At 38.1% G+C, this 72,089-nt stretch overlaps 1 long non-coding RNA gene across 2 annotated transcripts; it reads right to left on the reverse strand.

Annotated features, from left to right (window-relative positions):
- Positions 1-1,242: 1,242 nt before the first annotated feature.
- On the reverse strand, positions 1,243-53,614 carry LOC140334170 (uncharacterized). Of its 2 annotated transcripts, XR_011921487.1 has the most exons (6): positions 53,150-53,614; positions 52,265-52,336; positions 22,899-22,959; positions 12,419-12,653; positions 10,817-10,952; positions 1,243-1,607 (listed from the first exon to the last, which is right to left on the reverse strand). It is a non-coding gene; the product is annotated as an uncharacterized lncRNA (long non-coding RNA). The 2 variants fall into 2 exon arrangements; XR_011921486.1 differs by lacking the exons at positions 1,243-1,607; positions 10,817-10,952; positions 12,419-12,653; positions 22,899-22,959 and adding an exon at positions 38,841-39,491.
- Between the last annotated feature and the right edge of the window lie 18,475 nt (positions 53,615-72,089).

Below are 72,089 nucleotides of genomic sequence, written 5' to 3' on the forward strand. Positions count from 1 at the left end.
GTTTTACAGCATAAAAAAAAATCATTTTTCTTACAGCACTAATTAGATGCTGTAAATAAAACTACAGAACTAATTTTACTACCACATTTGTTTTGCACTGTAAAAATGTAATTTTGTGATTCTGTTTCTGCATCATTATATTTAAATGCTTCCAACATATCAATTCTGTGTTTATGAGGAAAAAATGGAATTTGTGATGCAAACTGTTATGCTTACAAATAACCAGTATACTTCTGTATTATATATGTCATTAGAGATGAGAGAGTCTAACCAGGTTTGAAATAAAAAATGTATACTATGTAGCACACTATGGTACTGATTTAATAATGACGGATGAAGATAGACTTTCATAGGAGAACATGGGTGATCCAGCAAACCAGGAATAGATTTATTAAAATTAAATTGTTATTAGTTAGCAAATGTTTTCAAGCCTGGATCAGATCCAGATTCCAGGCTTGCTGGATCACATAGGTTTTCCTATGATGGTCTATCTTGTTTTGTCTTGGAGAGCTTTTATAAATCAAAACTATGTCTTCATATCCTGAATAGAGAAGAAGAGGGACCAAAATCTGAGCCTTGGGGATTTAAACTGAATGGTCTATAGGAGAGGATGGAGGAACAGCACACAACACCCTGGATGGCTAGTAAATTGGCAAAGCAAGATCACCAGTAAAAAGATCTAGGACAAAGATAAGAGAATAGTGGACTTTGGATTAGGAAATTAATTGATCATTAGTCAGGTTAGGAGAGATACCAGGCTGGAGGAAATCAAAAAGACTTAGCAGAAAAGTGATAAACCAAGTTTGCATGATATTCCAGAGACAGACCAGTAGTTAGAGAGGAAATATTGAGGGACTCTTGAGAAATGGTTTTCTGCTCACATATTTGAATGAGAATGGGAAAATGCCAGTGCAAAGTGATAGATTTATTAAAGAGGTTAGGGTAGGTATGAAGGAGAAGGATAAGGGGGTATGAATGTGGGATGGAATGGGGTCACAGAAACTGGTAGTGAGTGCAGTTTTGGAGATTAGGGAGGATAGTCTGTGTTCAGTTAGCTGGGTGAAACGTGTTATAGCAGTGGTGAAGATATGGTCAACATAGGAAGGCAAGTCCATGTCATCAAATTTCTCTGTTAATTTTATCTACAATATGTTTGGAAAAATCATCTGCAGATAAAAATAATGTAGCAGGAGATGGAAGAGGACAGTATGGAGTTGAAAGCATGGAAAGGGTTGAAAACAATTTTGAAACTTTTGATGATATTATTATGAGACAGACAATGACAGAGCACACCCAACTTGGGGCTTTGTACTTTGTATTTCTGAAAGTCTTTATTTGTTTTCATTTTTTACCAGTGCTGCTTGGCTTTCCTGGAGTGTCTTCTCCGGGACACATTTTAGTCTGGTTGGAGTGTTAAGGCTGTCAATTGACATGGCAAGGGTGATAATTGGTAACAGAATCCAATGAAGAAGTGATGGTATTTTCGGAATGAGTGGCTGCTAGCCCCAGTTAGAGAATAATGACATTGTAGGTAGAGGTTGTAGGGGTTGATTGAGGGTCAAGATTACATAATGTTTGGAACTAGAATGTCGGCTGCAGAGCTGGAGCTGTAAAAGAAAAGAATGATTTAATGTTATTATTATTATTATTATTAATTATTATTATTATTATTATTAAACAGGATTTATTTAGTGCCAAAATATTACGCAGTGCTGTACAATAAATGGGGTTTGCAAATGACAGACAGATACAGACAGTAATACAGGAGGAAAGGACCCTGCCCCGAAGAGCTTACAATCTAGTAGGTGGGTGAATTTACACACAATAGGAGGGGAGATATATAGTGGTGGGAAGTGGTGACGGTTTCAAAAGACAGACGGGTAGGTAAGTTTGAAAAAATGGGTTTTGAGCGCTCTTTTAAAGGAGCAGAAAGTAGGAGCAAGAATAGGACGAGGAACACCATTCCAGAGAGTTGGGGCAGCTCTAGAAAAGTCTTATGAGCGAGGCAGTCATCAGTAGGTCATTGGAGGAGCAGAGAGAGTGGATGGGGGAGAATTTTTTACCAGGTCAGAAAGGAAAGTGGGACAAAAACTGTGTAGGGATTTGAAGCCAAAACACAGGAGCTTAAATTTGATTCTAAGTTGAAATAAAAGCCAATGATAAGAACTACAAAGAGATGCAGCAGAAGAGGAGCGGCGGGAAGGATGGATGAGTCTGGCTGCAGCATTCATAATAGATTGTAGAGGAGAGAGTCGGGTTTGTGGAATACCAGGGAGGAGGAGGTTACAGTAGTCCAGACGAGAGATGATAAGAGCGTGTACAAGGAGTTTGGTGATCTCTGGGGACAGGTAGGGGCGGATTTTGGAGATTGCGAAATTTCTCTGAGTTTGAGAAATTAAATAAGTAACAGGGTTGTTACCTAAGAATAGAGTGTGCAAAGATGGGCATGCACTCAGTGTTGTCTCCACTCACCTCTGCTCCCTATCAAACTTCTCGACTTGTGAACTTTGCCAAGTGCAACTGTAATGAACTAAAGAAGGAGGAACAAAAGACATTTGGGGTTGGTAATATAAATTTTGATTTAATATAACCATGATGGTAGGGATGTCTTTGGAGAGAAATGGGCCAGCCAGGCACCAAAGTGGTCAGAGAATGTCATGGTTGGGCCAAGCGGATCTGTAGATGTAGGCTACATGACATGACAGAAAGACAGATGAAAAAATGTAGGCTTAGGTGTGACCAAGTTTAGTGTTATTGGATTAAATGTCACCATTATGTTTTTTTTGGGGGGGAATGTGTTTGCAGTGTAAGCCTCTATATGATGCTACATCATGTAAGAGTTTTCAGCCATATCTTGACCAAGATCTTCGTCTTATCTAGACCAGGAGCAAAGGTAAAAGAGTAAAAGAGTTAGGGATAAAAAGATCAAATATGTGTGTGTTTATTATACAGAGAACCAGTGTTCCATGAAGCACCAATTACTGGAAACCAAAGAATGGGATATAGGATAGGCTTATGAGGTTTCAAAGATTTAGAGCATTGAATGAAGTGAGGGAATAACAAGCTATGAGTAATAAAATGTAGCAATGGGGTGACAATGGGTAAGACCGAGAGAAGGTGGATAAAGGGCCAGGGCTAGGAGCTAATGAAATTAATTCAGCATCTTCATCCTTGCCTTGAAAATATTTATTTTTAGCTGATATTATAGACAATTTTTCCCATTGTCTATCATTTCAAACATAATGTTGCTTCCCATTGTTATGTATGATTGAACCAACAGGGGGTTTACCCCGTTAATAGAATAAATTCAGTTATTGTCGTAAAGTATTGGTAAGTGGTGTTTTGCTAAGTGCAGCATATTTTTTTGCAGCCTGCTACAAGTCCTTGCAGATGCGATTTTTACCATTCAAGATGTTACTGGATTCATGGCTAGCCCTTTTTCTTTTAGTGGAAAACAACAAACACAGAGACAAGAAATTATATCATGACCATGTAGTTTACCAAGGGAGAACAAGCATTACACAATCAACTACTACAACTTTTATTTACAGTATATTACTAAAGAATGGCTGTTGTACCAATGTCTGTATAAGCAGCAAGATTGCAGTCTCCATCATAAATATGCATAGCCTGATTGTGTGCAGAAACAAGACTAAACAATCAAAATATTGGGGTTTGTTAAGCTGCTACCTAAATATTTTCCCATGGCAAGGTGTGCCACATAAATTAAAAGGATAGTAGCAGCATGATTTTATAGTGGCAGACCTGCAGGAACTTACGATACAGTAAAATGGTGCTCTCAATAGACGGAGGTGACATGACAATATGTAAACAAAATGTCTGTCCTGACACTACATGCAATCATTCAAAATATTGGAGCAACAAGCAGGCAATCATGACCCTACTCAAGCAGCAATTGTTGCAATAAATGAGGCAAAAATGGGCATTTCACTAATACATGAATGATAACCTGACAATCTCATATATACAGTATTAAAGCAACAAAAAGCAATTGTGACAATGAGAGCAAATAGGCAACCCTGGCAATACACAGGAAGCTGACAGACATTTGTTCAAATACATGGGAAGCAAACAAGCAACTATGATGATTCAGAAGAAAAAAACAGAAAACCATTAAAATAAAGGTGTAATGTGTTTTTAAGAGTTTTTTTCTCTTTATGCCTAGGTTTGCATAGCCACTGATCCTGATTAGAAGAAAATTATCTTCAGTGGGGGGAAAGGCAAAATGTGCTGCTGCAAATAAAGACGCAACATCATCTTGCCTATGGAATCCAATACAAACTAGTGTGAACGATAGAGGTTTTCTTTGTTCTGGGGGAACATGGCACTGCTGGCTGTGTTTATCCCAGGAAAACATAGATTCTCCAGAACCAAAGGGGAAAAAGAGGTATAACAAGCTTCCTAATGAAAGTACAGCTGGGCAAGTGGGAGTGCACCTGGCTGCAGGCTTCTGGATTATTGTGCCAAGTGTGCCACATTACAATTTGGAGAGCTACCAAATTATTGTTGCACATCTAAGTTAAAGTAAGGAGTACCTGTTGCATTGCCAAGCTCAAAAACCTGATCTGCTTATCATGACTAGCCCCGATGCCTCCCCTCAAACACAGCCCCAGGTGACAATATCAGCCATATGCAGACTGGCCTGAACTGAAACACATATTTACCACCTCAATTTTTATAAAACAGAGAATACTCATACCATACATGGGTTCCTCTAGCATCTTAAAACCACCGCCTTCCAGAAACCCAACCATTTATTGCCAACAACCGGAACCCCCTTTTACCCTGGCACCAGAACACCAAACAAAGGGAGGTGTTTGGCACCAACTGACCATGCCCCACCCTCTACACCCTCACCATTCCTAACTTCCCCTTAAGCCCACCCATTCCCACCTACTATATATATGGATCAATGTTGATGAAGGTTTTACATTATTTGTCTAGGACTACAAGTGCCAACCCTGAATAATATTACTGTTGAGCAAAGAAAGGAAAAGAAGGGTTTTTGTGGCAAATAAAAGTATTGTATTAGATGATAATTCTCATAAAACAATACATAGCAATTTTTATCGGGTAAGCCACAATAGAAGACTTGTGGTTTACGAGAAACATAGATTACAAATGAAACAGTGATGACAGATGAAACAATGGCCAACAGAGGGTACCTGGGCTTGTTGTGTGGTCACATGAATCTGAAGGGACTGGACCTCAGGGCAAAGGTGTTGTTGACTATAATAAAGGGAAAATGTGGGCTTATCAAGCAGTTGAATGGGTCTTCCTAAGGGCACCCCTACTCAGAAAGCCGCTGATTGCTGCATGTGAGCCTAGGCAATCTGGAGTCATGAGGCCCTGGAAGCTCCTAATGATGGAAAAATGTAGTTATGTTGCTTACACACAGCAGTTAATACATTTAACCATGTCTGTTACAATACCTAATGACATATTGTCGGTCAATGATTGGCCATTGTGGGGCACAACAAACAGGCCCAGCACAGTTTAGGGGAAATTCCCTAAATTTTACAAAAACCCACTCCCACCATCCCTAATATTTAGTGACCCGAAACTCACAGTCCTCATTTTTATTTGATTTGTGAATGGCCTAAAACTAATATGTAGCAGATTGTGTTTGAACAATAATGTTACTAACCTTCTATGTTGGTAAGGATCCAGGGTGTAGTCGTAAAATAAGAAGAGGGGGCATGGTAATAGTGAGTGCTATCCATGCAGGTAGAGCCTATACGGGGGTACCAAAAAAAGTAAGGGCAAAGCGTGCCCGCCCCACTACACCCCTGGTAAGGATTCTTATTTCCATAAAAGTTACAGTCAGAATTGAACATTTCTGTCTCATGGCAATAATAAATATTCTCATACTTGTATTAAAGCTTTGTCAATTAAACCTAATAGTGTTTTACAATACTAATCCTATACTGCACAGCAAAGTAACTATTTTTGGACTTACTCAAGTATTTAAAAGCACCAGCTGCAGTCAGACTCAGCTCTGGGTTTTATTTGTATTTCCTTCTGCTTATACTGAGGATAACAGTAAATACTTTATCAATTATTTATATGACTGATATGGAAGTGTCGGGCCTCTCAACCAAAACTTCTTCCACACAGAAATGTTGAATCGGTTGAATAGAATATTAAGGGTTAAAACGTTTTCTCCGCTGGGGAGATTCATGCCTCTGTTTATCCCGGAGATTATTATTAAAACAAATGTTCCAATGATAACATTCTAAGATAGGTGTACCCCTAACTTTGGGGAGATTTCCCCTTACTTCCTGCTGCATCTGAACAGGATGTGAAGAGACATTTACGGACAGCGGAAGACAGTCCAATAAATGTTTTAGGTGTTTAAGTTTCAGTAATATATAGCCCTTAAACATGAAAGTGCTACCGCACTCTATGTGTCATGACATTTACAAATGCCCGAGTTGCCAGAATGTATATACGCATAGAAACTGTTCATTCTTTCGCTTGGGGGCTGCTCACAGTCTAGTGTCCCTACCATAGTCATATGAAATTAACACGGTCTAAGGCCAATTGTGAGGGGGAGCCAATTAACTTAACTGCATGTTTTTGGAATGTGGGAGAAAATCAGAGGAAACCCACACAAACACGGGGAGATCCTACACTGCTAAGTGCTACAAGTTAATGAAGTGCACAGTGACTAAAGCCATATTTGTCCCTATAAAGATCCCCAGCAAATGACAGTTTACTCTTTATTTAGTTAGTACTCCTAATCCAGACCCTGCATGATGACATGCCATCTATTTCAATTAATAATGGTGAATGGAGGGAGACATGCTGGACATAGCAGATTGGGAAAATCTAGCAGATGTTTCAAAAGATCATCTTTCACGTTCCCCGCTCACAAGATTTTTGCAGATGCAAACTGGCAGCAAGTCAGTAATTTCAAAAAACCAGGCTCAGCCTTACACATCTGGAACACATTACTTGCAAATAGTTTTCTATCGCTAAAAGCTGGTCACACTGTTATGAGGTAGGGGACACTGGAAGGTACGGAGGCCTGAACAGATGTATGCGAGCCAGCGTTGCTCTTATCGGAATCATGGGCTCGATTTTGTACTCTATAATTCCAAGAGCAATCCACAGAGAGAGGGATGTGTATAATAACGGCAGTGGTGAGAGGAGGGAGCTGGAAAGCAAGCAACTCCACCGCTGAGAGAATCTTGGCCGGCTACCAGGGAACAAAATGTTCTTGGATGTCATCCAGTACATGAGTTAACTTGAGACCAAAGAAATCCATTCAAGAGGAAAAAAGAGGCCTCCGCTGAGCCAGGCTGGATGCTGGGGTCATGCACTGTTTATTATATTCAGAAATCTAAGAATTTTTGCATAGCATTTTTTATTATGCTCACTCAAAAAAATTTGATTCCTCATCCTTCCAAGAAAAAAAGCATTTTAGACCAGATTTAAGTTGAAGTCTTTATTGATATCAGGCCTTACGGTATAGAATTGAAGAAACACACACCGAGTTGGACAATTAAGCCCATAGTATGCTAACTATGAGTTCTGCAATCATCTGGGCTAGATATGTATGTGACATTCCAGTGCAATGAGGGTTTATTTACAGTTTTACATCATGAAATCATAAAAAAAGAACATGCACCACAGAAATTTCTATAAAACATAAAAAAAATAAACTTGATTATGACATTTTAATGACATCATGGAGCCTCAAGAGAGCAGGTTGCATTCACTGTGTTAATACGTGTGGATAATTAGGTTGGACTTCATTTTAGGACATACGAAATTTAGATAAAACAAGTGCTATGTTAATAAACTATCGTGTTTTTAATTTTTCCCTTTAGGTCATTATTGTAAAATTTGTCTTTGGGGGTCTACCTGTCCCCATAGACCACTAAACCTATTGTACATGCTCTTATCTCTTGTCTGGACTACTGTAACATTTTCCTCTCTGGTATTCCACTAACCCGACTCTCTCCTCTACAATCTATTATGAATGCCGCAGCCAGACTCATCCATCCTTCTCTCCGCTCCTCTTCCGCTGCATCTCTTTGTAGTTCTCCCCATTGGCTTCCATTTCACCTTAGAGTCAAATACAAGCTCCTGTACTTTGCCTTCAAATCCCTCCACAGCTCTTGTCCCACTTATATTTCTGACTTGGTAAAAAAAAATATTCCCCCAGCCGCTCTCTTTGCTCTTTCAGGGACCTACTAATGTCTTCCTCACTCATAACCTCCTCACACACATGGCTCCAAGACTTTTCTGGAGCTGCCCTAACTCTCTGGAATGGTCTTCCTCGTCCTATTCGGCTTGCTCCTACTTTCTGCTCATTTAAAAGAGCACTCCAAACCAGTTTTTTTTAAACTTGCCTACCCGTCTTCTTCTGTCTTTTGATACTGTCACTACTTCCCACCACTACATATCCCCCTCCTATTGTGTGTTAATTCCCCCACCTACTAGATTGTAAGCTCTTCGGGGCAGGGTCATCTCCTCCTGTGTCACTGACTGTATTAGTCTGTCATTTGCAACCCATATTTAATGTACAGCTCTGCGTAATATGTTGGCGCTATATAAATTACATTTATTAATAATATTAATAATAATAAATGCGTTCCTAATGGGATTTTTAAGATTTTCATTTCTCTACCTTTATTTTCACATGACATCTGAACCCTAAGTTTTTCATAAAGATTCATTGAGGCCTAGATGTCCAATAATAGGCAGCATCATTATGCATAATTTATTGTGGAGCTTGCAATAAAAAAGCAAGGTTGGCTTTTTATATTCGGGTCTCCTAAAAAAGGGATACTAGAATTCAAGTTTTTAAATCAGTGAAAATGTAGGGAAAATGTAGCTTACATACAGTAAATTTACTTACAGACTACCAGCTCCTTTGGGAGGGTGATGTTACAATAAGTTGTGGTCAGATTGTTCAGATCAGAGCTATTCCAGCCTCCAATCAGAACTCCGAATTTGTGCAATACGATTCCAATCGGACATTACTATTCTTGGATTGGTTGCATAATATACCTGTGAATGTTCTTTCTCTTTTCTACATCTTGACTGTAAGTATAGTGGGGCATTTCCATTTTCACTTTGCTACAGTTCAGAAAAATAGATTTAAAATACCATGTGTGTGCCAGTCATGATAGGGTGGTTTGTGGCTTTTCCCAGAAATCCAACTATTCATGCAATGACTGCCAGATATTTCTCTGTCATTCTGAGAGAGATATAAGACATCTGGAACCAGCATGTAAATGCTGATTGCTTTCAGCTTCATCTACCCTGAAACCAGCATAGGCAAAATGTTGTCAAACCTAAACCCTGGCTGTGTTTGCCTAAAGTACAAAAGCAGGGCCAGTGCTTGGGGTGAGCAAACTGAACAATTGCCACATTGCTCCACCTGCCCTACCCTGCACCTGATATTTTGCAGCACTGACAGATGATTTGAAACTATTGATAGAAGATCAGGACATAACACAACACCTTCCTTTCTGCGAAGAAAGACAGAAAAAAGACGCTTCAAGAGAAGGAGAACATCACTGCTAGATCTGTAAGAATGGTATGGTTGTATGTAGAATAGGGACATGTTTGTGTTGACCTATGTAATGTCATGCTGTTGTGTGTATGTTTGTGTGTACTGTGCAGATTGTGTGTATGTTTGTGTGTACTGTGCAGATTGTGTGTATGTTTAATGCGTAGATTGTGTTGTATGCAGATGGTTCTGCATATGCATGTAATGCAGTACTGTGTATAACATGCAGACTTTGGGCCTGATTTATTAACGTTCTCCAAGACTGTAAAAGATAGACTATAATGGGAGCAACTGGATGATCCAGCAAACCTGGAATGCATTTCTAAAAAAAATGTGCAGTTTTATAAGCAAATGTGTTTTCAATCCTAGACTAAATCCATACTAGGTTTACTGAATCACCCAGGTTCACCCACGATAGTCTACCTTCTACAGTCTGGGGGAGCTTTATCTAAATCTGGCCTTTGTATATGTATATAGTGTAGCGGTGTGTGTATGCTTGTGTAGGTCAGAGCTATGTGCATGTTTGCGTATGTGGTGTAAATTATACATAAGCTTGTATGTATTTTATGAGACAGGTTTTTATTTGAAAAAATTTGGTGCTAATATAATGTATAAGATTTATCTATTCCACTAACATGGGCTCCATTTCTCCCACTGACATGAGAACTATTAAGTACCTCTCAGTTTTTACCACTACCCAGGGGCACCATTTTGACCACTATCACAGGAAGTCTAGTTTCTCTCCTAAAACTGGCACTGTTTCTCCCACTAACACAGGGGCACTATTCCTATACTTGCACAGGGGCACATTTTCTCCCACTGACACCAGGGCATTCTTTTGACGACTAGCCCAAGAGCATGATTGTGACCACTGAGATAGGGAGACCTTTTTACACAGGGGCATGGGGAACACCATGACAAATCTCTGTTTAATGGTTAAATTAATTAAATCCGAGAAGGTAGAAATTCATATTTGGGCAGAGTTTCTTTAACATAGTGGGTTAAGGCCTCTAAAACCATTCATGCCGAGGCCCCAGTTTATCTAAACCTAGCTCTGGGCATAAGACTTTTTGAGCTCCTTTTTTACAAGTGTAAATGATAAGAAATTGTGGTGCTCTGTCTGCTCACTTCTAGCACTTAGAAATGTGTTAAGTGGCCTTAAAGCCCAATTGTCTCCATCCCGCTGGTAAACAGTGAAATGGTATGTCACATTATGGCTAAAAAGTCCAACAAGAACCTGTAAGGCCCTGATCCAAAACTAGTACTCACTAGAGGCCAGTTCCATAATCCAATTCCAGTCCTTGCCTATAGCAAGCCACCACCCAGCCTCAGGAGACCTGTTGCATCTTCCATCACACGGTTGCCCCAGGACTTCAGTGCGCAGGGGATGGCATCTGGGAATGGGCTGGCAGAGGACCAGGAGCCCACAGATAAAGCAGTACAAGATTCCTACAAAGCTAAATCCAAAATAAAAGCCAAAGGTCATACACAAGTAATCAGTCCACCATATGAGGTATCCAAAGTGAAACACAAAACAGAGTTGGACTCACAGGCAAAAGGTTGGTCCAGGCAGCATACAATCCAAGGGTCAGGAACAGGCAAAGTCAGCAATGGTAAATGAAAAAAATTGATACAGTAGCAGCATATCATCCTATCTTAAGGCTACAAAAGATACAGGTTATTGGAAGTAGAGAGGCAATAAAGCAACCACTTGAAGCGCAGGACTGAGATCAGGAACCACTGTTCTGGTAGCAACGCCGACAAAGAACATAAACAGGGCATGCTATCCTGTGGTGGCCTACAGCACAAGATCGCTGGGCAGATAATTGTCTCATAACAGCACCAGAGTTTCTTTCCTGTATTTTAATAGACCTGGACAAACTCACTGTTCCCCTCCTCTACATTAGAAGCTTGTGAAGATGTTATTATTACCGTTCTCATATACCGAATTTTTTCTGAGAACGGCCTGTGTAAATTCGCCGATCGAGGTCAAATTTTATTTATTTATTTTTTTTTAAGTGTGCGATCCACGGCACTGGAGGTTAATTAACCTCTAGTTAATTAACCTCTAACATATATTAAACAGTAATTTTAAAAGAGTTTTAAAAACAAAGCAGTCTGGTCCTTTTTAAGGCAAATCTTCAGTAAAATCAATAATCTGTACTTTCTGTTGTGCATAGTTGTATAGGCTCCACACATACTGAAATTGGTTATAATGATTTCACTGCACACTGAGAATTTCTTATGGAATGCATAAAAAAATCAGATAGAGCCTGTCTCATTTCCTAACATCTCCTAACCCCTTTTCCACCAAGCTTGATTACCTTTGACCCACCCTTATCATTCATTGGATTTCAGTTCTTTAATTCATATAAGCTCATCATCATTCCACTTCTTGAACCAGGACTGAGAGCTCCTTGGAGAAGTACTGAAGCAAGATGTTGTGATGTTTTAAAATAGTTAACACCCTACCGGCCCTTCCCCCCTGCCATACCTGCACTGCATAGGGATCCACAAAGCCCTAAAATAAGGTAAACTACAGAAATGGAAAGCTTTATTTTAAAATTTCTTTAGAAAGGGAAAGTGGGAGAGAGAAACCAAGGAAGGGAAATATAAATGAAATATATTTTAAATTTATATCAGGTTTTCAAGCCAAAGCCACAAAAGACTGGTACTGTACTGGGGCCCAGAAAGGAAATTATTATCAGCAAAGCAAAAAAACAAAACAAATTGCAATATCCAAATAATAATAAAATACATATGGTAAAGAAAATGGTCTCAGAAAAATGATTTAACAGAAAAAAGTTCCGCTATTATTATGCTTTTCTTCATGTATAAAATACAGAAAGAGAACAGACATACTGAGCCTACCTTAAAGAGGATTTTATTACATTTGTCAGAGACTTCGCCTTTGCACCTTTCTAATGCCTATGAGTGCACATCTTTTCCTCTGCTCACCATTGCATTCATTTTCATATACCTGGTGACCAACTGTAGCCGGGCTGAATCAGATGAGTTTTGGGGAGTAGCAGCACTGGGGATCTTTTGAGAGATTTTGTCACTGCTCCGTCTCTATACGGATTCTTTGCTCTGACATCAGCAGCAGCTAGAGAGCAAAAAAGAAAAGGACATACCAATGGGACTTTAACAACAGTTATTTTTCATAAAAACTTAAAACATTTTATTATAATTCATTAATACCATCCATCCATAAAAAACCTTTGCTTAATTTGTTAAAAAATATTGTGCTGACATATACTGAGATTTGTCCTTTATCCAACGCGTTTCGTAGACAGAGTCCACTTCTTCAGGGATACGGTACAACACAACTAAGTGTCTCAGCACTACAACACAATACAAAAAAACGATTACATCCATTTCCCTATATTGTTTCCTACTGATAAGAAGGCTGCGCAAAGGGTCTGATAAATTAAAGCTCTCTAAGACTAGAGACAATAGACTATCATGAAAGAACCTGAGTGATCCAGCAAACTTTAAATGGATTTCCTAAAACTCATTTGCTATTAGTTGACAATGTTTTCAATCCTTGACCTGTGTGTCTATCACAGGACCATTAGGAGGTCCTTACAGGGTCCCAGAGTCTTCCAGGAGCAATGTGGTGACATTATGTATTTCAATCTTTTTATTTATTTAAATTTAAATGGTGGGGGGAGGTAGGGTGATTACAATAGAATCAAACATTTTAACTTAATAAACACATATGAACAAGTTCACATGTAAAATTGAGGGGAACAGAGGGAGGGGGTAAAACGATAGGGGTGGGGGTTGATGATCTCGCTTCTACACAGGTGGCAGTCCAGAAGAATAATAATCCAGCCAAGGGTCCCAGGGAAGTTCATTGTTATTGGGAGTGTCCTTAAAGATATAAGTAAGTTTATTATTGACTATGATCCAACTGTTGAGTGTATGACTGCTGTAGATATTCTCATGCTTTGGCAAGGGCAATGTGAACAGCCAAGAGGATCAACTATTTGGTGGGTTCAGGCAAAGCTAGCTTACTAAACATGGCACATTCAGGAGTAATTGATAAAGATATTTTTAAAATAGCACAAATAAAACTGAATACTTTTCCCAACATTCCTGAACTACTGAGCTATAGGGCAAGACCACCAAATGTGCAATGAGGTGACATTAGGAAGCAAAGGGTGGCACCAAAACCAGTCAGCATGTCAAGTCTGCAACTTTTGTTCATCAGTCTTCTGTAGGAGGTGCTCTGGATTAAAATGTGAAGATTTAGGTATGTTTTTCTTAGTGTTTGATGGTTTAAAATCTTGTCTTGCTTGTTTGTCAGCTGGGGAATGATCAGACCCACAAACAAACATGTAATATATAGTAATTTCCTAGTCCTTAGATGTGGTGGTTGCATGCTTTTTTTCATGCTAAGAACATTTACCTAACTAAGGAGATTTATTATTCTTTTCTATACTACAGATTCCATCAGCCCCTATACAATAGAAATAAAAGACAGACATGGTTCTGTCGCAACCATGGCTCCAATCATAGATGCAGTGTACTGCAGCCACCCAGGAACAGAATGTGTGTTACTGAAAAGATCACCAAGTGAAAAATAAAAAAAAAAAGATGAAACAAAAAAAAAATGCAATCACCACATCTAAAAACTTTTAAGTTTCAACTTAGTACATTTATGGTTTTAGATTTAGATACACTTAATCAATATGGTTCCAGGAACAGTGAATGTGAAGAATTACTAGGGAATGTTAGAGAAAGGTGATTGTATAGCTAATGGCTCCAGGGCAACTGAAAGTGAACCTGACCCAAGGTTGTAAATGTATTTACTTTTTGCATTGTATCTTGTGTACTATTCATGGGTTACATATGGAGATACAATCAGTCTCTTTCCTTACAAGCACTAACAAGGCAGGTCCATGTAAGATGAAACATGGCTTAGAGTCACACTTGTAACACACAGAACATGGTAATTTATAGCTGTTTTCCCAGAAGAGTGACAGGTACATCGAGGACCCGGATTCTTTACACACACCAATACACAGTGATATTTTATCTCCTGCAAGAAGAGCCAATGTTGATATTTGTTTTGACATGTGTCCAAATTAAAGCAGACATAAATAATTGTGAAATTGGCCACATGAAGTCTGTCTACCCTTGAAGAATACTGTTTTCACCCAACATAAACAATTGCTGTCTAGCTCATTATACAACTGGAGTGTTATACAACCGGTGCTGTAATATCTGTGCCCTTACAATAAAGAACAATGGACAGTTGTTCATTGCTCCAAGGTTATTTTTTATAATAAATTGTTCTGGTGTAGTATTTAGGAACTGAAATTATGTGCATTAGATTAGAAGCATGACCAAGGGAAGTAGAGTAGAGTTGAATGACCAGAGCAACTTTTTACTAAAAATGTAAAAAACATTTTGAATAGCCAAAATCCAACAATATAAAATTAATATAGTTGCAGTTATTTCAAGGCATTATAGGACAGATACATTCCTAATGTCCTAGGCACTTTTTACCTATGTTAGGCCCACAGCTGCAACACACCACATTATATTAGCCAACTGTAGACATATATGATCAATAACTGGTCACCAGGAGTTGACAACATTGCATAGAGGATTTTACATTGAACATAGATTCATAACTGTATCAGCTAACTGCAGACAAATTGTGTAGAGAGACACTACCTCGGGGACTAAATCGGTAAACTGCAGACATAAATGACCGATAGCTGATCACCAGAAGTTACCCACCATAAGAGGACACCAAATCAAACACAGTTCAGTGTCTGTATCAGATAACTTCGGACACACTTAAAAAGGTCACTGGGGGTTTATCACATTGAACACCACTTCAGGAACTATATCGGCTAACTGCAGACACAAATGATAGAGAACTGGTCACTAGGAGCTAATCACATCAAATAGAGAACATAACATCCAACATTGCCTTTAGGGACTATTCCAGCTGACTGCAAACACATTTTAAAGATGACTGGCCACTACACTAGGGTTTGACCACATCGAATAGAGGACAGCACACTGAAGATAGGCCCCAACCTATTTCTACATCAAATAGACAGCTTGGGCACCCAAGAAAAGAGAAAATTTTCTCAATGGAATATTTTTGTTGTTATGATTTATTTGAAAATCATACCCATTACCTTTTTAGCATTATGGGAACATGTGCAGCAAGGTTTAAAAGGTAAATATATGGATAAAACACATATAGGAGCTGATATACATGCTTAATGATTTGTATTTCTGTCCACCCAGTCCTGTTTTATGTTTAATTTACGGCTCACAATACACAGCCCAGCCCTGGCTGGCAGGGATAAGTTACCTGGTTTTCTGTTCTGCATTTAATTAGCACTTACAGGTCTTGTTCTTCCACCAGTCTGTAACTTGACAGGGAAAAGGGTGTGCAAATTTATAATCACCTCTCTCTATCCGTCTACACTCTTCACCTATTAGCATGCCCTTGACAGAACATAGACACTGTACCCGACTGAAAAGCTCTTTGTGCTGCTTCTGACTTCTCCAGTCTGAAATTTGAGTACGGGAGATTACAAAAGGCTGGTATCTAGTCACTTTCAGATGCAGTAAATGCACAACTTGCATTAAAGATGCATTTATCAATGTATTACTGAATAAAAAGCTGCATCTTTTATCTGACCATCTGCTTTAGGTATTTGGGTTTTATCTTCTATCTGACCATCTGCTTTAGGTATTTGGGTTTTAGGTACTTTTAGAAACTGTCACTTAAAAACTGCAACATCATCAGCAATAATGGAATGCTGGTATCCAGAGGTGTGCACATGCTGACACATTGCTTACAGAGTGCCTAGAAACAACTAAACTCTGGTCAATCTACTATAAAAAGCTCATCCAGCTCTTGAGGTCCTGCTTTTGTTCCCCTTGTGCCCCAATTCTTAGAACTAGCTAGTGAGGAGATATATTATACTTACTTTATATATTCATATATAATACAAACCATGATTTTTTTACCTTCAAAATGCCATTATAAAATGAATCTCGGTTTAAAGTTGAGTCATACCACAGAATGTCGTCATGTAAAGTGTTTAACAAATTCCAGCTTCATTACACAATTTATAGCACAGCACCATTTACTGTTGGCCAACAATAATGCACAAAAGATCATTTAGCAGTAAGTAACTCATAATCAACTCATCAGTAAAAAAAACTTCTAAACCTGTTAATGACATTTAATAAATGTTTTATGAAAAAAGAACACCATGTATGCATGTATTCCCTTTAATTTGTTTTGCCTTTCTAATTTTTACTGTTTTGTCTTTTGTTATATTTGATTTGGTTTATATTCAAGTATATAGGGTAATAACCAATTAGGAGGGAGTTGGGAGAGGGTCACATTGCTAGGTTTATGACAGTAAGTGCAGGTAGTTTTAGGTGTGGTAATTTTAATTGTATTAAATGTCTGTTCAATTAAGCCTTAACTTATTTATATGCAACTTTAGATTAACATTATGACATCTTGACAACTACCTAATTCACATCATTACAAATAAAATTACTGTGTTGCAAATAAGGCATTTGTCAACATAAGGTTAACCTCAGACTCTTAAATACAAAAAAATATCTTTCTAGCTGAGCCAACAGCATAGCAAGCATAATAAATTAGACGATTAACACTTTCATTTATAGATCAATGAGGTTAGAGGAAACACTGCCAAGTATGGAAGAAGATCCAACCTACCGGTAAGAGCAGTCTGATATCTAATCAGCAGGTATCTGATATCGAAGAGAACAAATAAAAACTTGTAAAGCATTCATATTACATATAGGTGCATACAAAGTTTAATTCAACTGCTGATATATGAAAAGCTTAAAGGAGAAAACTAACTCAAAATGTATAAATAGAAAAAGAACATAAATCTATGGCTTTACCTTTACTGTGGAGCAGTATATTGATTGGTATTCATGGATTGACTCTGGGGCTTAGTGTACAGATACAAAGGGCCAATGAGGTCTGGGTGTTTAAGCATTGCTGCCAATCACCTTTCTTTACCAGCTGCACAAAATTACCAAATTAACGTTTTCCTTTCCCATGGCCCTTTACTAAATCTGGCTCAGAAGGAAAACTATAAACCATAAAAAAAAAAAAACAATAAATGTGTTGCATATGACCCTCTGAAGCCTCTTTGTAATCTCTTTCTGTCTACATTCACACTACTAATAGAAGCATGACATTCCTTTTGGCCCATTTCCTGATAGTGACTATAGTGGACCATGAATACATAATGTGTGTTGGCAACTTTCTTGTAGTCCCTATCCCAGGACAGAGTGACAAATCAGGAGCATAAGGGGAAGAAAGGGACTTAAAAGATACCCACCCAGGATCACTAAACATTATTTAATTGAAAACTGCAGTATCCACTTTGTAAACTCTAACAATAAGTTCCTTTTGGTCTATTAAAATACCAGTAATATGTTTTGGTAAATCTGTTTAACACCTAATGATCCTGATAAAATCCAGTGAGTTTCTAGGTTCCTGTGCAGTATGGTGGGTTCCTCTATTGCACTGAAATCCCAAGCAGATTTATTATCCCTGTTCAGTTCAACTACAAAAACACCCTTCCCTAAGTAATGAAAAAAAGAAGGTGTTCTATATTTCTGTTCTAGGTAGGTAGTTCTGCTTCTCTACAAATGCTTTATAGTATGTAGGGCTGTCATCCTAAGACAAGAAATGTGTTACCAGCAGGATCACTGGGTAAAAATAAAGAACCGAAAAATAAGAAAAGAAAAAAAGAAAAGGAAGAAAAAGTAAAAATTAATAAAAGAAAATAAATACAGCCAAAACAGTGGCAGACATAGGCAGGTGCGGGGTAAGTCCCTGCACAAGGGGCCCTGGATGCTCCTCAGCCAATTTGGGCCCCAGGTCAGTTCCGCAGGGGGGCCCCAAGTCAGTTCTGCACAGAGGCCCACTTTTGGCTTTGTCTGCCACTGAGTCAATACATCTATAGATTGGTAATCTGGTAATATATTTATTTTTAATACAGTATAAATACACTTTATTATTGTAAATTGCGTTTGGAATAGCATTACCCTACCAAAGTTATGATAAGGTATGGGGTTTCCATAAACTTTAATTTTATTTCTGACTGGTTGGTGAACAGAATGACTGGTTGATTTCTTGGTGCTTTCTACAGTAACTGATATCTTTTTGCAACTTCTCCCAAAAATGTCATCATTTTCTTGCCCTAGATTTGAACTGGTGATTAAGAGGCAAAATAAAACAATGTTCTGTTTCTTAACTATTTTACTCTAAGCAAACTTGAATTTATGTGAGTCCATCTGGGAGGGAAAAAAAAGTTTTTTTTAGAAATGTTATGTCACCTTCTCCTTCTAAAAGGTCCTGATTTACCAGCCTGTTCCCCTGAGTTCTAAAGTCTTTTTCTCACTTCTCATCAACAGTTTTGGCTTTGCTCCAAAGTATTCCTTCCACTGGAGGAATAATGTCTCTGTGCAGAATCACACACTGCTTGACTTTCTGCTCCAAAAATCACTTCCTTGTTCAGCTAACACAGCAATCCTCATTGCCAACAAGTCTTATAACTTTGTAGTCTCATCACCGCTAAAGTATGTAAACCCTGATGTTATTTCTCTAAACTCACTTCCCTTCTTTATACAGAGCCATGCTTTTATTCAGCAGGTCTTACCTCTCTTTTCCAGACCTGCCTAGCTTTGATGCTATTTCTAGATTGCACATTTTTTCATCCGGTACAAAGTAGCTCACAGTGCCTTATATTTATTTGAGGAATAGAGTAATGTACTTGCTGAATACATGCAGCCTTTGTTCTTGCATTTTTTTTGCACACCTGTATGTACTGCCCTGTGGTTTGTACTGAGTTCAAATGTAAAACTTGGATTTCAAAAAAGCACCTTAACCATTGACTCATACAGAACAAAAAAAAAAGATAAAAAAGCTAATTAAAATAAACCCTAGGAATCCCAAAAAATGTGACTATTCAAAATTGTATTTGAAAGAAAGAGAAGTTATTTAGCAGTATTATTATTATTACCAATAAACAGTATGTATATAGCACCAACATATTGCGCAGCGCTGTACATTAAATAGGGGTTGCAAATGACAGACAGATACAGACAGTGACACAGGAGGAGGAGAGGACCCTGCCCCGAAGAGCTTACAATCTAGAAGGTGAAAGAAGGAACACACAATAGGAGGGGGATATGTAGTGGTGGGAAGTAGTGATGGTTTCATAAGACAGAAGAAGAAGGGTAGGCAAGTTTGAAAAATGGGTTTTGAGGGCTCTTTTAAATGAGCAGAAAGTAGGAGCCCTGAAGAGCTTACCTAGGAGGTGGGGGAAGTATACAAATAATGTGCAGGCTCTCACCTATGGACTAAAGCACTAAGATATTACATTTTTTTTTAGTTTATTCGGACTTAGGCAAGTGTGTTGATGCTTTTCAGAACTCATTCATTTGCAGGGTGCTTTTGCCTCTAGAACTGGACATTCTCTGAGCGTATTTTCCACCAATCCTTGTAAATGCCACAAACAGAAAATCCCTGATAGCTAGCAGATGCTTCATTCTTTGTATCTGGCACCAACAATTACCAACTTTCCATGAGTTAGCCCCAATACTTATAACTGTTTATATCAAAAATTCGAACAAAAACATTCCACCGTTTCTAAATTCCAGGATTGTATTTCTCACTACTAGCTACAGTGTGTGTACAACTTAGCAAAATCTTTGCAATAAATCTGATGAGCTGATGACTTTCTGTGATCTCTTTCTGGGCACAAGGAGATGTGGAGAGGTCTTTGTGGTTAATTGGCAGGTCTCATACTATGGGGTTGATTTACTGAAGGACTATAGGCGCTTTACGTGGTAATGTGAACTGTTCGCTAGCATTGGATACTTCACTTAACTTATATGGCACATAAAGTGAAGCCCTGTTGAATTAAACCATTTTGTGCAAGATTTTCCTGCATGTGATTGGGTATTCTTTGCAAAGTGACTTTTCTCCACATCCACAAAGCTAAGCAAAATATTCCTTGTAAAGTGATTACTCACCAAGGTGAGCGAACAGCCAAAATTTCCACAATAAGTTAGCCCCTATGTGTTTAGCAATTTATGTCAAAGAGGAAGACAGAAACACAATGATGCTCCTTGATGGAGTGGGTAGCCCATCTTATGACAGTGCTGAATTCTGTGGGGGCACCCACCCACTAATGGATACTACAAAAGTTTCCAACAAATACAAATTAGTAGTAGTAATTAGAAATATTATTAAACTTATAACACATAGTAGCGGTGAAGTTTTTTTGTCCTTCTTCTAACTTTCCTTCTCTCACAAACTCATCCTAGGTCATCTCAGAACACTCTGTACCTTACCCCCCAGGAACAGGGAATGGCCAAAAGAAGTTCTAGAATTTAGTCGTTTGTCAATGTAAGGTGTAAAAAATCATTTTGCTCCTTCTGGATCAATTCTATAGTATTAGTTTTCACAGAACCTATCCTTAGCCTCCACCCACCGTTAAAGGGGTACCTCTAAAATATTCTTACTGCCTTTTCACTTGTACCCTGTCAATTTAGCAAATGCAGCTGCTCCTATTTCTCCCCACATATGCAGAGCAGCACAGGAAAGCATTGTATAGTCAGAGTTGTTCCAGGGCTCAGCATAGTCAGCTGTGGAATCCTTAATGTGAGGTCACTTTACAATCACAGGAATCATACTATTCTACCATGCTTCCCTGTGTAGCTTCACCATATGGGAGGCAGAGAGGGAAGCAGAATTTTTTTTGTACAGGGGGCCAGGTGGAGTTAAAGAGTGCCAAAAATGCCCCAAAATAGCCCTGTTTATACATACTTATTAGATCACATCTTAGGCATCTTTCTAAACCTAACAAGCTTTGACTTAGCATGTGTACTGATTGCACTTATCTGGCATACAGACTTTCAGATCTACAAATCTGTATATGAATACCCTCATGGAAATCTAGAGTAGCAAACATGAAAAAATGTAAAAGTCACAACAAAGATTACTTCCAAGCCTACTCACTAAACTAATGTAAGGTGTAATAGAGAGCTATTAGACTGTATATATATTTTCTGTGCAGCAACGAGAATTGTGATTGAATTTATGCTCATTAAACCATATTTTTAAACAATAAAAACATTTATATAAATGAGACTAAATGTCACTTTGCCTTTAGCCCCCTGTGCCCAAAAATGTGCAGATGTTTTTTTTCTTCTCTGATTTCATAGGCTAACAGAACCTAACAATGAACCCAACGCATAATGCATTAAACTGCATTGAATGAACACATACAACAAAAAAAGTTGGAAATGCAGCCTTAAAATTTCCAGGAAGCCAAACATAGATTAGACAATTGGAGATCCTTTATACAGAATTTAATCTTTCTGCAATCTCCTGTATTCAAAACCTGGCACCAAAGAGTACACCAGTAAGTAGTAATTGAACCAATACTCTACCCACACATACACACACAGCCTTTGTCCATTCAGGTCGGGTTTACATCTATGTGGGCACACTACTGAGGCCACATACTTGTGTATTGCTCACTGCCATGTGTCCCCTTTTCTTTTGAATGGGTAGTGAACATGATAACGTGTTTTCATAAACTGCAGTCCATTGTAATGCAAATTTGTCACACATTCACTAGAATGAAAAGCACCACTGACCCCCATCAATGGTATCATATGTTTCTGTGGTTTGCAGTCACACATTTTGTGATTTATGCAAAATATGTGAACTGAGACGAATGTCTTGGAGCTATTTTATTAGTATATTTATATTTTTGTAAGTGGATACTTTTTTTCAATTGTTGTACAAAGCACTACAATCACAAAGCTTTTATCAGTTTTTGTTTTAAAGAGAGAAGACAATATATATTTTGTATGCTGTCGTATGTGTGTATATGGTTCTCTCTGCTTTGTATCTTTATTACACACTTCCAAACTTAAATGTGCCTAGACATGCCATCTTTTGAACTATACTTTATTCTTTTATTCTGTCTCAAACTAAACCTTTGCACTTGTTATTTATCAAAACATTTTCAATAAAAATCATTAAAAGAAGGAGAAGATGGTATAAACTGTTTGCTTTCAGATTCTCTATCTAGAACCAAACAGAAAAGTGAAAGAAGATGGGAATCACTCTGGTTTAATATTCAGCTTTTTTTGTGTCATTTGAACTTGAGCTATTAAATTGTGCTTTTAGTAGCTAAAGATTCTTCTCCTAAATATGTGAAAGGTAGCCTAGTACTGCACATATTAGCTGAAAACTACTAATATGTAAAACTATAACTAATAATATTTACCATACCTGGCTTTTTTAGTCTTAGGAGTCACTTTTCTTGCCAGTCTGCCCGCAGGTCTCATGCATGCTTCAACATTTTCCAAGAAATAGAAGCAGAAAAAGACAATTACAATTTTAGAAAGGTAGAAGAAGACTGCAGAGTTATTTCACCACATAAATTGCTTTACCCTATTAATCTATTTATTTATTCATATATATACTTTAATTAGTCAATATAATTTTCTTCACTTGAAAAAAAGACTCATGTAACCCTAATTCAAGTGCTTTGTCTTTTTGCCCTGAGGTAAGGAATTTATTAGGCAGAACAGTAACTTGACTGGACTCATTTCAGGAAGCTACACCAAAATTAAAATAGTGGTGCTGCCAACCCAACAGCCAGTGTACCTGCCAGCAGTCTTGGATTTGAGAAACAAAGCATTGAAAAAATAGGTTTAGAAGATATCTGAGCATGTCTGAGCAGATCTAGACAGAGTCTGGGTGGAAAGAAAGTTCTTTCTAAATCCCAGACATTTTTGTTTCAATCTGTTTATTGCATTTTACAATGTAATTTACAAAATATACAGAACAAAAAACATAGTAAAGTGAAATAAAGTGCAAATATAATCACACACAAATAACAAATGGCCAATATTATTTGAGTCAAAATGTAACTCCAGGCAAAAACCGAAACAGAGTAATGGCCCACTGTGCTCTTTCCACCCGAAACTGAGCAATATCCAAGGGCTGGTGTGGTGATAATTATCTACAGTAGATAGAAGATAAAAAAATATTATTCCACTATAATAATAAAGAGTAACATTAATATCATGGGCATAGAGTGGGAAGGTGCTATTCGGGTAAATATGTAAAACAAAAGGAGTCCAGTGGGACCTGAGCTATGGAAAAGGGGACTTATAGGTAATAAGGATAGGGGGTGAGAGGGGTAAGGATAGGGGGTGAGAGGGGTAAGGATAGGGGTGAGAGGGCTAGGGATAGGGGGTGAGAGGGCTAGGGATAGAGAGGGTAGGGGGGAAGGTGCCTCCAAAACGGTCTAGTGACTCCCAAACTTAGGAGGAAAAAAATGAGAATTAAAATTTGCAAACTGTAAGGTTGGGTTGTGGGAAGATGAGGAGAAGTTTTACTCCAATAACGCATGAAAACGAAGGGACTCAATGAAGAATGACCAAGCTGTCAATGTAAAGATATTGGGCCTGATTTAATAAAGCTCTCCAAGCCTGGAGAGAATGCACTTCCCTCAGTGAACCTGGGGGATCCAGCAAACCCGGAATCGATCTGGTTCAGGACTGAAAAAAATTGCTAACAAATAGCAAATGACTTAAGCATTCCATTCCAGGTTTGCTGGATCACCCAGTTTTACTGATGAAAGTATCTTCTCCAGAGCTTTAATAAATTAGGCCCATACTGTTCAGATTGATTGTCCTAATCAGCCACTACCTGTTCCATATACTGTAGCTGAGTCAGCTCAGAAACCTAATATTGAATGGAAGGGGGGGATTGTGCACCAATGCCTGGGAATGACCATTCTCGCTGTAGTCATAAATCCCACACATGGTATTATAAGTAGAAGTATGTAACACTATTGGCTTCAAAATCATAAGTGGTACATTTTGAACACTCCCAGTACAGACTGCAGCCTGACAGACTCATCAGCATTCAATACTTTCAGGAAGGAGGATGGTTGTGTTCCTGGTGTGTGCTATGGTTGTTTTTTCCAACCTCCAAGTCACTATAGCACCCAAAGCAAGACTTAGCAAGGAGGAAAGTATAATAGCTCTTCTATTGCTGGGACCAACCAATATATATCTTTTTAGGTCAGAAGGTGCATTCGAGTGCCATTTAGAATGAATGTAGAGTGAATGGCTCTGCAGCACACCAATACATTTATTTTGTGTTGCCATGCATTACAGTAATGTGCATATTTTCACAACACAATGGCGTGAACCAGTACTTAGAGGGTCTCTTACATTCATAATCATCTGCTGCTTCCTGAGAGGACTACACTGGAAGACTCATTGTTCTCTCCATTGTTTTTTAATAGAATCCAGGCTCTCACAAGTCCCAGTGGGCAAATCTGCCTTCCTTCACACAGGCGTATTCATTAATATATATGCCAAGCATATTATACATACATTTCATGTTAAACTATCTACCAGCACATTGTTGAATAGCGATTTAAATTACTAATGCATACTTTATAGTCCGTTGAATCAGCTTCTCTCAAAACACTGAAGTACTAAAGGATCCTACTGCCAGTATAGAAGTTACTTTCATTGGCCAACAAATGGCCATCCAGAAATGGCCAATACCAACTAATTAGATTCAGGTCTGTACTAAAAACTGACAACTAGAAGAGGAAAGTTTTGAATTGTTTTTGAAGAGAAACACAAACAAATTCCTATCTAAGATACATCAAGAAATAAAACCCTTTGTGTAAAAATTGATTTTATTCCACATCCATTAACTTATGTCTTTATATCTAAATTTAGTTTTAAAATTTCACCCATAAATCTCTGTGCTCATGTCCATGCCTATCAACCCATGCCCATGAGTGACATTCCAGGCAGCTATTAGATTTAACGATAGAGCCGTGGACAGTGCAATAAAGAGGATAGTCGGGGAATGCTTGATGATGCTGGTAAGGCTTGCAGGTTGTGCATAAAGGGAAGACTACACAATTTCAGCACACCAGAGGACTCTGTACATGTTAGCCAAAGGTGAAGTAAGGCCTAAATTCAGCTTTAGAAAGAGTTATGTCCATATAAAGCAAATGCATCTTTTTTACTTCTAGTAATACAAAATTAAACCAATATGTACACAGCATCAAAGTAAATTAGGCGTTTTCAACCCTTTCTGCTCTGAGCCAAATACCTTTGATAAATTAGCTTTGGGAACCTTTTTGGATCGTTTTTAATTAATAATGTATTTTGTTTTAATTATTTTACTGGTGAATATTAATAAAATATTTTGTTTCATTAAAAAGTTACTGCAAAGAAACTAAGCATAGCACAAAATCAATTTCAACTAACTATATATATTGATGGTAGAACAGTGTAAGGAAAAAATAATGATTCTCGGGATGCGTGTTGACCATATAATAACACTATAGGGTGGTTTGATTTAACAGGCTGGCTGAACGTGAAAAGCCAACTAAAATAAAATTGGCTTACTGCTGTGCTGTGGCTCAGTAATGGTAGTTTGTCTCTGTAAAAAAAAAATATTGTTTTATTTTCACCCTACTGTAAGGTTTTATCTTTATTGAAAGTATTGTTACAAAACATAAAACAATTTACAATGGTGTAAAAAGTAAATAAAAAAAACCTTTTCTAATATAAAGTTTGTGATCCTTGTACATGTAGACAAACTTCTCCAATAAAGTATTTATCAAAGTTATTATTATTTGCAGTTTTGCAGATGTAACAAATGAAATAAAATGAGTAAATAGAGATAGTCATCTAAGGCTGTTCATGACAGTTCAGGGAGGATATCTGCCCATTCTCCAAGTCCATCAATTTTCTAGGTCTACTGTACTACTCCTCCAATATGGGACATTACAGCCCACCACCACCCCACATCACATCACATTAATGTAACATTACCATTAGGATACATAAATATTAAACACATTCAACAAAATAACATTAATGGCAGGTGTCTATTTTTGGGGCAAGGGTACCTTGTAGTCCAATGCTGAGCTAAGGTACCTCAGAGTCCAATTAGGGACATCCCCAGCCACCCTATAATTTCCTTTCTACCTCATGGCCAAAACCCAGAACTCATTGAGTCATTGCTAGGTCAGGGCTATTGTGTCATAACTGACAATTTCTACACCTCTCCTGAGCTTTATGAGTTCCTTCTGCAACACAGAACCAATGCCTATGGAACCGTTAGGGCTAACCGGCGCAACCTGCCAGCACTGTTTGCAAAAGGGAAGCTGAACACAGGAGAAATTGTTGCCTGGCAGAAAGGAAAGATGATGGCCCTGAGATGGCGCGACACAAAAGATGTGTGCCTGATGAGTACTGTCCATGATGTCTCCACCGTTCTGGTACACACAAAACGTGGGAAAGAAGTGATGAAGCCACAGGTGGTGACTGACTACAACAACACCATGGGAGGTGTGGACAGAGCTGACCAAGCCATGACATTCTACCCAGCGATGAGAAAACAGCAAAGGAAGTACTACAAGAAGATTTTCAGGCATCTAGTTGAGCAGTGCCTATGGAATGCCTACGTTCTGTACAAAACAAATAGTCAGAGGCCTGTGAATCATTCAGAATTCATTTTGCAAGTTTCTGAATCCATAGTCAACAACCACCAAACATCATCAGTGGCTATAAATAGACCTGGACGTCGTGCTTCCACCATTGTCAACGCAGAACGCCTGACCGGTCGTCACTTCGTTGAATACATCCCACCAACCCAGAAAAAGGCATCACCTACAAGGATCTGCGTGGTTTGCTGCTCAAAGACTGATGACAGAGGAAGGAAGAAACGCAAAGAACTACTGTCCTGACTGTGATGTTGGACTTTGTGTGGCACCCTGCTTCAAAATCTACCATACCCGGGATGTCTACTAAAATGTAAATTTTTTTTTTCTAAAATCTGCATTTAATTTATCTTATTATTTATCAATAATATTGCACCCTTGTTTGGAAAATTTCAGTGAGAAATTTTTGATAAAATTTTTTTTTTTGATAAATTACACTGTGGTGGTCTATTATTTCATTATTTTTTTTAATTATGTATTATATTATAATTTATGATTAAAATATAATAAATATAATTATTATACCCGGGAGTTAATCCTAAGAATTACTGGCCCACAATATAAACAAAAATTTCTATGCAAAAAAAATAGGATCACTTTTTGCATTAAAAAACTGACAGAATTAGAACGCTAGGGGGGTGAACAACGGTCTGAGGAAGGGAAAGACTGGATGAAAAAGACCTTCACCCCAGAATTTAGCTTTAGTAACTTGTGAATGAAACACAATGAGCCTGATTTAATAAAGCTCTCCAAGGCTGGAGAGGATGCACTTTCATCATTGAACCTGGGTGATGCAGCAAACCTGGAATGGAGTTCCTAAAAGTAATTTGTTTTTTGTTAGCAAATGCTTTCAACCCTGGACCAGATCCATTCTAGGTTTGCTTGATCATCCAGGTTCACCGATAAAAGTGTATTTTCTCCAGGCTTGGAGAGCCCATTGTTTTTATCTGTGCATTCATTTCTGAGTTTTAGATGCAGTTAAATCCAGTACAGCAACATACATTCTTTTACAATGTCCTTCTATAATCCTTTTATCTCTTTGTTACTTTGTGCAGTTTATGACACTGAGGTAATGTATAGCTTAATTACCTCTTGTATCAGGGTGCATAGGTAATGTACCGTACACACCTGTCTACCAGTTTATCATTTGTACCTTGCAATATTATTCTGTAACCTGAAAACCATGAGCAAGACAAGCAGCACATAGTTAAATATTGCAGGAGAAAGATCTGGACATGTGAATTTCCTTATATCATTAGGCTAACAAGCAAGGTAACTTATAACCTCATTTTATCTAACCTGAATAAATCAAGCAAATACAAATAAAATAGCATTTAAGAGTGTCACAAGATCACCCTGTTATTATCCAAACAATCACACAATGTTCCATTTCCAGCTTTGTGTATACACAAGTACAAGGGAACGGAACACTGCAAATGCCAAAGTAATACCTATTCTATGTACTTAGCTTGCCACAAAGTTTTTTTGTTTTCCCTGGCAGTTATTTTAACACCGACTCAAATGTACAAGAAATGTGTTTCACATCAGTACAAAACTATCAATTACTTGGAAGGAAAGAAGAGCAGTGTTCATCCTCAACAATGCTGCCAGATTTGTAGCTGAAACCCTAAAGTGATGAATTATTTCTAATAAAAGAACAAATTCAGCATTAGGCAATTTTAGTCTGGGTTGCAGCTCCCCCTGCACCAGTACTGGGGAATGGAAATTGTCTGCAAGCTATTCTCCTGTAGAGGAGCATTACATAACAACTTGTGTGGATGAGGCGCTTTGAAAACCCAGTGGGGTATACAAACTGTAGAGGACCCTTGAGCAAACATGCTATGATTGTATGTTGATTCCTACTGTCATGATACCAAAGCAACCAAAATAAGAAACTCAAACAGTAACTCTGGTGATTGTTTGGACGGCACCAATGGATCCAGTCTCAAGCCACACCCTTGAAAAGATTAGAAAAGACTTTTTATGGAGTTCTAGTAACTCTCCAAGGGAACACGGACTGGATTTAACATAAAACACACATGCTGACCTCTGCCTTGTACAACAACATAAGAGAAGGTGCCGGAAAAAGGCCATCATTTTTAATTTATGCTTACAAATCTTCTTCTACATTGCCTTCCCACCTCAGGATGACTTGTAAGCAACTCCTGAAGACCTCCTTAATGGAAGAGGAGACCAATGTACAAAGCTAAAAGTTGTTTTCAAATGTGTTATCTAGTTCCGTGTTCAGGTACTTTTCATGGCCAAATGCCTTTCATTTGGGCTTCGGCATTGTCATCCAGTCACATGGACGTCTGCAGATTGAAAGCTACCATGCCAATGCTGTTGTCACCAATCGGCATATCAGTCTAGGCTAATCATATGTAGAAGATGCTGGAGTAAGTGCATGTGGATAGTAAACAGGTAAAAGAGGCAAGAAAAGATTATTAGCAAAAAAAAGCAAGAAAGGTTAAATTAAATTATGAACACAGTATATATAACAAAATAGATGACTGTTCTTTATGGTACAAAGTGCCTCAGCAAACTGACGGCCAACAGTGGTTGGGCTTACATCAATCGCATCTGTTTGAGCTGCTTCTGAGGTCATTTAGAATTCATTAAGATGTGCATTTGACCTACACTTGACCTCCTTCTGATCTGAACTTGACCATTTTGAGGTGGGTTTGGAGTTTTAAAGAGACTTGGATGGTAATGAAAATCCAATCAAATACAAACTATAGCTGTTGGCATAAGTTTACAGTAAAAATAATTTGATATTAATTTTATTCATTACTGAAAATATGAATTCACTGGGAATATACTACACTGTATCTTTCAAATAAAACTGATAATAAAGACTGGTTGTTCTATATACAAAAGAATTACAAAAAGAAAGCTGAACCATGGCTTCACCTAACATTAAGTGCTAATAATATTACTTGTTTTTGAGAAACATGGTCATCCAGTTGAAGTTTAGATCTACTTTAACATATGCCTAGGCAGAATGATTTCTCAGAACAACCCTGATGAGGGCCCTGCTTCATTCATGGATTCCTCTGTATACCCCTAATAAGCCCCTCTTATTATAATAAGGTCCCTGCACACTGGCTATGCAATTAATGCGTTGAAGCCAGTGGAATCCCTTACTCCATTCATGCAAAGTGTGTTTCTTAAGAGTTTAAAGAAAGAAACTTGGTTATCAAAAAGAAATGAATTCTCACCAATGTTTGTTTTAATATAACTACATTTACATTATTCAAATATTGTGAATATCACAAACAACAATGTTAGTTTCTGAGTTTTTCAAGGTGAAATCTACATGTTATATATGTTGCCTCCAATCATATTTTATTCTAACAATAGTACAGTAAGAAGTATAGTCTGCTTTGTTTATCAGTAAATGTGTGTTTATAGCAGCAGTCATGCCGAACCCAATCTCTTTGTTAATAAAGCCACAGCAATACATGAAAAATGTACCAAATACCTTCATTATTTTAATACACTGTGCTGTTCCTGCTTGTTAAAAAAAAACATTACATTGGGAGTTTCAAAACCTTCTTTTCAGAAACTGAAAAAGTTATTATTGAAAGAGATGTAAATCGACTAAACATTAGTGAAGGGCATGATAAAGAATTAATGTCTTCTATAAACAGAAGAGCAGCTCTTGTTAGAATAGAACAAGATGTTCCAAGCTTGGATGAAAAATACAGGCATAAGTACATTGCATGCAACTGACTTTCTTCATCATGTGCTTCTTCCTGGACCAAATGTGTTAAAAAATTCCCCTTTTGATATGAAAATCATTTCCAATCTGACTACTATTAGAATTTGCCTTGTCCGAATGAGTTTTGTGGGGCCTCAAAAAAAAAAAAAAAAAAAAAAACATCAGTGGCCCATATTGATGGATAGGCAATAAAAGGCTTTGCATAGAGTAGCAACATTGTAGAGTATTTGATTGCAGACTGTCTTTTTTAAGGGAAGTGACTGTATATATATAGATCTGCTTTAGGGAGAGGCTGGAGAGTATACACTTTTATCAGTGAAGATGGGTGATCCAGCAAACCTAGAATGGATCTGGTCCAGATACAGATAGCAAACAACTGTTGGAAATTCATTCCAGGTTTGCTGGATCACCCAGCTTTACTGATGAAAGTGTATCTTTTCCAGCCCTGGGGTGCTTTATTAAATTAGGCCCATTTATTTCAAAGTAGGTTGTGAGCTCAAATACAGGTTGTCCTCGGGTTACATACGAGATAGGGACTGTAGGTTTGTTCTCAATTTGAATTTGTGTGTAAGTCCGAACAGGTACATTATTTTTATAAATGCAATTAGGACAGATATTTGTCTCAACATATTATTAGTCAGGTCAGCTACTGTATAAAATCCTCACTGTGAGATATTAACAAAGCCAAAAAAAAAAATGTATGGAGCATAGACATTCATTAACTTCTGGAGCCAGATGTGCTTTGATATAAGAAAATAAACAACTGCAGAGTTTGTCTTGGTCATTAAAGAGTTACAAGAGGCTGCATAACAGCAAAAGACTTCTGTGAATCATGCAAACCCCCCCCAACAAGCCTATGTCCTGCACACGAACAAGCAGGGAAGCCCCGTTCAAATCTAGGAGTCGTCTGTATGTCAAATGTCTTTAACTCGGGGACTACCTGTACTCAGATTTTAAAAAACAAAACATATTTTACTACATACACATGTGGTCTTTTTATAAAGCAATAAATCTGACAAATAACATTCCCTGGTGGAGAATCTTCAAGGTCCATGTGTTTTAATGACAGTAATAGATTCTTCAACAGGGAATGTTTCATTGAACCTCAGATTCGCTATTTTATATATAGAGCCCATGGAGTATATAAATTAAATATGTAATTTGAGGTATGCAGAACCAGATGACCACAAAGAATAATGCAGATTAAAGAATGCAGATTGAATCTGGCACTGTTTGTTTGTTTAACCCATACGGTTCAGTAGAAAAAACAATCATCATTTTACTAAGGGGTCATTTTCTTGCATCAAGTCCACGTAGCTCTTGCCAGCAAAAAAAGGCTGCGTTTGATTTCCTGGGGTGTTTCCCAGCAGTTGGAAAAGGCAAATATTGACCTATCTATAAAATGCTTTTATATTTAGATTGAAGGATAAGAATGGGCCAAATACAATATTACAATTGGTGTATACCTGGCTTATGCCATATTGGCATAGCAGCTGTTTCAGAGCTTCTAGTTTCACTTAGGATGCAAAACTACAGTACATATCCGCCATGAGATCTAAGTTCTGAAAAAGGGAAACAAAGTGGAATGAGGTGTGTGCAATAATCAAATCAAAACACATTTCTGCAGATTTATCTTCTCTTGTATAAATCTCTTGTAATACAGTACAGTACAACTTACACATGTTCCCTATACAAAGCAAATTTGCACTTGAGTCCCAATTGCACTTTTTAGACATCTGAAGCAAATATCCAGAAATGAAGATTTTACAGACATTGCGTTCACTGTTTTCAGCCTTTCCTCACAACCAAACTCTCAAAGGATCCAGGAAACAACCAGAAGGATGACATAAGCAAGTGATGTTTTCGGAGATAAGGCTTCTAGGAATTAATTGTTGATAAACTTGGGCTTTAGTAAATATTAGAAATTCATAGAAAGTGCAAACTATAATCCAGGAAAGTAAACACACTAATTAATAACACATACCAATGGGCACGTTGCACTTCCTTTTTCATAAGAATACAACAATATATTTATTGATATTTGTTGTTTAGAAAAAAAGCTGTTTGTCCGTACCTGAATTATCATGGAAGATTAACATTTAATTCTCCTTTATTTCTTCGGTCATAGCAAAGCAAACAAAAATACACCCACATCAGTAAACATTGGTACAGCTGTGTTACGGGTTACGTTGTATCTAAACCCAAAATTATAATTTTTTAAATATATTTTGGATATTCTGTTGCACATTATACTGTAGTTTCCGCTTTGCAGTAAGACCATCCTATTATTATCATTGTTATTATTATTATTACAGACAGATACACACAGTGACACAGAACAAGGCGAGGACCCTGCTGTCCCAAGGAGCTTACAATTTAGAAGATATTATTTTAACAGTAGTAATCAGAAAATATGTGATTGCTGCAATGTTTTATATATATATAGTAATTTGGCTAAAAATGTTACTTGGGATCTGTATCGATTTTGCATATTTTATAAGGCTTTATTCAATAATACAAGCTCTTGATCACCCACTAGATCCCAATAGGAGACCTTTGGTGCAAATAGTTAGCTCCTCCGGGCAGGGTCTTCTCCTCCTCCTGTATCACTATCTGTATTTGTCTGGCATTTTCCACCCCTATTTATTCTTCAGCGCTGCATAATATGTTGTTACTATTTAAACACTGTTAAATATTAATAATAATAAGAAGAATAATAGTTGGTCATTTACTACCATTGGGATCTATGTACTAACCCTTACACTAGTTGTTTCTGCACCTCCAACACTACCCCATTAACCTAACACCAACCCTCCCTATGACTCAGAAAATAGCCCTCATTGTAACCCTAGCACCAACCACCCCCTTCATAATAAACATTTTGTAGCTGATCAATGCTTTCCTTCAGCCATAAGGTTAAGATTTATTTTAGCAATGTGATCTTTTGTTTCTTGTCTTGCTATTATTTAGACTAGTCCATAAGACACATGGGTAACCAAGTACTTCTAGGTATTGCCAATTATGTAGAAAACAAAAAAAAAAGACACTGAATGACTAATGTTTGGGCCAGGCGTTCTATTTTTAGGTAAAATCAAGTCTTTCTTTAGGAAAGGTCAGACCTTAAGAGAAGTATTCCATAATCCCTATTACCCAATACAGTGGGTCTGATTTGTTGAAGATCTCCAAGAGTGGGGAAGATAGACTATCATGGATGAACCTGGGTTACGAATCTTAAAATTTGCCAAATAATAACAAATGATTTTCAAGAAATCTATTCCAGGTTGGCTGGATCTCCTAGGTTCCTATATGATAGTCTATCTTCCCGAGTCCTGGAGAGCTGTAATAAATCAAGCCCCATGTTTAAAACACTGGTGTCAGTAGAAAATGCAAACATGCTGGTCAACATTTCCCAATTTACTCTAGCACCTGACCTGTTGGATTTTAGCCGAATGGCACAGTAGGTCCACCAAACTCAGTGACTAAGCCCTTCTACTTTCCTGCTCTGTATAGGAGATTGCTATTGCAATTTGGAGTTGCTATATCAGCAAACTAAAAAAAACTGAATGGACCAAATTTAAAATGCAGTTTTGACCTCTCAAGGTATACTGTGCTAAAAATATTTTCCCAAATTTAAATGCATTAATATTTATTTGCTCAATTCATTATCATGAATTGAGAATGAAAATGTTATGAATCCCAACCAAATCCTAACTGTCTGCGTGCAGTGGACAACACAGACTTAATTTTTGACTTTACACATAAAGCCCCCAGTCACAGTATAAAATTAGGACCCGGCAGTTCGTTTTGGAGCTTGTGTACATGAGAAGTGTTTATAAGTGAAATGTATGCAAAATGCAGGTCAGCATATTCCAATTAATCTCAATGGTGCAGTATGGATGACAGCTCTAAAGGCTGTGATTAACATGCTTTCCATTTTCTGAACACAACATGTCCTAATTATAACATGTTTGCATGTTTTCAAGTCAATCACAGCATTTTGACAGCTTTCAAATTTACCCTCCTGGGCAGTTCATTTCGGTCCGGATTTATGTCTAAAAGCGGTACGTTGTCTTTCATGAAAATTTATTTTACATTGTAGGCCTGTAATTCTTAGGCATAATTCACTAAAATATGTCCAATATTTAATAAATTTAATAATTAACTTTAAATAAAAAACACAGAAATCTGTTGAAACAAGGGTGCATAAATAAATTAAAAATACTGAAACCCGAAATACTGAAAATATAATTGTACACTAGCATATATATATATATATATATATATATATATATATATATATATATATATATATATATATATATATATATATATATATATCGATTACTTTGTATTGGATTCAATACAGTTATTTTTTATTGAATCCAATACAAAGTATTTCGAATTTCCCACCACACTCCCTCACACGTACCAACATCACCGGGAACTACCGGGAAACATCAACACTATCGCTGGGGGACAGAACGAAGCAAGAGGACGCGGCCAGAGGATGGGATTGAACGGGCAGGACACTGGAGGATGCCGGTGGGATCCAGGTAAGTCTTTATTTTTTATTTTTTTCGCTACCCCAAGTGTGGCTTGGGGTTATGGATATCAGCTGTTTTTTTACCTCGAGCCACACTCAGGGGTTCCTGCTCAGAAGGTTAAAAGCCATGGAGGTTGACAACATCCATGTACATATGAATGGATAGTCAGACTAGAAAATGGTTAGAACTTTTGTTAGTTTTTATTGCTGTTTATGTTAAGGGGGATTCATCTTGTCTTTATTTGTCATGGTGACCATTGTCACTGAGACTGAAAGGAAGGAAAATCTAAAATTTTAACATTACTTAGAAGAAGTAAGGGAAATCTTTATTGGGGACACTTGTTCTCGGTTTAAAATCATATTGGAGAGATTTCCTCTAGTTTCCAGTTATGTATACAGAACTGAACTTTAGGACAATATGAAGCTTTTACCATTTTGTACTCGATCCAAAATTTAGAAAAAAAAAGTTAGTGTTTAGGTATGCTTTGAAGTTTTGAAGAATTAAAATTTTGCTAAAATGAAGATGAATGTGAATAGGCATTTACCTTTACCTGTCACAGCTTTCTAAACCCGTCCCATAAACTGTAGGACCAGCAGTTCTGCATTATTTGAAAGGACTAGGGGTGTTGCTGGGTGGTGAGGAATAAGGTTAGTATATCATCTTATTCATCGCCCCTCTAGGCAAAACAAAAACAGTGGGAGGCAGGGAGAATTGCTCACTACAAAGGAATCATTTTTAATCCTTGTAGTTCAGATGTAAATTACCAAATTTCTTGTGTAACAATAAAATATGTTGTATTAATTTTTCAACAAAAGCGGAGTTGGATGGCTGCACATCCTAAATTCACAGTTCTGGCTATGCTTTGGTCCTTCTGTCTCAACTCTTGAATATTACTTTTCTACCAGACTTTTGCTTCCATCTGCCAAATACTTCTCACAGTCTATTTAGTGGCATTAAAATATAGCACACGAACTAGCAAGTTGTAAATAGATCACTGATGTTTTTATCTGACTCATTTTCCTGCAAGAATTGGCAGTAAAGGACTTTTCATTTTACTTTAATATTAATGTTCTATTCATTCCCTCTTTTCCTCTGCCAGTTCTCATTTATTGCTTCTATGCCACCATAACAGCGTAAAAACAACGGAAAAGACTTGAGCAGTCTGCCACACTGCTATTTCCTATTAAAAAGAACACTCAGTCAAAAGGATCTGGGCTAATTAAATAAAAGGAGAATGAAGAGAGAACTGGCCAGAGTTTTCTTACCATTTTGTAAGTTTTTTAGAGAATGTATTGTGTTTTTTTCTCTAAATACTATATGTACTTGAAAAAAAAATACTTTTCCCCCAAAATGAAATTGTACAGCCATCTCTCCTTGTGGCAATATTCGGTTCCCTTTCTTTGGCTACTGCCCACCAGCCGACATGTTCTCAGCTGCCTTCCCCATCATTCAGTCTGGTTGTAGTTTATAATTATATTTTGTGCTCCCCCTCATTGCCATGATGATTGACTTATTCAGCCTCCAATCCACAAAGACGCTGGATGAGTTGTGTTAATTACAACTATTAGCTGTAGCTAGGCTAATATTAGCTGTAGCTAGGTACCCAACATCTGGAAAAAGAAGTGGTAGGTATACCATCCCCAGTAATACCCCAACTATGAACAAAACTTTTATATTCATCTATAGTTGAGTTAACCGTTACATATAATATATGCAGTACATGTAAAAGAGATACTCAATATCTGGCTAATGCATACACTGCTAGTGCTCCATCGTAGTTGTGCTTTACTGCTTCTTCTAACAGTGTAAATGTATACCAATGCAATGCTTGTGCATCTGAAATCTTACTTTAACAGCAGATAAGTAGTTATTGGAGTGGATAATATACTTTATTCCTAGTAGCTTTTTTGCAAAACTTTAATTAAAGTATACTACTAGTATGTATTGGTAACAAACAACATATTATACATTGTTTCTAAGTTTTAAAATACCATCTCACAAATAAAACATTGCACACAAAACTCAAGTATGTTAAATGCTTACTTACAGCATTTTTCCTTAAAAATATTTACTTTTTTTAATTTCATGGCTCAGAACTTGTTAACAAATTTAACTGCTTTAACAGTCAGTTCCTTAGCACAACAACTCCCTCTCCTTGAACATTTTAGCCCTCTCCCCTTACCGAATTTTCTTAATTGTGCTGTGCTGACCATTTCCCCTAACCTCCCTACATAACCTGATATGATATGGCTGCTAGAAGAGAAGAAAAATGTAATAATAAAGAGTAACTAATGAGCTGGAGGAATGAGTTTATGTGGCTGGGGACAAAGACAATTAAGTGGCCCTTGCAGGATATATTGGTCAGATAGGGTTGTGGGCATGGTCAAAATTTGGCAAGACTGCACACAACAAATATGGAAAATCAAGCATCTACTCCTGGGGTTGTTGGGTATTTCCAGGGCCCTACGTATTGTGTCACAGCCTTCTAATTCCTTCTAATTCCAGATATCTTGTGCTCACATAGTATACCATCTTTCTAGTGCCTTGTTTACCATGTTACATCCTCCAAAGTGTGTTCAGGCTTTGCAGTGCTCATAATATGTGTCCCAGAATTCCAGTTTTCCCCACTGTGTGTCCTAAGTTATATAGGGTTCTTGTAGTGTGCTCCCCATTAAAAGTAGTTTTATACTATTTATAGGGTCTGAAAATACATAGGTTGAGTGTTAATAAGTTTTGCAGGTTGCTCCATGAGTGTTAGGATGTTAAGTGTTGTTGACAGTGCTGAGGAACACTGGTAGGGATGTAGACATTGACAGTAAAATAATGTCCAGCGCGTTGGAACTAGAGATAACTATTTTATTGTCAATGCTGCTATTCCTCTGATAGTAGTAGCAGCCATATGTGGAGCCTTCTGCTGTAGCTGCAACACCTTATCCGTACTTTTGTACCTAAAACATCAACCTGTAGATGTGGAGTTCTGAGGTATTTTGCCAAAAGCATTGAGGTGTTGAATTTCTTATGTACTTTTCCATAATTTATTAAGTTTGAATTGCAATAGTCCCTAACAGGTACATATCAACAGAAGGTGCATCAAACTGTGATTGCTCATTATAAACCAAGAACCCAATGGGGCACATGTCACCATTACTAAGTTATACCCTTTATAAGATACCCAAATAGGCCAATGTCATTACTAATACTATTTATAAAACCTGTAGTAAATAAAAACTTAAATAAAATTACTGGCACTGAACATATTTTTTTTTCGGTACATAACTCCCAATATTTTAATGTTTTTCATTTATTAGGCAATTAATTATACTGAAAATCAAGAGAGAAGAAAGAATGTGTATCATTTAGCTTCAGCTCTCCTTGCTCTTCCTTTGAAAAAAAGTCCTCTGATATAGAGATAAAAATAAAATCTGCGATGCTTTAGCTTTTATTAAAAGTAAAAAGAGTCAGGATGAATCCACATGAAGCCACTGTAGTGTGAAGCAACAGCCTTTAACCAACCAATCTGACTGTATGCATGAATTTTATGTAAGAAGTAGGTCAATTAGAGAAATACAAGAGCAGATGTTCCTCTTCACAAACAGCAAAATGATAAATTAGTAGTAAGTCACTCGCTGAGCAAACATAAAAAAGTTAATTCTGCAGCTTAAGAGGAAAAGCTAGTTTATAAACAGAATTTATGAACCAGCGGGGGGAAAAAAAGATGAGAAAAAGCAGAAGCCAGCTTGATGGACTTCTTCCAGGTGCCAGATTTCCATTATTTTATCACAGTCCTACTGTGGTTTAATTGTCAAGTTCTATAAATACAAGATCAATTTCATGACATAGCATACATATAGCAAGTGTAATTGGACAAGAGTCATCTGTCTTTCCTTTAGAGCACAGGTACCTTTCATGTTCTATCACTGCTTATCTGACTCCCTTCTGCATAGGAAGCATGTGTTGGTGTACTTCCTCCTTTTTTCTTAGAACAGGTAAGAGTAGCCCAATGGCCCATTCTTCGTCCCAAAACAGGTGTTGAATTGTGGGCATATTTGTCTCCTGTTAGCACCCATCTAATGAAAAAAAAAAAAAGAGTATCCTTTTATAAAGCATACCATTATTGCTTTTGCTAATACTCAAAACTCCAAATTCACTTTGTCCTGTGGACTAAGGAAATTATTTATTGGGAGCTTGAGAAACTAATGCACAATGCAAATAAGTAAAATACTATTGGGCATTGTTTAATAAGTGTATAACTGGCCACAGTCTGTATCAACTTATCCCAATGTTTTTAACTGGGAAACCCCTAAAATAACTTTCAGGTCTTCAAGGAACCCCTTCTATAATTACTATATTCACAACTCACATTGCATTAGTGTGGTGATCAGTGGGAGGAATGCTTCTTAAGTTGCTAGCCATTGGGAAGAATGTCACCCCTACAGATGGCCAAAAAGTCATTGGTGTCAGTTACACCGAGCTAGGAGGTCCAAATTGCTCATTGCTCCAGGAACCCCCTAAAAACCTCTGAAGGAACCTCAGGGTTGACCCGGACCCTGGTTGAAAAACACTGGTAAAAGTGGAAGATACCAATTACGGTTTGACTGTATTGTATTATTTTCATTTTGTTACTAGATAATAAAGAAAATAAGAATTTAAGCATTTCTTGATTGTATTTGAACGTTCTTATACTTACTTAAAAAGCCCCAGTGCTGTTTCCTCCTCACTTTGCAAATCCTTATACAGTTTCACATTACACTCTGCATTTCACAAGTTTACTTAACTTATATTTGTATTTATTAGTACAAGTCAAGGCTTCAGGCTGTACAAGGATATCTTCTTCAAAGTCTATTTGTTTCTTCACTGCATAAAAAGTCAAAGCAGTCAAAGCAAAGCAAGATTTTTGTTGGAAGTGGATACAGTGAGCAATAATTAAATCTGTTATCAGGTTTTGTTTTTATTTAATCTTTTTTGTTACCAAACATTTCTATAGGTGACTTTGAATTTTAAGATCTAGTACCAGTGACAATGGTTACCAGGACAAACAGGATGAGTGAACCTTCCAAGCAGGAACATGGTACTAAATAACAGCCAGAGCCCGTGTCCCATTCTAAATAAAATTGGAGACAAAATATTGCTTTAGATACTCTTTACTATAGACCTTCCACGAAAAGTTAGGGTCTGCTTAGAATTAAAATATAGCTCTGCAATGCCTGTATATAAGCATAACTTTAAAACAGAACTTTTTTTTTTACCCTCAATGGAGAGATATTTCTTACAGATCAAGGAACATACTGCTTTTTATCTCACGCTAATTAAAAATACTAATATCAACTGAGATGTAGGCGCTGTTTGTTCCGTTCTTGGTTATGTTTTTTAAAAATATTTTCATAAATTATGTAAAACAACAAAGTACTTTTATATTTACAGAGCTACAGTCATTTGTATCTTTTTATCTGCCTAGAGTTCAGCTTTAAGAAGAAAAAATGCTTCAATGTTTTCGGGAGGTATAGGTGACGTCACCATGCATTACTGCTGCTACTTCCATTTTCATGGAACTAAAGCAAAGTACTGTATTAGATACATTTCATGGAAATAGGCCAACATAGAGCGCAATCTGTTTTCATGTCATAGCCCTGCAATGCCTGTACATAAGCATAACTTTAAAACAGAACTTTTTTTTTTACCCTCAATGGAGAGATATTTCTTACAGATCAAGGAACATACTGCTTTTTATCTCACGCTAATTAAAAATACTAATATCAACTGAGATGTAGGCGCTGTTTGTTCCGTTCTTGGTTATGTTTTTTAAAAATATTTTCATAAATTATGTAAAACAACAAAGTACTTTTATATTTACAGAGCTACAGTCATTTGTATCTTTTTATCTGCCTAGAGTTCAGCTTTAAGAAGAAAAAATGCTTCAATGTTTTCGGGAGGTATAGGTGACGTCACCATGCATTACTGCTGCTACTTCCATTTTCATGGAACTAAAGCAAAGTACTGTATTAGATACATTTCATGGAAATAGGCCAACATAGAGCGCAATCTGTTTTCATGTCACCCTATAAATACTTTTGTAGTAATCATAATAAGCAGAACAATAATAATAATAATTATACTAGTACATTTTATTGTTATTTTTCTCACAAGTGTTTTGCCATATGCTATAAATCTAAAATTTGGCTCAGAAGCTGAAAAAAGCAGGAGGGCCTCTTCTCCGCATCTCAAATTTCAGTACATCTTCTCTACCCTTTATAATTCTGTTAAAGGTCTGTGTCCCTGCTATTTACCCAGCAGCTGCTTGTGTTTTGAGTATAATGAATGATACTCTCACAGTTTTCAATACTGGCTTGACATCCTACTCAGTGGCAGACAACAGAAGGAACATGACAAGCATTTAGGCATTTAAATATCTTGTTACGCTTAATCTAGCACTCAATCCATCAAATTGTGTATTTAACAAAACCACTGTTGAAGTCTACACTCATGTGCTTTCTGCTTGAGGCATGAAACATGACCCATGAAAAGTTTCAGAAATCAAGAGGTGTCAACAGATGTTATAGGACGGATAAGATGGAAGTTTCTGGTTGAGACATGGGCCTCAGTAAGAAACATATATACGGATTTCACTTTTCTGTCTATCATTCAGTAGATAAAAAGGGATCCAGTCTTCACTACTGGAACATATAAATGTAGCAAGTTGAAGATCTTGGCTTTTACTGGGTAAAATAGATAAAGGATACTAGACTCCAGATTAGAGATGAGTGAGAATGCCTCTAGCATTCTCTCGAAAATTTCCTCGACCTTCCGATGGTTCCACGATATTCCGGCGAACCAATTTTGTGAAATTTTCGAGGAAATTATAATATATATTATATTAGATAATATAATATATTATAGGGGGATTCATAGGGGATTCACAGGATTCTCTGGGAATCCTCCTGTTTATGATCGACGGTTAACCTCTTGTGCCCGGGGGTCTTTTCAATGAATGCAGCCGTGGCCGCATTCATTGAGAACAGTGTGCGATCCCCGGCACTAGAAGTTAATTAATGATGATGGAGCTCTGGAAATCCTCCTGTTTGGCGAGAGCTCTACCTCTCGGTGAATCAGAAGGCCATTCTTGCTTACATTTTCGGTAAGCGAGAAAGGCCCGATTCGATTAGATTCGCCTGATTCAAACTTAATACTCTCGCTCGCTCATCCCTACTCCAGACTCCCTGTTTCAAATGAATTAACCTAGAAATGTTGATGAACCCTTCAGAAGATGGGGATTTTATGTCTAGGTATCCAAACACTGGAAAGTTTCTTTTTAACTTTACATCAACATGTATTAAATCACATTATACAAGAACAAAAAATTAAACAAAATAAAAGAAAACAATTATGAGTTTGTCCATAAGGGTATCTTCATTACATAGTGAGTCCACCAATGGAGAAAGCTCCTTTTCAGAGGAAGGCGATCAGAATCCCAGATTAAACCCAGCGAATATTTAGCTAGAATTACATTTTCCTCACAAGAGGACCACATGTATAAAGTCTATATGTAAATTCTTGCCGTTGGTGATGCGTTTTGCAGCGGGTGATCTGCTTCTTTGGGCAATTACTACCCAAAACAGGATCCAAAAGAGAGTTAAAAAAATCTAAATTTCAGCTTTATGCCCAACAGGGGAAGCAAACAAGCATCAAATATGGAAGTCCATAACACAAAGTATATGTAGACAAGAAGAGAAGCGACTCCAAGTAAGTGCCGGGACTTCTTTGCATAATATTATAAAAACGCATTACACACAACAAAGATTTATAGACAGACGTTCTTTGTGTCCCTTCTGTAGATATGTTTATTGTCAGACAGAATACAATAAAAAAAAAAACTAAAAAAAAAATTATGTATATTACTGTTTAGATCTGAGTACTAAATACACTACTACAACTGCACCCCGATCCCCAACCTTTAAACATATGGGCAAACTGGGGACGTTTACATGGTCTTTCTGTGTATAGATTATGCTGTTGCCACCAGTTGCATGCACAGAAATATTACAGAAACTCAATTAAAGCATAATTTATGTTGGAATACAATGTTTTTTCTGCTAAAAATCTAAGCTTTCTGTTTTCCCTAGTAAATTTGTAATAATTTATTTAATTTGTATTATGTGCTATATAAAGTACTTGCCTTTTACAGTGCCTGTTCATTCCTGGGAACTTTAAGTTGGATGATATGACTGGTGATTGGCCTGGACTTGGACATAATGTAGCTTGTGCATGTGCAGGAGGTATATCAACAATGGCCACCCAATGGAATGCTTGGAAAACCAGAAGTAGCCATGTCAGCATTAGTGATGACCGGTTACAGAGGGTACATTACGCAGCCCTGGAAAAGCATGTGGTACAGATAATTGCCAAATTAACTCCACAAAGTTTAGTTCCACTTTAGGAAAGGATATCTACAGTCTATGATGGTAGTTGATATATACCATGATGATGGTAACACTCATAGGTGAGTCGGGTTGTTAAATAAGTATCAGTAAAATTGGGAGATAGGGGGAATTCATCCGTGATAGAGAAATAACTGAGAGTCTGCAAAGCCAAAAGGAGGCCTGGGTCCCTGCCATTCTGGATGAAGAGCAGAAAAGGCCTACAATAGTGAAAAAGGCCCATGGGGCCATTTAGGTGCCTACTGAGAAAGTTAAATTCATGAGAAGATCCTTGGACAAGACAGGGGCCCCTAAATGCTACAATATTTGGGGCTATCATGAGATGGTCTGTTTTACTCTGACAGGGAGGATCACTGTGACCTATTATCCGTGGGGGTGGATCAGCACTAGGAATATGCCTGTCAGCTAGTAATTGTACACAAACATTTATCAAACTAACTAAGCCCTGTAGAGTCGAAGATGTAGCTTTTGAGTTTCTTGCAATTTGTCTAAGAATTGCATGGTCTGACCAAAGAGTGTTACCAATATCTTTCCTCTTTTGAATTATGCTACCACACACCTGAATGCTGCAGACCATCAAACTGGAAAAACTTTTGCTTTTATAGAGCTGGTGATGCTTGCTTATCATATAGGTGCATTTGATTATTAGCACATGGTTTCTGCTTTCCCTCTTAACTCCTATGGAAGTGGTAAAGGTGTGCTTAATGTTTCATACATCACTTCTACATTTCAGCTTTCAAGTCATAACAGTGATTATGCTATGTCTTGTTGTTACGGTAAGGAAAAGATGAATATATGACCTAATATGCAAAACTTTAGAATTCATAGATGGTGTACTTTTTTTTCATTACTGTATGTGTATACATACCTCTATATACCATATATACATAACCATTGTTTAGGGGAAAAAAACATCAAAATATAGTTGATTGGCAGTAGCTGTTTTCTTTCATACTGTTTGTTTTTCATTACAACTTGGCTTAGTACAGAGCCCTCTGCAACTACAATGAGAGAAGGGAAATAGTTATTTATTACTATTTCTCTTTTTGTGTGTAAATATTAGCTTAAGATATTAAAATTAGTAAACATCAGTATTTATTTCAACAGAGGAGCTTAAAAAATTCTGGAAAAGGCGTGAAAAGGAGTCAGAAGCACCTGCAAGCGGTACATAAAGGAAATTAACACAATATAAAAATAAACACAATATCATAAGAAAATGTAATATTTACCTAGCTAGGAAAATGTGGAATATTTGAAACATTTTACCTTTTAATCTTAAAAAGCAAAAAATACATTTTTATTCCCTCCAAGGAATAAAATAATATGCTGTTTTAATGAGTGGTGTAGCATCTGTCTCATTCTGTTTTCATGCAATCTCTTTGTGTTTGCTGCTTTCATATGTGCCCTTGCTGGGCCCACTTTAGGAATCAGAGATGAAGTTGAATCGATGATCCCTGGATATCCAAGACATATCAAGAGAGAAAAGCTGCTAATTTATTTACCAACATGAAATCAGAGTGTGTAGAAGAGATGTCTGCTCAACGGAAAGTGAAGACAACTGAATGAAGAATTTATTGAGCCAAAAAAAAATACGAAGAACAGTATATTGATTTTTATTTGCTTGTTTTCCATTCAGTCTTATCCTCTCACTACAATCAGCCAATGAGAGCCTTTTCCCACACAGCCAAAAATCGATACTAACCATTAAAGAGCACATCATCCTGTTCTTACTTGCATACTTTAGGGCAAAAAACAAGGGAATATTTGCAATCCGTATTCACTTCTATTAGATATGTATTGTTCTACATATCAAGTAATCAAGCTCTTGCAGGTATGATTCGGATGCAAAGAACATAATTAGGCCACTGCAAATCACATGACTTCTATTGGACCTATGGTCACCACCAATTTAAATTTAAAGAAGTGGTCACAAACCTAAATAATAAAATTTTAAATAATCATCCCCTTCTCTCACAAATCCTCTTCACTGGACCATAATGTAATAATGGAAATACAATTCTTAAGAAAATAAGATAAATATACACATTCATGGGTTATTTAAAAAAATATTTAAATAAAAAATGAAAATCATATGGGTACAGTCTGTATATTTTCCCTCCCTTTTACATGTTTAAATATTTTGTACCTAAATAGTTTACCCTGTAAAAATTAATATTTTATGGGTATGATAGGTCACTCGCTCCTAAATGATCTTTTATGCATTATTGTTGGCCACCAGTAGATGGCACTGTGTTTTATTGTAAAGTATGTACCAAACTCCTGTCCCAGATGAAATGTTTGTAACATACTTTACATGAAACACAGTGCCATCTACTGGTTTGACCCAAGTATAAACCAGGATTTTTTTTCTAATGGTATTTTGAGAGAAAAGTTTCTATACAGTAGTTTAAAGTACTAGAGTATATAGAATTCAGGAAATATGAAGATTAAATTTATTACAATTGTGTATCATTCAAGGAATTGTTTTTAGGATGAAGACGATAGAGACAGAGGGGGCCCTTCAATAGTTTTGCTATAGAGCCCCACCACCAATCTGAATTAAGGGACCAATTGACTTTCTAAATCTTAAACTACAGTCATGTTTAGACAATGCAACAAAATCTTAATAAGGTAGGAAATCTCCTAATATGCCAGGAATAATAATTTAACAATCTGAACTGCATAACTTAGTTGTGACAGATTATGTTTAAATGTTCAGATCCCGGCTGTCATGTCCCAGAACAGGGCTGAATCTGATTGGTGTGTTTGTTATTGTATATATTGTACAACATTCCCAGTGTCAAATAAAAGATGAATTGCACACCAGCAACCTATTTAAAGCCTTCTAGTATGCTCAGTCCACATGACCCATTCCAATGCTATGAAACTGTGTACTAGTCACTAATACAGATTTATTGTCTCAGTGTGGGAAATAATGGCACGAGTCAGGGAAGTACACAGCTAACTTGTCAAGTATGAAGGCTGTAAACATACCACTTTCCTAGGACTACTTACCAAATAACACACCTGAAAACCATAAACTCAAGGGAGGGAGCTTAATCTCGTGACATAAGAGCATCATATAGCTATTTTATATATTTCTTAGTATAAAAAAATATTGTATTTATTACTAATAAAGTGTTAAGAGATTTTACCTACAGGAATAAATGTCCTGTAAAAACTTTTACTATTTTTTAGTCGAGCCAGCTAAACTAGCAACAATGAAATACGTGAATGCTGTCAATGTACTTTACACTATGAGAACAGTATGTTCCGGCTGCTCCATTCACCATACCCAAAGCTGAATTAGTTAACTGAAGCTTACAAAGTCCCTTAACACCAGCGAATTATTTCAGCTCCAGATGCTGCAGCTGGAAAGTCAAATTTGCTCATTAGTGCCAAAGGTCTCAGCCCGCCAGGTATACTGATCCACATCATATATCACACCCACCAGTGGTCAGACAATGCAGTTGGTATATATAAGAATTAAGATATGCTGGGAAATGTTATACAGCAGTGAGAGGTGTTCGGGGAAAAAAAAGTGTTCATTAATGAATATTAATGTTTTCCAGCAACTGCCAGATGATAAAAGTTCACGGGTCCATTTGTGGCACTTTATTCGCTAGGCTAGAAGGAGCCTTTCAGTATTGGCAAAGGCCTTGATTGTGATGGATACATTCTCAGCTGCTAGCCGAGTATTAAGTATTCCCGATGCGGCATATGGTAATATGGACAAGTTCAAAGATGTTAGAGGAACATGTCATGGGGCTGGCTGCAGTGTTGTTTTAGGATGTGTGCTATTTCTCTTAGAAGTCAATGAATGCCTCAAGGACCTTGCTTGAATTTGACATTAACACACCCAGATATGTTTTTTTTTATACTGAGGATTTTCATGTGCTCTCTGTTAGCATGTGCAAACCAAGAGCCTTCTAAAGCTGCCCAGTAATATTATTTTTATGATGCCCGTGACAATGTGCTTCAAACTCCTTGTCAACGTCTTTCCACAGGAAAATTTTCTTTTGACTCTTTTCCATTATTTGGAAAAAAAGTTTCCATTTCTTTAAACTCTGTTGAATTTTATTTGCAGGAAGGCAAAAAGGTTGTATGGCAGAAAAGGAGCAACTAGAGCTGGAGTGTGTCCAAGATGCATCCCTGGCAAAGAAAGCACACCAGGCCACGGCCGTGTGTATGACCATACTTTGCTAAGTCCAACAGACCAGTACTATTTATACGCTGGCGTATATGACAAATCAGCATGGTTTTAGAAAGCCAAATGTACAATGTCTTCCATGAATCTTCCTACCTTGCTGAATCCTTAAAGGCTGTAATGGAACAAATCTTAGAATGCTCACACCAGCTCCTCTGGCAGTGCCAAAGCTGCCACATGGTCATACTAGTTCCAAAATATGGCAAAGGTTGGGGCAATATTGACGAAATTTAATTTATTTTGATTTATACATTCAATGGGTTCACATGCCCTGAGGTATCCACTTGGCCACTTTTGGGTGAATTTAATACTCCATTTTTATTTTTTTATTTCAGCTGTCTCTGGAGCACGGCATATCACACCGAAATTGCTATTTATCAAATTAAATCAGGGACCAATAATACATTTTACCAGATTTGGTCTTACTAGTAGTAGATGTTGTTGGAATAAACAATTTTCAAAGTACTTCAAAAACAGGCAGTGAATGCATCATCATCGGAAATAAAATAAAACGTCTTGTACTTCAAGGGCAGTGCATATACACAACCAAGGGATCCACATCACATGAAAGAGGTCAACACACATAAGAGATTGTCCCAAACATACGGAAGTACATCGCCATGGTTGAGCTCAGTTAAAGCTGACATGAAGTTTTGCACATGAACTCCTTATTCTAGACTGTCTCCAGCTATCCAACAAACCTGGAATATTTTACTTAAAAATCATTTGGCAAATGTTTTTTGTCCCAAACCAGATACATTCCAGGTTTTTGGATCATCCACATTCTCCCATGATAGTCTTCTCCATCCTTGTAGAGCTTTATTAAATCAGGCCCATAGTTTGAACATTCTCAACTCAAGTCAGCCTAATAGTTCATAGTTTTCAGCTCGGTCAGAGATTTGCCTTACCTACCTGTGTGTGACGTTAGATATATATACAACTGGCATCTTGTCTATAACTATAATTCTCCATGAGCTCTAGAAACACTTTTGGCTTGGTAAGTTCTTCTTCTTACACAATATAAAGATAAGTATCGTATTATTGATCTCCTAATCTCTTTTTGTTCAGAAAAGTAGCCACCCTGTAATATATACTGTATATTGTTAACACTCTATTTATTTATATTATACGTGTCTATACAAGCCTACAAACCCCTTCTCTTTCTTTTCTTTATTGGATTTATTCTTACACAATATCTTTATTGTATTACACAATCCATGTCACGTGCAGAAAAGTAGCTTTACCTGTTTTCAATCATCATTAGCATTAAGAAATAGCTTTTGCATTGTCTTACCTTCGCATTCCTTTCCAAAGAATAATATGTAGGGCTGGCTATATCGATTTTACCATTCAGTCAAGCCTAAATCAATTTCTGAATTCAACCAAAAGTCATAGTAAGTATAAAATCAAAAGAACCTTTAGGAGTCAGGTCAGAAAATTTCCATCTATCATACATGTATCAGTTTTTTGAGACCTCGTGATTTCCGTTTGATTAAATTTTGAAGCATGCACACATACACTAATCTTTATTACCTGAAAGATTTGTTGAGTGAAAGTACAGTGATCAATTTTCACTTTCATTGATTAAAAAGAATCAATACTAAAGACTCACCTTGCATTGACTGTGGTGTGTAGTAGCATGATTGATTGCCTTTAATCAAAGCACAACATTTATATTGAACAAATAATTAATTTAATAACGTGTATGGATAGCTTAAAGATGTTATTCTCTTTTCTATGAGTCACACACTTTGTTTAAATGTCATGGTTAGCAAATATAAATAAGGCTTTCTTAGAGTATTCACAGTTTTTTCATGCTTCTTTCTCCATCCAAGCTGTATGCTAGTGTTGTAGACATGTACTACATATGATTTTTTAATAATTTAACAATTTTGCCTCGACATTCATTTGATTACAGATCTTATAGGATTTGAGGGTGACTAAGTAAACCAGAGCAAGGGAAGACATTGGAATGAATAAAAACTTCCTTACTAAAGCCGTATCACACATGCAGTTTGATTGCCTGGTACTGTGATGGCAACTGGGTGCTATGGCGTCAGAAAGAAAGCTGTTCAATTTGTTTTACTTTTGAAAATACATACTATCAACAATTCCAAAGATTCCGTCCTTTTACATCTTTACTTACCCTAAGATGTCATCCAGTAAACAATGATTTGAAACTTTTTGCTGTGAATGCTGTTTGAAGAACACACAATGGCATGAGTCCAAAACCGGACTATTATCTGGTTTTATTAATTTACACATAATCATTGGATGTTTTAACTGATATAGTTTAAGCCAGTAATGCACTACTGCTCATTTCTGTGGTTCTTTTGAGTCACTATCTTTCTTTTTGTCTCTGCTTTTTAAATTAAAATCATGGAGCCGCACATTAAACTATAACCTTACAACAATGAATACATTTAATATGAAGCACCACAAGGAGTATAAATGTGTATAATGCTAAATAGGAGCTGCAGCTCTCATATCTGGAAGTGTCAGAACTAGAAAGCTGCTGTTTAGTGAGGAGATACACTAATACTAAATACCTTCTTCATTAAGCACAGATAATCTAGAACAATAGAGAAACAAATTATACCAGTACTGGCTTTTTATCAAAAAAATCTGCCATTATGAGATGAGCCGGTCCATTGCTGCTAAACCCTTTATTATCCCTAGATAGATGTTATTATTATAATTATTTTCCATGCGGGACATGGTACAATAAAGTGGAGGTCAAGGGTTTTTATGTGTAGCATCTAGTCATTGGACCTGATTTATTAAAGTTCTTGAAGCCTGAAGAAGTAAGGCTTTCATGGGAGAACGTGGGTCATCCAGCAAACCTGAAATGGATTTACAAATCATTTGCTATTACTTGGTGAATGTTTTTTTTCTTGGGCCGGATCTATTCTAGGTTTGCCCTTCTCCGGATCTATTCCAGGTTTGCTCTTTTCTAGTCTTGGAGAGTTTTAACCCCCCTAGCGGTATTCCAGAGTGTGACTCAGGGTGGATTTTCCATGCAATAATAGGTATTCCACACTTGGGGTACCTAAAAACATAATAAAACCTCACTTACCATCCGTCCATGCCCCCCGGTGTCCTGCTGGACCCCGAAGGTCCTGGGGACACTTCCTCCACCTCCAATCTTCAGCCGCGAAGTGCAGAGACGATCTCCGGGGTTTCCCAGTGACGTCGGTGTGGGCGGGAGGATTGGCAGGAAATTCAAAAATAATTTTGTATTGGATTCAATACAAAACAGCTGTATTGAGTCTAATACAAAGAAATCTTCATATAATATATATATATTATATATAATATATATGCTGCTGAACAGTTATATTACGTTTACTTATTTTTTTTAACAGATTTTTGTGGGTTTTTAAAGTTTGTTATTAAATTTATTAACTATTGGACATATTTTGGTGAGTTATGCCTAAGAAATATAGGCCTACAATGTAAAATGAATTTACTTGCAAAAATTTGTACTGCTTTTTGCATGGAAATACGGACAGAATTAGACCGCTGGGGAGGGGGTTAATAGGCCTAATGTGTCTTACTTTACATGCTTGTCCTTGCATATCTCCTGTCTCTAATTTGGAAGAATGTCCCTCTTTCAGATCCAAGTCCCTCAGCCCCCCTTTCCTTCTGAGATGCCCTTCTTTTTGGATAGAAATGAATCTCACTCATGATCTGTGTAATGGTTCTAGGGGCTGTAAAAGTGTCACCACCATGGCAGAGATGAAACTATTGACTTCAGAACCTTCTCCTTCCTTTAATAGAGGTTTAGTAACCTTGTATCTCATCACCATTATGTCCATTAGGCATTTCCAAGGGCAGATCTCCTCCCAGTGTCACGCGAGGGCATCATATGATACCCAACACAGCCACTGCAGAAGTTTCTCCTCCGTTCAGTTTCAGAGGGTGGAAGCAGGAAAATGAACTCTCTCTGATGCAGTAAACATCATTATATGCAGTGTACCCAACCTTCATCTTATCAGTTAAAGCCCAACTCAACATTTACATTTTTACAGAGTATGAACCTCCCATGTACCATGTTGTAAGCTCTTCGGGGCAGGGTCCTCTCCTCCTCCTGTGTCACTGTCTGTATTCGTCTGCCATTTGCAACCTCTATTTAATGTACAGTGCTGTGAAGTATGTTGGCACTATATAAATCCTGTTTATTAACATTAATAATTATTACCTCATTGGAGAGATTTTCACTCATTTCCCATTGGCACAGAAAGTGATGAGAATCTTCTCAGTTGGGATCAGGCTGCAACATAACAAATGAAAATTGGAAGAGGTAGAATCTGTTGTTGTGTAGTGTTTCCCTATCCCATATTTCTTGTCTTGCTATCATTTTCTGTGATAACACAAAGTGATATTTTGACGGAAATAATAAATATATCGTCTCACCCAGAACATTTCTAAATATTTCCTTCTTGTTACAAGAAGACAATCTTATGAAAGCATAATTGGGTCATTCATTTTTACAACCCTTTTAATATTAGGGGCCTATGTACGTACACCTAGACATTTTGGTGAGTAGTGTTATTCCCTATAAATTTCCAAACAAAAAATGAGATGCACGCCTATTTTTACAAAAAGCACAATGCAACACATAGTAGTGTGTTATCCTGCATTATTGTGCACTGCAATGCATGTATTTATTTAGTTTATTGGGTGCCAATAAAAATGAATGCTATCTCATTTACTGTATCCCAACATGTATTGTGGTAAGATCCAACCGTGTGGATATAGATGATGCTTTATTGCACATTAATGTGTTGTGAATTAAGGCAGCCTATTCATATTCAAAGGGTTAGTAGCTCACCTTAATGAAAAAACGGTCATTGCTGTTTTCCCTATGCAATACACAACAACCTACATTATGTGTATTATGGTATGCTACACTGTGGGTGTATTTTCCACTACTGTTATAGCGCAATGAGATGCCATTCAAAATGAAAGGTGCCATCCAACAGTTTGTGGCTTGTGTGTAATGTGCAGGAAAACACAGGTTACCACATTTTACTGCAAAGCAAACCCATCAATAAGCTGGACATGGAACCTTGGAGCTACTTACCTGTCCCTGACCAGTTGTGGGCACCACCATCTTCCCCCTTCTTTTTTTCACCATCTAGATCTTCAACCATACTGAATGGCCAGGCCAGGATGACATAACTCCCCTGCAGCTCAGACAATTTTGACCAGAGCGATGTTCAGGCAGGTAAGAATATTTATTACATCACCTGTCCCTTTCTGCAGTAAGGACCTGCCCAGTGCTTCATAAGAGAGTATGATCAGAGCCTTTACAAATAATACACATTTAGTGTTCACAAGCATGTCTCCAAATGTTTGTTCAAACCTGGGCCAGGGCAGTGAACTGCAAAATCTGGCAGTAGATCAACACTACCAGGTCTGGATCTTCAGGTCCCAGAGACCCTTTCAAAGTTGCTTCCTGCAGTAGATGATGAGGTTCAGTGGCAAATGTAGCCAATATTGGGTCCCCCGTACAGAACTGACACAGGGCCCACCTGGCCATCCATGCCCATGTCCCACCTACTACCAAACACTACCCACCACCACATCCCCCCAATGCCCCCACCCAACTGCAAGAAGAGATATGATTTTCCTATTCGTTGCTGTGCTTGAGTGTCATTGAGCAGCAGCAATGCATGGAAACAAGTGTTCCTGTGCTCAGCTGCATTTCCTGGTCCCTCTGTCAGCATGGCCATGTGAGAAATCGGGTCCAAGGTCTGAAGAAAGAGGCTGGAGGTGGGGGGTGGGGGTCTTAAAGGGGTGCCTCTCTGAGCATTGAAATCAATGCTGAGGAGCGCGTAGGGCCCTTGTGCGGATGCACGCTCTGCATCTCCTCCCCCAGTGTGGATGTAGATGGGGGCAAAAAATAACCCTGGCCCTGCTTCCCAATTTGCAGCAGTGGCGTCAGTTTGAATAATTATGGACATGCCATGTGTCACCAACACTGCTTGTCTTATTATTAATAATAAACAGTATTTTTATAGCACCAGCATATTATGCAGCACTGTACTTTAAATAGGGGACTGTGGAAATGTGCACATAGGGGTGACAATGCCAATCTTTGATTAGAATATTAGGAAAGTGCTGGCATCATAAAACAATGTTGAACTGTAGAATTGCTGCACCTAAATTTTGTAACAAATATGCTAAATTCAGGTAAAAAAAAGCCTTGGCATGCATTTCTTGGGCAGAATCCTCTTCTGTATCATTCCAGTATGCAGGTTTATCAGCCTCAATTTTTATACGGCCCTGCTTAATATGGTGACGTTTATAAATAAAGGTTATCAGTAATAATAAAGCAGAAGTAAACCCAAAACTTACCCAAAACAAAAAAAAAAAAAAAATCACACTTACCCTCAAGCTCACAGATCAGTCTATCCGTCAGGAGGTTCTTCCATGAGGTCCTGCATTGTCCCGGTATCAGCCTCTGGCCCGGCGCAGAGGAAGCACCAGGCGCCGCCATCTTCTCCTCTACTCTTCTGTGTTCTTCTTTCTACATCACCCGATCTCGCACTGCGCATGCGTGACATTGGCAATTTTTTCCCTATTGATGAAAGGGCTCAGGCATGTGCAGAAGAAGCAGCCAAGAGCCTCCCGGGATGCGTGACATAGGTATCCCAGGAGGCTCTGCACTCCCATTCATTCTTGATTGCCTAGGCGATGGAGAACTAAGGGAACGGTGCTGCACCCTTTTTCACAAAAAAACAAAAAAAAAACAAAAGGGTGTTGCACTTAAAACACAAACAAAATTTTTACTTTAAAACAAGGGTTGTCCACCCTTTCATGAAAAGCATACATTCTGAGTTTAGGTGCACTCTAATATCTCACAAAATATTGTTGGGGTGTATGTGCACATTATAAAACATTCTCTATGTAAACACATATTTACTGATCACTGTAATGTGTACAAAAATGTGCAAAATTAAAAATCCTAAAGCACATTTTGTGTGCAGATAAAACAATTTCCTACTACGTGTGACTTTAAAAACAGCAAATCTACATAAAACAAGTACATGGTCTCATTCCTGTAAGAAAAAATCCCTAATACTTCTCTCTTCTCCAAAAAAACAGAAACAATATGTTTGAGTATTCCCAGACCACAGACTTTTCTGCATGCTGACACTGCCAGGGAAATTTGCCTTTTTGCATTATTTGCATTCCTTTTTTTAAATTGTATTGTTCATCAGCAGAGCATTGTGCTTTTTGCCTCACATCTTTAAAGGGCTCATTGCCTTTTCTATGTTGAAGTTTAATGTAAAAATCAATAAGGGACCTGATCTGTGTTGTGACTCTAAAAAGAGGAATGTATTCTCCCACATGATTGCAGGAAAGAGTTAAGCCTGGGAGTGCACAGCACATGGGTAGATCCTTGTTGGGAATGGGACCATGTGCCCCACCTCCCAGGACAACCAATCCCCAGCCAGCAGGAAATCACACAGACACAAAACATGCATAGGTTGGACTTCTCTGCTGCACTGATAATGTTTATGGCAGAGCAAATAGGAACACTGTGTATAGCAGATATTATGAACAAGTCATAGCAATGTCAATACTGCAAGGAACACATTACAGAAACCAAACCTGTCACATTACTAGAACATTTCACCTACAGGGAACAATTTGTTCATATAGGATGAAGCAATTTAAAGCTGCATTCTTCTTTGTGCATGGCAGCAAATGTATGCATAACAAGAGCAATGCATTTTACTGATTGATACAGCCCAACACAATATTTCTTCCCATTATTCTTTCATTCTAGATTCATAGAAATTCTTTACAGATTGTGGAATGGAAAAGAAAAGTCAACCACTCCCTGAGTATATACAATTTTTTTGAGGATCTATCAAAAGTTGGGGGAAAAAAAGGGGAAGAAAATCACATCAGTGCTTAACAAGTGAATATTTGTATAAAGGAATCTGTGATATGCAATGGCTGGGGTCCAAGCTAAACATCACTTTATGGGTCATGTGCATGGTGAATCTCAGCAGTGCGCTGAGGGTGCCACCTAGTGATGAGATGGAATAGAGCACTTTAAAATGTAAGAATTGTAAGTAGTGGATTATTATTATCATCTTGTATTTGTATAGCAGCATTATATTACACAGCACTTTACAAGGTCCATAGTGATGCTAGGGTCCTTCAAAGTGGCTCACAATCTAATGTACAGCCTTCTATTGTGTTAGTCATCGATAACTGATCTTTATAACCTCTGTTAAATTGCTTCTTTATAATTAATGCTTTAGGACCTAATGGGTCCATTGACAGTGCCGCTTCACCAGTTCAGCACTGCACATCTGCCCATGCCAGCCAATGCCCTACTGCCCATTACAGCCATATCAGAACTGCAGTCCGCTCTATTGGTCCTAATAGGACCTCATCACTGGACAGCTAAAAACAATTAAAGGTGATTTTCCACTTCAATTTAAGGTCTCTTTACATATTCTGGCCTTTTTCTTCTTTCCAAATCACCTACTTCTACGTATATTGACATCACAGCCCTTCCTAAAAAGATTTCTGTAGAAAGCAGGCTTGGCGAATCTTAGGATAAGACACTCCAGTCTATTGCCAGAGCATCTTCTTGCACAGGAATATTACAGTATTCCTAAATTCCATGGGTCAATTCCAACTAGAACAGTGGCATCTTCCTTACCTATGTGCTGCAGGCAGAAGACAAGGTTAAGGTGAATATATATATATATATATGTATGTACATGTCATATGGTAAATATACCGTACCTAACATAACCTATGAAAGTAGTTTGTTATATCTAATTATTAAGTAGAAAAAAACTTAATCAGAGATTCGGAGCTGTCCTGTATCCAGTGCACACTTCCTGCGTAATCCCAAGGAGTCAAATAGCCTCCCAGGTTTATTATCAGCCCACAACCGGGACTCGAGAATAGATTTGGCAGATCAACAGGTATTTTTATGTGCTCTTGTGTTTTTAAAATGATAAAACATGGGTACATTTGCACATATGTTTTTTGTTTTGTTTTTGCCCAGGGGATAGCCAATAAACCTATCCACACGTTTTTTGAATCTGGGAGGAAACCAGAGTACCCAGAATGAACCCACGCAAACACGGGGAAATGTATAACCTCCATGCAGATACTGCCTTGGCTGGGATTTGAACCTGTGACTTAGCATTGCAAAGGTGAGCAAGCTAACCTGTAAGCCACCGTCCTTTTTCTTTTAAATTTTTCTTTTAATTTAAAATCACTGCCTCAGAGGTGAAGACTGAAGGGGAAACTCACAGTCTCATTGGATACAAAAGTCACATATCCTAGGCAGGGGGGGGGGGGGAATGTCAAATGCTGATCTCGCTTTGCATGCATAGGATTGGCCCTTTTTTGTTTTACACCTTAAGCAAGGTGCATCGCCAGATAGGGTGAAATTACCAGGAAAAGGTAGAAGACGAAAAAGATGGCAGCGCCCGGTGTCCAATATGCACCAATATGCACTGATAAGAAGAAGGATGACAGGACGGTGCAGGACCAATTGGACAAGGATTGCGGAGGGATCAATGGCATTCCACCAATAAATATAAGTGTCATTTTTTTTTTGCAATGATACGGTTTAGGTGTGCCTAGTACAGCACTTTACAAGGGGATTTTAGCTATGTCTGGTGTAAACCATTACCCTTGGACATGCAAGCTCTCTGCAAAAGAGAGAAAAAAGAAAGTAGCAAAAATTGAAGATATAGAACAAAACAGCACACAGAGAAAGAAAAGCAGTCTATGACAGTGACCAATATGTTGGATTGAATAAGAGTTCCTCCTTAACTTGTACCAGCTAGTTGTTGTGGTTCGAAGCAGCTGACGCCTACACGCGTCTCTGTTGGTAAACATTACATCGTGTCCCATGCTTTTTCAGGCCATCCAGCACTATACATGAGATCTTACTGCCGTAGCCTGGGCAGAGTTCACATTTTCTCTTAATCCTGTGTTTCTATGAGCACATTGTGTGCTAAGTGGGAACACAATGTACAGTACTCACTAAAAAAAATTCCAGCCGTTGTCAAATGTCATATTGTCCAATTTATAGGCAGATAACACGTCATGCTACTGATTTTATGTTCCCATAACTCTTATCATAAAGACAAAGTTATCTAGAAAACTAGTTCAAATGGTGCTGATAGAAAAAAAAGATTACTTACATTTGTACGGGATCTGAAAATTACTGTATTTGTGGGTTTATTTTGTTGACATATAGTATCAGTCACATTTACAGTAAAGTCAAACTCTATGCAATAGGTTAAAAAAAAGTAAAAGGTAGCAAGCAGATTTGACACAGCTGACATCGGTGGCAAGTGAGAGATGGCAGGCTTTTATTTATTATTCAGTCCCTTTTCTGTCTTCCCTTTCAGTGGTACACACAAGTATAAAAAGTGATCTGACCACATGTTGTAAAGTTCCAGTTACAACCCCCTGCATTCACCTGTATTATGGCTGAAAACCTGATGTACTCATCACTGGTGAACCAAGAGAAGAATTTATCAACTGCCAATTTCTAACTCTTTCCTGTTACGTTCATGTAGGGAAGGATTGAAAGACTACACATATTGGGCTTCTGGCCTTCACCTATATTAAAATAAACTCATAAAATACATAGAATAATTGTGGCACTGGCCTAGTTTCCACTGGTTCTCATTATGCAAACCTAAACTCCAGTATGCATCCCGTTGGTCTTATCTTTATCAAAAGCCTAAGTTCTATTCAAGAACTGTGATCCATCCCAGGTTTGCTGGATAACCCAGCTTCACTGATGAAAGTGTATTCTCTCCAGCCTTGGAGAACTTTAATCAATCAGGGCCATAGTGGATATTAGGGGTGTGGTCTCAAGTCGTGGGTGGACCGGTGGGTGTGTGTCATTGGATGGGAGTGGTCTGGGGCCCTACATCATTGGTGGGAGTGGCTTTGTGTTGTTCTAGTGTTGTCACTCATCAGTGCCTTCAGAACTGTTACATTAGGCGGAGGCTGCAAGGGAGCAGAACAGCAGATCTCTGCACAGCCCATCAGAACAGTGACATCTCTGCACAATGACATCCTTGCACAGGTGACATGCATTTTTTTTTCAATTTTAAACATTTTCTTGGCGTTTTCTTTGATATTGCTGGTCTGGGTAAATGTCCCATGTTTAATTCATTTTATAGGAACTTTCTTTGTGTTGAAGAAGTCTGATGAATATGAAGGGGCCCCAAATGATGTGTCACAGTGATCATAGCTGAATATGAGGGGTATTCACATTAAATAACATGCATGGCACCATTGCAGCATAACAATGGTTTTCCTGGGTGGTATATGACGGGGTCATCAAAAAGTTCCTCCACTTTTGTATTTTCGTTTGAAATGGTGATGGCAGAAGGAGTAATGATTGGTCGTGTCTGAGTGTGTCACGTGACTAGGAAAAATGTATCGCAAAGAGAAAGTGTAGAAAAGTGATGTAATTTGTTTTTTTAAATTTTTAGAAATATATTAGAAATATTTGGAAATAAAGTGACTTTTGAAGACCCCTCATATAAAGGGGAGCCTGGAGCCCATGTTGGGCAAAAAGCGAACATGATAGGGGGACAGGGAACCGGCAGAGCAGGGCTTAGGAAAAAGGTGCAGTGGATTGGATGATTCAAAGGGAAGCGAGGTAGGGAAGAGTTAAAAGGGAGGGACAAGGGGGGGGGGACTTTTGTGAGGGATGACTGAAGGGGAAAGAAGACCCTGCCCTAATTCCCTTAGGCCTGAAAGACCTGATCGAAAAGGGTTTCAGGGTTCAGGGGTTTTTTGGGGTGGGCGGTTGGAAGGTCCTCGGGGGCAGTCCTAGAGTGGATGGTATTTATTGGTGTGCGGCCTTAAGTGTGGTGACTTCTGTGAAGCATTGAGAGAGGGGGAACGGCAATGTGGTGGAGCTGCTGGTGGGGTCTGGCAGCGTTCCCGAGGCGGTGTAGTGCACCTGGGAACAAGAAGGTGATGGTAGCAGCCCCAAAAAGATTGAAGGCGGGTGATGGGGAGGCCTTCAAGGACCTGCAGCCTAGGGTGGTTGGAAATAGGGGGCAGCAAAGTCAATGTTGAGTTTATTGCTACGTTATTGTTGTTTTATGATATAAATGATGTCTTTGACGTTAATTATTATTGTTAAATAAATGTTTATATTATTTATTATTGGGAGTTTTTGTAATAAATGGCTGCTACAGCCAATTAAACTGCAACAAGTGGGTTTTTGGTGTTTGTTGGGAGAAACGGGGCCAACAGGGGAGTGGAGTGGGGGTTGTGTAGCAGTATGTTGAGTATGTCATGTGTTATATATGTAATATAATACAATATATGTGCTATTGTAGTTTTTATTCTTGCTGGGTGATGTACCATGCAGTTACTGCAGTAATAAGTAAGGCCTAAAATGCCATCCCTGTACAAAGCCCCTTTTTTGGACACTACCTGTTACTATATGACTGAGACCTATGGTGCCCTTTGGGCTTACATTTTATTACTTTGGTTTGGTCCTGGATGGGCCATAGCAACCTTCAGGTTAGGTTTTCTATACCATGTTCATTATGATAGAATCACACGGGCTTAAACACATCGTAATACCTCCTTTCCCCAAACGCAGTGGAAACCTGGCATGACAGGCCCTTGATTCATTGAAAGAATCATTGACAGATTCTACAAATGCAAACAAACCGGCTAGCACTATATTTGTAATATGGCTGGGAATCTGTCATTTTAGTAGTAATCGTTAGCAAGTTAGGTTTAGTGATTGGTGCTCCTGGGGATTTACAACACTTGACACCATGATTGATAGTGGAATTACTGGTATGTATTTGTTTTTTTTTCTTTTACATAGTGTCAATATTTTTAGACCTTTCAGGGAATGGGTACTTATACATTCTTCATTCCAATAAGCTCCCCCCATTACCACCATGTAGATGATTACAACCATTTTAGGGATGGGTTATAGGGCTCCTCCAAATATGTGTCCCCAGCTGTTAGGAAAAGGCAGGGACCTAGTAAGGCCAGAAAGGGGCCAACATACTCACTGGTTCTACCCTTTATGGCCCTGTTATTTAATCTTCTTCTGTTTTGTACTATCAGCTCCAATGCCTTCTTTTGTAACTACGAGAGCCCGAGAGACTTGTTTTACAATTCATTGTGGCAGCTGGTTTCTACAATTGTAATCCAGTTGTCCAAAGTTCTGCTCTTTGTTCCAGATAGGTTGATGACCAAATAAAGCTACAGTCCATTTTACCCATGATAGTATGGGTGTCCAGCTGCTAAAGGTTTATCTTGTGTCTATTCCTTGCTGACTTTTGTCGTATCCGACATCTCTTGTCCACATCCTGGACTGACCTTTGTCTGGAACCACATATGTAGGCTCCTGGTCCTCCACTAATATCTGTTCCTCAAACACCAACCCCCTATATACACAACCATAAGCCAGGACAGCAGCATTAGCTTTCTGATGATGATCACCAGCTTGACTAAAAGTGCAGTGTCAGATTGGGATTGATGTTTGAGTTGCATTGACACTGGACCAGGGACTTACAAATATCAAAAAAACAAGCAGTGATAAAAATACCCACAAGGTGACCTGGGCAAAAGCCTTGGAGTGGGGGCCCACTCCTATTATTTTCTGCAGAGGTTCCTGTCTGCTGTGCGGCTTCTTTGCTCCAAAGATATGTTGGAACACTGCCGCACTCATTAACCTCCCTGGCGGTATAATTTTGTAAAGTTTTCTAAATGTCAAATCAGTACCGTTAAAAATACTTCTAATTTTAAGTTTTCCGTTGTTCTCACCGCTCGAAGCACACAGACCGCCCTCACAAACTTTGCATGCCCACCCAGGGCCGGGCCGGCATCGCTGGAGGACACCGCGGGCTCGTGAAGACCAGGTAAGCCCTTGATTCAACCCCGAGCCTCAATGAAATTTCACCCCGAGCCACACCCAGGATTACCGCCGGGGGGTTAATAGAGAAGCTCTGTGTCAGTCACTCAACTTCTACATTCTGCCCCACATATTAAGATATAACCCACTGCAGTGATAAAGTTTGAGACAAATTCTGGAACTGTGTGTCATGTCATACAAATGCACAGTGTGATTTTGGGACAAAACCTTCCTGTTTTGGGAACTGTGGAATGAGATACAACCTTCACCCGCAGTACTAAGACTGCTATGTATAATCCTTAAACATTGGGCTGTGTTGAACATTAATGCTGTTGGGGTTTCTACAGATGTACCTGATGATAATTTTCTTTTGTCAGTTTTGGTAGGTGACCCAACTTTACCGCCAGAGACTGAGGAGTCGGCAATGCCAGACTTGGAGGTCTTAGACAACTTTGGGACAAATATAAGACCCAGCATTAGCCAGGTAGTAATAAAGGTAATAAATGGCGACCCCCAGTTCCAGGGGCTGAAAATGTTTTTCCACATTTTTATGAATATTGAAATGTTGGATCATGTTAAGGGAGCTAGAGAGGGTATAGAACAATAAATTGTACCCGAACCCTACTGAAAGATGGGTTTTTCTGGCCTGAGGTATTTGCAGACGTAAAGCAGAGTGTCATACCCAGAATTTTATTAGTCAGCTCCTGTTGCCCATTTCTATGGTCCACTAGTTCCATTGCCTCTGAAAAGGTTGTCAATGGACCTTGTTGAGCCACTGGTAAAATCAGCCAGAGGGCATCAGTATATCCCAGTGGTGCTAGATTATGCTAGCCGCTATCCAGAGGCTTTAAGAAATATATCCTCTAAAACAGTTACAAATAAGTTGCGTCACATGTTTACATGCACGGGAATCCCAGATCTGATGACATCATTCACGTCAAAAGTTATGAAGGAATTGAATTGTTTGGCATAAAACAACATTGTACCTCAATGTACCACCCGCAAACAGACGGCTTAGCAGAGCTCTTTAACAAAACCGATAGCGATAGGGATACCCTATGTTTGCAGTCAGAACGGTACCTCAGTCTTCTTGCAGCAATGCTGGATAGAATTGCCGCAGTTATGCCTCTTGTTAGGGCGCACATGCAAAGGGCCCAGGAAGCCCAAAGTAAGGTTTATAACTGTTCTGCTAAAATTTGCTCCTTTAGCCCCAGGGACCATGTATTAGTTCTTGTCCCCTTGGTTGGAAGCAAGTTTTTAGTGGTGGAGGACATTATGTAATACTTAAAGTGGGGGAGGTAAGTTACAAGGTCCATAAGGTCACAGCCATCAAAGATAGGCCACAAATGCTGACAAAAAAAGCAGGTTGGGATTTTTCTCGTCATGATAGGGTACTATCTTAGGTTTATCCCAAATTGTGCATCTCAGCTAGCTTCATTAACAGAGTTAACCAGAGGAAAAGGATCAGTTATGGTAAAATGGAGTGCAGAAGCTGAAAGGGCATTCCAGGAATTAAAGCAAACTTTATGCCAACATGTGTTGGTTGCACCTGACTTTGAGAAACCTTTTGTGGTGCAAACAACTTTAGTGTTGGTCTGGGAGCCATTCTGTCACAAGTTCTGGGAGAGGAGGACCACCCATAGCCTATTTAGGTAGGAAGTTAACTCCAGCAGAGAGGAATTACAGTATCTTGGAATGGGAATGCCTGGCAATTAAGCGGGCTTTGGGCCGTCACTTTAAGCCAATTACTGATCATTCACCCCTAATCTGGCTGTCCCAGGCCAAAAAAATGCAGCTAGATTTTGTCCCTGCAAAACCTTAATTTTGCAGTAGACTGGAAAATTGCAGGGTAATGCAGATACCCTCTTTAGGACATATTGTATGTTGTATTAGGCAGACAAAAAACTACATGTTTTAGGGTACCAGGAAACATTTTGTATTGTCTGATTTTCAGTTGGTTTATGGAAAGCCGGATTGTTACAGTCCTGGGCCCTGACCAGGGAAAATAGTGGGATGGATTCTCTGGTCCACCAGTCTGGGTTTTCACCAGTGGGGGTGAGGCATATGTGCGCCATTTAATCAGACAGCATTATGCTGCAAGGAGCTCAGTGTGATCCTACAATACAGGGGGAACAGGGCCCAAAGGCCAATATTTTTAGACAGGATCTCCATCAACAGTTTTCTTACCTGAACAACGTATGTAATCGTATCTCAATGATTACTCTTTTTCTTTACTAGTATTGCAAGGTTTATTCTATGTCACTAAAGTTGTAAATCTGACAATGAAATCTAAGAGCATAGAACTAGCAAGACCCGAGGCACAGGATAAGAGGAAAGGGCACAGGATGTTTTTGATAGTCAGTATATATGTATCCTTCTGTTTTAGGAAATTTACAATTGGATTTTGCAGATTGAATGAAAAGTGTTCAAATCTACCTTTTTACCAGTGTGTCTGACAAAAGTCACTCTGACTCTAATGGTGGTGTTTGTTCTTTATAGAGCCAATTCTATAATATTCATTTATTTGGCTACCTATAATGACACAGACTTACTTAGAGAATGTCTTTCTCACTAAAAACGTGGGAGTCTTTGCTCTGTTTGATTTAGAGGACTTTGAAACCATATGACCTGTATTTATAGGCTCCATAAATTCTAATTAAATCCTAGTTATTTACTGCTAACAATATTTTCACTTGTTAAAACCTTGTTCATTCTTCACTGTTGTTTCTTATAAAAAAAAGATTATTGCTTTCAAAAAAATGCACATACTTTAGGGGAAAAAAATACAAATTTTTAAAGCATGCATTTTTTAAATTTACCACCAGATGGCAACAAAGTACTGAATATACAAATACAAAACCCATGAGCCTTGCAGTGCAGGAGTGTATAGAAATGAATTGGATCTTTCCAAAGTCAAATATCGCAATGTAGAAGAAAATATTATTCACTCTACCAGCTAAAACAGTTCTATGCACCTGGTTGTTACATTTTTGATTCATAGTTTTATATGACTCTGTGATATCATTTTAAAAGCAATTACATATTTCCCAGGGAGAATATTCCAGCATTGTGTTTTTCATTGTGTTTTATATTATTATTATTATTATTATTAATATTATTAAACAGGATTTAAAATAGCGCCAACATATTATGCAGTGCTGTACAATAAATAGGTGTTGTAAATGACAGACAGATACAGACAGTGACACAGTATATATTTTATATAACAATTTATATAGTGGTATATATTTTACACACAAATCAGTGACTACCTCAATGCAATTACATATGCAAGTTTCAATATTTATATGGATATTTATGTAGGTATGTCTAATACAGCATTGGTTAGATCAAAAAGCGTAACTAAAAATTATGAGGTCCCCCCAGCGAACTTTATTGCCCCCTTACACAGAACCCATCCCCCAGGGGGCTGCATATAACAATGAACTCCTTTTCTCCCATGCAGAGTAGTGCATTAGCTGTGGTCAAAAATACGTAACCTTCCCCTAGCATCTGGGCCTCCTCTTCCTTGCAACCGCCTTCTATCACTCCCTCAATCCTGCTCCTGAGTCTTTTTTTATCTCATGTGATGTCATGTAAGAAGCTGCAGGGCAAAACTGAAAACAGGGGCAGTGGGCAAATATAAAGAAGAGGTGACCCCCAACTCTGTAGGATGTACGATATGTTGAATTTACCTCTGCACCAGGGGTGTAGTCATATAAAAAGACGAGGGGGCACGGTAATAGTGCCCGCCCCACTACACCCCTGCCACTACACCCCTGAATAAACGTCACACAGAGTGACGTCATGATACCAGAACCGGCCCACTCTCCCATCCAGGTCTGAGCCTGCGATGCAAGAGTGGGCGGGTTGTGATCAGAGAGATAACCCACCCACCGTCCTGAGCCTGCAAGTCCATACGGGGGATATGGTCTGCGGCTCTAGTGGGTTTCTTCTCCTGAGTCACAGACCACCAAATAATCCTTTGCAAAATAAGAGTGGGCACACGAGCCCTTTCCCGTAAAAAATGAGGGCCCACTACACCCCTGCTCTGCACTACTTCACGTGAGGAAAGAATCAAAGGAGCAGCAGCTACTGAGGAGCTCTGGAGGATAGGGGGGGCTCTTGTTTCAACATTTTTTTTTGAGGATGCTATCTCATCTTTTGGTGAAATGAAAAAAGTGCCAGGCTTGCTAAAAAGTGGTGAATATTTCAATGGGGCATTAGAAAATAAACAGACTATTCACCCTTTGATAAACGGCCCCCTTTTTTTCAAAACCTTAGGTTCTCTAATATTCAAATATCTGCTAAAAACTTCATAGCCCATACACTGCTCTATCCCAACCTTCCAATGGTATGACTTGCCCAGTGGTGTCCCCATGCAATAGCTCAGGCTATCTCCACCGTGTAATTGTGATTACTGGAATAAAGTCTGACATAGACTGAACATGTATGCTAACCGCCATTTGCCAACTGTAGAAGAGTTTGTACTACAATTTACAAATGAGTTCTTAGTGCACATGTAGTATGAGCATTTGGTACAAGATAGTTATCTGTTATACCAAGCTGCATTGTTTCTATCATCTATTTTGTCTTCCCAATACAGACACATTTGCTAACAGCTTTCACTTCCTGCTGCTGTCCTAGGGGAATAGATATTGAAAAATAAAAAGTAGAGGCAAGCAGCTTTTCTGTTTATTACATAGTGATATTTTTGGAGTTTATTGGTGGATGACAATATTTTGTTTTAGAAGAGCAGCCATAGGAGCCACCTTCTCACATTTATATACATGCTGCAGGCCTGATGGCTATCTCATATAAAGGAATGGTCAACATCTAATCTCTGCTCTGCTCTTATAATTCAGCTTTTCTCAACCTTTTTAACAAAGGGGATCTCCTAAAACACCTTTCACATCTCTCTGCCTAAGTTTTGCTTTTATCAAAGAAATATAGTTATCTACAATCAATCATTAATGATGAATCTGGAGACGTCGGTCATTACATTGACGGCCGATTGACAAATGCCCCTTTGTTTTAGTGGTCATTGCTGTGCCCCTTTACATTGGTGTTTAATTAAATAGTCCCTTACCTTGCTGCTGAAGGGGAAAAGGTCCCTTGGATTGGAGGGCATTGGGAGGTGGACTTTCCTAGATTGGTGGTCATTGGGAATAGGATACTCTTAAGCTCCATACACACCTGCAGTTATAGTCGTTGGAAAGGATCTTTCACAATCCTTTCCAATGACTAAGTACTTCACGATCCATGAACGAGTGTTGTACATAGAGCACCATTCTGCTGTATGCAGAGGGGAGGGGGAGAACGACAAAGCGGCACTGCTGCACACTCTCCCCCTTCCCTTGCATTAGGATTGTTCATCGCCCATTGTCTGTGGATCCGCCAGAAAGTCGTTCTGAGGATGGACGATGGGCGCTGTACACACGCCAGATTCTCGTCCGATATCAGCCCTGAGCCGATTATCGGGCGAGAACCATTGGACGTGCGTACGTAGCTTTAAATTGGATATCAAAACCCTTTCGGTCTAAAGAACAATGACAAAAGCTCCTTCTTAGACTGGAGGTCAGTGGGAGAAGGACTCCCTTAGATTTTTTGGTCATTTGTAGAAGAATCCGTCAGTTGAAGAGGAGCTATTTTAGGCCAAAGGGAGCATTCATAGATTGTAAGTCATTGTGGGAAAGACACTCTTAGATTGGAGGTCAATGGGACTAGAACACTCTTAGACAGTAAGTCATTGGAAAAGGATCTTCCTAGATTGGAGGCCAGTGGGACAAGGACATTCTTTTAATGGGGGTCTGTGGGAGAAGGACCTCCTTCGAAAGTCATTGGTGAAAGACCCTCTTAGATGGGAGGTCAGTGTTGAAGGACCCTTTTAGATTGAAAATCAGTGGGGAAAGATTATCTTAGATTGGGAGTCAGTGGGACAAGGACCCTCTTAGATTGCTGGTCAATAAAAGAAGAACCATCTTAAATTGTTAATCATTGGTAGAATGGCTCATTTACACATCAGTGTCTGTGGTTATGTATCTGGAGTACAGAGAATGCTTATTGCTCAAGAACTCCCAGAAATCTTTAGAGGAACCTTAGTTGAGAAAGGCTGTTCTAAACATTGCTTAATCAGAGGTTAACAGAGGCTTGGGTTTCGTTGAAACTGACTCTTTAAAAAAAAATCTCACCCTCAGTCATATACTTTATATTCATATTCATTTTCATCATTGATTTTATTTTTCATAACATTTTACTGTTCATAGTAAACAAATCTTAAGCTAATTATTCAAAAATGATCACAAAATTAGTGGTGTATTAAATTAAGTGAGATGAGGCAGAACAGATAATAGGATTGTTGAGTAATTACACTAGTGCTAATGTGACAATATCTATTAGAAGGATTAAGCGAACACTCACTTCTGCATTATATTGATTACAGTAGAGAATGTGCTTATGTTTAAAGTTGTGCTGTCTTCTGCAAGCGTTTCTAAAATTATAATGAGACATAGGTTAGATTTTACAGTTAAAACGGTTCTAAACACTCACTAGAGGACTATGTGTATCATTCTAGTATGTTTTTCTTCTAGTTTTATAAAATAGTTTACATTTTGTCATGCTTTTTGCAGCTATTTGGCTAATTTGGCATCACAGCATGAGCACCGTGTTTATCACCATAAAACCAACATGTAGATACCTTCACCAAACAAGCTCCATGTTGTGGTTACAAGGAGAAAAGGAGAGCCTCAATTTCCATATAAAAAATAGGCTGGAAATAAACCTCTCTGCTCAAGAGTGCTTATCAGGCTCACAAATGTAGTCCACAAATGTAGTTAGGTAGTCCACTTTATGAACACAAGTAGTGAAAGAGGACCACCTGGTCCAGAAACACACTTTAAAGGGCTCATTGTCAATGGTCATACCAGCATCTTTCAACAACGTCATGAGAGATATTGATGAAATTTCATGAAACGGCCATGTTAGAGATTAAAAAATGACTTCACAAAATAGTATTTTATTAGAGAGAACTGCATAATATAAGAGATATGAAGAAAGATTTTTATACCAGGGACTATCATATTGTAGAAAGACATATGATACAGCCAACTGCTTTGCTATAAGAAACCATAAAAGACAAATGTGTAAAAGCCTGTTTATAAAAGTACAATGGTAGGTAAGAGTCTTGTTGCATGACACTGTGCTACTAGAGACTTTGGTGTAAAAGGAAATTGAATGAGGTAAAATTTGGGAAGTGTTCCCCCTTAAAAAAATAGTTGCACTATAACATGGTGTGGATAAGTTGTGATGTCACCTGGTTTTGGTCCTCCAATTAGGAAATAGAACCAAAGCCATATTGACAGCTGGATGTGAAAAATAGGGACAACTAGACTTACTCTTTGACTGGAAATGATCATGAGAAAAGGCAAAGGAAGAACACTTATTTTAGTTCCCAGGAATGAATAACTTAGAACATAAGACTAGTGTCTTCAGAAAGAAAATTGAATTCAACTATGAGTGGTATGTGCCTTTGGTTCATTCATAAAAATGGCAGGAACAAAGGATCATACAGCTGTGGAAAGATAGTTACAGAATGAGGTCTTTTGAAACGACTTGAAAAGAGGCTTCAAAACTAGTTGTAGAGTCTGCAGACCCGACTCTGTAGTTAAAGAGGGGAATCCATTTGATCCAAGGAAAAAAGATGTGCAAATGAGGAGTTTGGCCTGATGACCCCATGTTTCCCATGACCCCATTGCTCTCACTTTAGCATGGCTGTCTGGGATGACTCCTTTCCTGGAGGCTGGATTAAAGGGGTGAGTCTAGGAAGTATCGGATTAGAATACCCCCAGCTTGTGTTTTAAATGGGAACTGCTAGCAACTTACATTGTACGAGATCGTCACAATATTAAAAAAAAAGGAAAGGCTAAGAGAGACATTCCTAATTTTACATTGGACTGTTTGTCTGACATTAAATATTACATTATACAGTCTCTAATAGATTGAAACAAACACAATGCCCCTGGTAGTCAGGCACCATGTTTTCATTGCCTAGGCTTTGCGTCACATGATGGGTGTACAGGAATAATGTCTATGTATTGCATGTGTTGAAAATTAGTGGTAACGCGGATGGGCCGGCCAGATGTAGTTCATTTTCGTAATTCTTTGGGGCCAAAAAGAGAACCTTGAGGGCCAGATTTGGCCCGCGGGCCAGAGTTTGACACCCCTGATATAGGGGGGTGTGTGGCATGGAAAAGGAAACAGGCTATCAAGAATTAAGGCAAAGGGATTTGTTTTTTCCTTGGTTGTACAGTATCAGTTACTCATAATATGTTGCGTCTTGTATATGGCCTGCAGATTACCAGACCTATGGTACAGGTTAAGCTGGTCCAATTGCTGGTCTATTATTAGTTTATTCTTAGTCTCATTGGGGCATGACAATGTGTTGAGGCTGTATAAGGAGTACACACCTGGTTTCTGAGCTTCAACTTTAACTGCTCTAAGGCTGATTAAATTATGGGGAAATATTCCTGATCTAATCCTATTAAACACTATTGGCAGGCATCTTTATTGAGGATCTACAATGCAGCCAAGTAGAGATTACATATTACTGTGTTTAGCTATAAACCAAAGACATCCAAATGTAATGTGCTGTATTGCAGGTCAATAGCTCAAGCTGAAAAGAATTGCTCTTTACCGTTGGTCATTGAATGTCAGGCAGCTTTGTCTGAGGTTACATTGAGAACTTGGCAGCCTGAAATTACATACTAAATAAATGTTTTTTCTATTTACTACCACACTAAAGTAGAAATTCTTTTTTCCATTTTGAAATAGCAGTCAGCTGGCTTAGAGCTTTAATAAACCACTAAAACAGAAGGTCATCACTCCACGTAAAGTCCCATCTGATAGGCCCCTGATGTCCTCTTCAGAGGATCGATCTCATACACAATGCTATCACATGGGGGTCTATCAGCCATTTTGTGATAACGTTTTTATTGATCATTTACATTTGACAAATGATAGCACAAACAATTGCAAGTACCCACATTTCATTTTACAACATCCCTGATTTAGGAAATATATAATGTTTTATGGAGTTTACATAATCTCCAGACCTAAAATATTTTTTGTCATGTCAAAATGAAAAAATATGGTATAGTACTGACAGGTTTTTGTACTGGTGTTTGTGAAGTAGATGTATGTATAGTAAAAAAAAGAATATTAACCAAAAAGACATAAACCAAAAAGACTTATTCAGCCTACAAAAAACCTGGAACTCTGCCACACACAAAATGATCCAAACATAAAAAGACTTTATAAAATTTGATCACTCAGAGAGCTCACTGAGACATACTAGAGGTCATAGGTGAAGATGGAAGGTGAAGTCTATAAAACAAAGAAGTAAAACTATAAAATGTGACAAGAAAAAGGAAATTAAAAGGGAACTAAAGGCCACATGCGGCCAAAACGGCTGGGAGCGAACAAAGTGTAAAATCATCACCAACCTGTCATCTGCAAAGTCATGTGCAATAATTATTGTGGGGTATCATGCAAAATCAATTCTAATTAACAAGAAAATAGAGATAGTTTTATACTGGTTTTTTACATATATACTATGGTTTATGTTTGACAATAAAGGGCTTACATGCAAATAACTGTATAAATAAATCATTTTTAAACATAAATTAAAGTTGAAACCAAATTTTTTTTTTTTAAGCCCACAAGAGGTTCTGAGATAAGTGCAGGTACCCAGTTGGCCTCCCTAATTACCAAGCTCAATAGCTCAATGTTACATTTTTATCACTATGCCTTGTAATTCATATACTTTAGGATACATGGGCTGCTTTCACTTTCTTTGGTGTGAGGTGGCCCATGTGACAATTCCCTAAGAAATGCACAACCACTTTATTATTCTTCCAAATTTCTATCTTATAATGCCACCAATGCTAACCTAACAGAACCTTTTAGAAGCATCGCTTGAATGCACCCACAACTTTCTAACTCAGGTCAGTTAACATGTTAACAATGCACACAGTGGTGGATGTACCTAACAATGGGCACCTGTACAGAACTGAATTGGGGCCCCGTTAACTATACTTGGAGCCTCTGCAGGGGCCCC

This window comes from Pyxicephalus adspersus, chromosome 6 (assembly GCF_032062135.1).
Source record: "Pyxicephalus adspersus chromosome 6, UCB_Pads_2.0, whole genome shotgun sequence".
NCBI classification, from domain to species: domain Eukaryota; kingdom Metazoa; phylum Chordata; class Amphibia; order Anura; family Pyxicephalidae; genus Pyxicephalus; species Pyxicephalus adspersus.